At 44.1% G+C, this 70573-nt stretch overlaps 2 protein-coding genes and 1 pseudogene across 8 annotated transcripts; 2 read left to right on the top strand and 1 right to left on the bottom strand.

The window, feature by feature from the left end:
- The first annotated feature begins 16256 nt into the window (after positions 1-16256).
- LOC141552281 (V-type proton ATPase subunit d 1 pseudogene) lies at positions 16257-18180 on the top strand (annotated as a pseudogene).
- A 12184-nt stretch (positions 18181-30364) lies between these two features.
- Positions 30365-34211, bottom strand: RTBDN (retbindin). Its single transcript, XM_074311060.1, has 6 exons — positions 34106-34211; positions 33197-33374; positions 32691-32751; positions 32115-32243; positions 31259-31355; positions 30365-30870 (listed from the first exon to the last, which is right to left on the bottom strand). Exons 2-6 carry the CDS (start codon positions 33366-33368, stop codon positions 30610-30612), a joined length of 720 nt encoding a protein of 239 aa, XP_074167161.1. The 5' UTR covers positions 33369-33374; positions 34106-34211; the 3' UTR covers positions 30365-30609.
- Positions 34212-36286: 2075 nt separating this feature from the next.
- On the top strand, positions 36287-70248 carry MAST1 (microtubule associated serine/threonine kinase 1). Of its 7 annotated transcripts, none has more exons than XM_074311048.1 (27): positions 36287-36340; positions 41545-41576; positions 43899-43987; positions 44531-44606; positions 56633-56711; positions 57069-57229; positions 57417-57492; positions 58038-58247; positions 58490-58591; positions 58893-59025; positions 59253-59320; positions 59426-59511; positions 59610-59818; positions 63193-63331; positions 63854-63986; positions 64091-64256; positions 64683-64784; positions 64877-64999; positions 65152-65261; positions 65408-65574; positions 65798-66045; positions 66629-66817; positions 66949-67178; positions 67809-67931; positions 68148-68284; positions 68520-68704; positions 68808-70248. In XM_074311048.1, exons 1-27 carry the CDS (start codon positions 36302-36304, stop codon positions 70127-70129), a joined length of 4734 nt encoding a protein of 1577 aa, XP_074167149.1. In that variant the 5' UTR covers positions 36287-36301; the 3' UTR covers positions 70130-70248. The 7 variants fall into 7 exon arrangements, with proteins under 7 accessions (XP_074167149.1, XP_074167129.1, XP_074167121.1 ...); XM_074311028.1 differs by having other exon boundaries at positions 68517-68704; XM_074311020.1 differs by lacking the exons at positions 36287-36340; positions 41545-41576 and adding an exon at positions 41616-42295 and having other exon boundaries at positions 66952-67178.
- Positions 70249-70573: the final 325 nt, after the last annotated feature.

The following is a 70573-nucleotide window of genomic DNA, read 5'->3' as shown; positions in this document are numbered from 1 at the left end:
AGCTCAGGACAGACTGAGACTGAGAAATAGCTATGGGACTCATCTGCATAAAGATAGGAATTGAACCCATGGAAACTGATGAGATCATCAGATGAGTTTGTAGAGAGTGAAAAGAGAAAAGGGCCTATGACAAAACCTTGAAGAACATCCACAGTGGGTGTGACATAAATGAAAAGGCAAAAGAGACCGAGGGAAAGGTCAAACAGGTAAGAAGAATATCAATGAGACCAATGTCCCCCAAAACTAGAGAGAAGATAATATCCAGGAGAACAGGGTGTTTTACAATGTCAAAAATTTTCAGAGAACTCAAAAATAATAAAGAATGAGAAAAGGTCAGTAGATTTGACAGTTAGATCATGGTGACTGGAGAAGACAATTTGAGCTGAATGATAAGGTTGGAAGCTAGATTGTTGAAGGTATAGAACAGAGGAAAATAGTGTCTTAGTGGAGCTGACTTTCTTAACAAGTTTAGCTAAGAATAAGAAGAGAATAGGATACAATAGCTTTTTTTTTTTTTTTTTTAAAGCTATATGCATAGGTAATTTTCAACATTCACTCTTGCAAAACCTTGATTCCAAATGTTTTTCTTCCTCCATTCCTCCCACCCTCTTCCTTAGATGGCAAGTAATCCAATATATGTTAAACATGTGCTATTCTTCTATACATATTTCCACATTTATTATGCTGCATAAGAAAAATCAGATCAAAAAAGAAATGAGAAAGAAAACAACAAATCAAGCAAATCACAACAAAAAAAGGTGAAAATTCTATTCTGTGATGAATACTAAGTCTCTGAGTACATATGGCTTTCTCCATCACAAGACCATTGGAACTGGCTTGAATCATCTCATTGTTGAGAAGAGCCATGTCCATCAGAATTGATCATCGTATAGTCTTCTTGTTGCCGTGTACAATGATCTCCTGGTTCTGCTCATTTCACTCAGCATCAGTTCATGTAAGTCTCTCCAGGCCTCTCTGAAATCATCCTGTTGGTCATTTCTTACAGAACAATAATATTCCATAACATTCATATACCACAATTTATTCAGCCATTCTCCAACTGATGGGCACCTATTCAGTTTCCAGTTTCTTGCCACTATAAAGAGGACTGCCATAAACATTTTTGCACATGTGGTTCCTTTTCCCTTTTTTATGGTATCTTTGGGATATAATCCCAGTAGAAACACTGCTGGATCAAAGAGTTTGCACAATTTAATAGCCCTTTGGTCTTAGTTCCATACTGCTCTCCAGAATGGTTAGATCAGTTTACAACTCCACCAACAATGTATTAGTATCCCATTTTTCCCACATCTCCTTCAACATTCATTATTATCTTTTTCTATCATCTTAGACAATCTGAGAAGTATGTAGTAGTACCTCAGAGTTGTCTTAATTTGCATTTCTCTGATCAATAGTGATTTATGAGTATATGAGTAGAAATGGTTTTAATTTCATTTGAAAATTGTTCATATCCTGTGACCATTTATCAGTTAGAGATGCCTTTTATTCTTATAAATTTGAGTAAATTCTCTATATATTTTAGAAATGAGGCCTTTATCAGAACCCTTGGATGGGCACAATAGCTTTTGGGGGAGAATAGGATCAAGTGAAAGAGAATTCTTTAAGAATGAGAAAGAAAGAGATATGTTGATAGGAGCAGGGAAGAAGCAAGTAGAGAGGGAGAGATTGAAGATAAGAGAGTGGGGATTATAGTGGTAGGAGAATCCTTTTGGGGAAAAATAAATGTGATCAAGGAGAAAGACCATCTGGTCATCTGAGACTGGAATGGAAGATCGAGTGAGGAAAGATATGAGTGATATTAAAGGGAGGAGACAAGAGAGAAGAGGAAACTTGACAAATGGCCTCAAATTTTTTCCATGAAGCTTGAGTTGAGGTTATTAGCAGAAAGGATAGAATGTTATGGGTTTGAGGAGAGAAAATATTTTTCAACAGCCATTCTGGAGAGTTGGATAGTGAATCTGTAAGTGAAGTTTAAGGTAATTTCCATGATGTAGTGAGGATCCAGTTGAGATTAGATAGCAAATTTATAGCTAAGACAATAAAAAATTTGTAGGGGAATATATCAGTATGGTTTTGTGATTTCCTGGAGGAAATCAATATCTGAATGAGGTATATGGAGAGGTAATGTAGGGTTGGGGTTAGACAACTACTTGTAGGATAAGGGAATAAAAGATTCAAGATGATATAGAGTTAAATTGATTGGAGTTTGTTCATCTGCATTGGGTTCAGAATCACTGAGACAGGAAGTATATCGGAGGTGGGAGAGAGAGCCAATCAGTGAGAGAAGTAAGTCCAGGCAAAATAGCAGTAGTTGGATAGAGAACTATTGAAGAATGACTTGGATATTTGAAGTCCCTTTCATAGTTTTAGCTTCCAGGCATTTTGTGAAAGCCCTGGAAGTCTGATTCACAGGATCAGGCATGGGAATTTAGTCAAGGAACAGCAATGCTGAACAAGACCCTGGAGTAAGTGGAAGAAGGAGATTGAAAGGAACTGTTTTGGGAGCAGAGTTGCATTGACAGAGTTAGGAATTTGAATCCAGATTTTCATTTCAGAGTTCCTTTCACCATTATTATTTTATGTCTTGTTACTTTTTTTTAAGTAGGAAAATATTGATTTTCGTATTTTGCTCTAAAATTTTCATGACTCCTTCCATTTTAACCTTGGAGGTATTTTAGTCTCTTCAACCAATATGCATGAGTTATATCTGTCTGTGTACAAGGTATACTTTTTTCCTTTTTTAAAATACTAATTTTTTCTATAATTAGATGTTAAGCAATTTTTTAACATTTTAAAAAGTTTTCAGTTCCAAATTCTATCCCTCTCTTCTTCCCCTGCCCTTTCCTGAGACAGTAAGCAATCTGGTATAGGTTATACATGTGCAATTATATAAAATATTTACATATTAGACATTTTGTACAAGAAAACTTCAAAGAGAATAGTAGGCTTCAATGTGTATTCAGATAATATCAGTTCTTTCTTTGGAGGTGGATAGCATGTTTGATCATGAGCCCTTTGAAATAATCTTGAATCATTATATTGCTGAAAATAACTAAGTTATTCAGTTTTTCATTGTACAATTTTGTTGTTACTGTGTACAGTGTTCTGGTTCTGCTCATTTGACTTTGCTTCAGTTCATTTTAGTCTTTCCAGGTTTTTCTCTGTCCCTATTTTTCAGAGATATGAATGGGGTTCACAAGTATGGAAAATTGAATAGTCAGATTTTTCCAATGTTTGATCAGTTTGCTTATTTTCCTTTTCTTTCCTCCTTTCTTTAAATTTTTAAAAAATTTATTGTTATAAGGGGTAGAGAGGAAAGCATACAGGGAGAAATTTTTTTTACTTTATTATAGCTTTTTTATTTTCAAAATACATCCCTAGATAACTTTTAACATTCATCATTACAAAACTTGTGTTTCAATTTTTTCCCCTCCCTTTTCCCCACCCTCTCCCCTAGACAGCAAGTAATCTATGATAAACATGTGCAATTCTTTTATTCATAGTTCCACATTCCATATCATGCTGTACAAGACAAATCAGATCAAAAAGGAAAAAAATGAGGAAAACAAAATGCAAGTAAACAACAAAAAGAGTGAGAATTCTAAGTTGTGATCCATATTCAGTCCTCACAGTTCTCTCTCTGGATGCAGATGGCTCTTTCCATCACAAGACCTTTTAATCATTGTTGTTGAAAAAAGCCACAATTTCACAGTTGATCATCCCATAATTTGTTGTTGCTGAGTACAATGTTCTCCTGGTTCTGCTCACTTCACCTCCAGGTCTTTCTTAAATCATCCTGCTGATCCTTTCATATTCATTTCCCAGAGTTCTTTCTCTGGGTGTAGCTGGTTCAATTCATTACTGTTCTATTGGAACTGATTTGGTTCATCTCATTGTTGAAGAGGGCCACGTCCATCAGAATTGATCATCTATAGTATTGTTGTTGAAGTATATAATGATCTCCTGGTGCTGCTCATTTTACTCAGCATCAGTTCATGTAAGTCTTTCCAGGCCTTTTTGAAAACATCCTGCTGGTCATTTCTTACAGAAAAATAATTTTCCATAATATTCATATACCACAATTTATTCAACCTTTCTCCAATTAAAGGGCATCCACTCAGTTTCCAGTTTCTTGCCACTACAAAAACATTTTTGCACATGTGGGTCCTTTTCTACAGAAAGAAATTTAGGTGATATAAAAGTCAAAAGAACTGTTTTAAAAACATTTCAAGGATAGACACTGCTTTACTTTTATTTTTGAATTCAGAGCAATTAGCCCAGTATTTGGCACATAAGAGGCACTTTATAAAATTCTTTTTGATTGATTATTTGGGAGTCCATAGGAGAAGAATGAGATTTATGTCAGAAACAGAAATTGTGACAGTTCGTTTTCCTGTCCTTTATTTTAAGAAAAGATTCTGATAGCATTTTTTTTTTTTAGTTCAAACCTTTTCTCAGCATTTACTTTTTTTCTTTATTAATTTTATAATTATAATTTTTTTGACATTACATATGCATGGGTAATTTTTTTTTACAACATTATCCCTTGTATTCACTTTTCCAAATTTTCCCCTCCCTCCCTTTATTCCCTCCCCTAGATGACAGGCAATTCCATATATAATAAATGTGTTACAGTATATCCTAGATACAATATATGTGTGTAAAACCAAATTTCTTGTTGCACGGTAAGAATTGGATTCTGAAGGTAAAAGTAACCTGGGTAGAATGACAATAGTGCAAACATTTTACACTCCTTTCCCAGTGTTCCTTCTCTGCGTGTAACTGTTTCTGTTCATCACTGATCAACTGGAACTGAATTGGATCTTCTCTATGTTCTCTATATCCACTTCAATTAGAATACATCCTCATACAGTATCATTGTTGAACTACATAATGATCTCCTGGTTCTGCTCGTTTCACTCAGCATCAGTTGATGTAAGTCTCTCCAAGCCTCTCTGTATTCATCCTGCTGGTCATTTCTTACAGAGCAATAATATTCCATAACATTCATATACCATAATTTACCCAACCATTCTCCAATTGATGGGCATCCATTCATTTTCCAGTTTGTAGTCACTACAAAAAGAGCTGCCACAAACATTTTGGCACATACAGATCCCTTTCTCATCTTTAATATTTCTTTGCAATACAAGCCCAGTAGTAGCACTGCTGGGTCAAAGGGTATGCACATTTTGATAACTTTTTGGGCATAATTCCAGATTGCTCTCCAGAATGGTTGGATTCTTTCACAGCTCCACCAACAATGCATCAGTGTCCCAGTTTTCCCACATCCCCTCCAACATTCATCATTATTTGTTCCTGTCATCTTAGCCAATCTGACAGGTGTGTAGTGGTATCTCAGAGTTGTCTTAATTTGCATTTCTCTGATCAATAGTGATATGGAACACTCTTTCATATGAGTGGATATAGTTTCAATTTCATCATCTGAAAATTGTTCATATCCTTTGGCCATTTAGCAATTGGAGAATTAAGTAGGGAAAAATACCCCCCCCCCCAAAATTAAGATCTTATACACACACACACACAAGTGAGTAAACTATGTCACCTAGGTCCCTGGTTTTCCATTGAGACAAAATCTTTATAACAACCATCTAAATATGAATCAAAAGCCTCCTTAATGGGGGTACAAGTAGGAAACAAGAAGACTTTCTCAAGCAATACTCAACAATAGACTTTCCATGTAACATTTCACAATCATCTGCTAGAGGTAGAGAATCTTAAGATGTCCCTGTGCTTTTTCCTTATTGTTTACTGGTTATAAAACAAATTTATTTAGTAGAGGAAAATGAATCTTGTCAGCCCCTTTTAGAGCAAAGCATCTCTCATCTATTTGTTAAAATCATCCAAAATTCCTTGAAAGGTCAATGATCTTCTGATCCCAAAAACTAGGGGAGGAATAAAGTTAGGAGATGTGCTTATGCTCACAAAGGCATTGGCTACTGTGATGGAGGAGATATAGTGCATCATCCAAACTGAAAAGGTTCCCAGTGATTTGGGAGGTCGTCCTGATCCTCCTCCTAGTGGATGGCATTGTACTTATTGCATCAAGCCCTGGAAAACTGAAGAGCCTCTTGGAAGGGATCTGTAATCACTAAAACAGTTTGGTGACCAAAAAAAAATGCAGGAAAGACCAAATGGTCTTATCCAGAATTCAGAATGAATTTATTGCTTAAAATTTTTTTTAATCAGCAAAAATTCTTCTTATCCTCCTAAACCAAATACTAAACCCCCAATTAAGAATAAAAAGGAAAACAAAATTCCATTATAAATTTCTACATTGAGGGGCAGCTAGGTGGTGTAGTGGATAGAGCACCAGCCTTGAATTCAGGAGGACCCGAGTTCAAATCTGATCTCAGACACTTAACACTTCCTAACTGTGTGACCCTGGGCAAGCCACTTAACCCCAGCCTCAGAAAAAGGAAAAAAAAAATCAGAAAAAAAAAAACAAAAACAAATTTCTACATTGCTCCTGTCCCCCCCACCCCACCCAATAAAAAGTCTCACTCTGCCATTTGAATTCTTCACCTCTCTATCATCATTAGTATTCTGGAATTGTGGTTGGTCATTACACTGATACGATTTCTACTTCTTTCAAAATTATTTGTTTTTACCATACTTTGCCACTGTATAAATTGTTCTAGTTCTGTTCATTTTACTCGCATTCATTCACACGAGTCTTCCAGGGTTTCTCTGAAATGGCACTTTTCATCATTTTGTACCACAAAATAGTATTCTTTCACATTTACACAGCATAATTCATCTATTCCCCAATTTATGAGTGCTCCCTCAGATTCTCATTCTTTGCCATCTCCAAAGTTATAAATATTTTTGTATATCCTTAGAATTTGTTTTGGTTAGGACTAATGTAAAGGGCAGGAACTTTGGAGAAATATACTTAAGGCTTAGTATGATTTAGTCCTACAACAAGATGTTAACTCAGTGGAATTTGATAAATCAATGGTTATCTAGTTTTACATGTACTTAGTACAAGATTGACACCTATTCTACAAGATTGACATCTGAGATGATTTATTATAATAGAGTATATAAGAGCCAACAAGGACTGGACGAGAGACATTCCATCTTCATCAGCCTCATGGTGGCTGGCTTGTCCTCCTTCACTTCTCCACTGAGACCAAGACCCGTCTGAAGATCCTCCAAAAAGTTAGCTGAGCCCCAGGCAAGGAGACAAACTGTGAAGAAGATAATAAAGAATTTGGACTTTATCCCTGGCTATTCTCATGGTGAGTACTCTGCTGAAATGAAGGCTGATTCAGAGACCTCCAGAAAGCTAACCAGAACATTACAAGACTAATCCTGCAGTTTCACCTCCTGCTCATTCCCCTATTTCCCTATTGAGTGAAATGTATTTCTATACCTGAATCTGTGTGTGTGTGTTCTGTTCTTTTTAAAATTATTATTATAGCTTTTTATTTACAAGATATATGCATGGGTAATTTTTCAGCATTGACAATTGCCAAACCTTTTGTTCCAAATTTTCCCTTCCTTCCCCCCACCCCTCCCCCACATGCCAGGTAGACCAGTACATGTTAAATATGTTAAAGTATATGTTAAATACAATATATGTATACATGTCCAAAGAGTTATTTTAGTGCACAAGAAGAATAGGACTTTGAAATAATGTAAAATTAACCTGAGAAGGAAATAAAAAATGCAAGTGGACAAAAATAGAGGGATTGGGAATTCAATGTAGTGGTTCATAATCATCTTTCCTTGAGTGTAGCTGGTTCAGTGCATTACTGCTCTATTGGAACTGATTTGGTTCATCTCATTGTTGAAGAGGGCCACGTCCATCAGAATTGATCATCATACAGTATTGCTGTTGAAGTATATAATGATCTCCTGGTCCTGCTCATTTCATTATACATCAGTTCATGCAAGTCTCTCCTGGCCTTTCTGAAATCATCCTGCTGGTCATTTCTTACAGAGTGTGTTCTGTTCTTTAACCAGTTCAAATGAGAGTGAGGTTCAAATGTTTGCTCTTCCATCACCCTCCTCCTAATTTGTTTAGCTGTCTTTCACACTTTGATTATAAGATAATTTCCCCTGAACTTTCTCCCCTTCTCCAATATAGTCCTTATCCTCTTTCTTTTCATTCTTCTCTTAGGGTCCACAAAAAATAACAGAATTACTCTCAGACCTTGTCTAGATCCTTCCTATGACTTCTGATGATGGTAGGGTTTAGAAGGGCCATAGGTATCATTTCTTCATGTTGGAAGTTTATTCTTGTTTAGTCCTTTATTATTATTAATTTATGTTTACTTTTAATGTTTCTCCTAACTTTGCTTCTTAAAAAAGTCAATTTTATTTTATTTTCAGGTTCAAATTCTCCCTTTCTCTTTGCCTCTTCTCCTACCTATTGAGAAGCATCCACCATTATGAAGCTTAGAATATGATATTCTGAAAAGTAAGTGATTTTGAGTTTCCAAGCAAGAAACCCTGAATATAATCCTGGTGCATATTTCATTTTTAATGAAATAAAGGGCTTCAAGCATTCCTGATTGTTAGGATTCTTACAAGGTGCTAAGTCATTGGAATGGATATAATTATCTAATGGTTCAGTATGATTGATCTGATCCTACAAGGAGCTATTATGGGCCAGAACTTGAGATAAGGTAATGTACTTAGTTCACACCTTTAAAGGAGTTCATACCTTTAAAGGAGTTCACTCATTGGTTCACACATTAGATTTTATACCTTTAGAAAGCATATAAAAGGACAAGCCCACTCTCTGAAAGAAGATTCATTCAGAGCCAGGATTCAGTGTGGAGATTCCCAAGTCCAGGAGATTCACAAATCTAAAGGAAAAGCCTTTCAGGAGATTCAGAACTAGGGTTGATTTCCGGGAGATTCACAAGGCAGAAACCCACAATCCCACACTCTTGGAGATTCAGAGTCAAGATTCATTCCAACTTCCACCTTTGTGCTGGCTGGAGAGATTGGGAGGATGAGAGTCTGAAACTGGCTGGAGAGAGATTCAGAAAGAGCTCTCGGGGAACCCAGGAGAGAGATAGGCTAACCTGGCCCAGGAAAAGATTCAGGAATTTGAAGGACATAATAAAGGATCCAGACTTTAACTCCTGGCTGCATTTTGGGATTATTGGAACTGAACTGAAACTAAGACTGCCTCCAGAAGCTCTTCAAGAAACCTGCACCCTCAAGAAAAAGAGAACATTACACCTGATGAAAAGACAGAGATGTATAGAAATGTTGTAGTACAAACACAGTACTCAAGAGAAACTTAAAAAGGGAAACATGAAGAAACCATTATTAGGGACTAAATAAAGATAAAATGTTTACACTCTAATATGAGGAGATGAGACTTGTATTTCCTGGGGTTCTTATCAAGGAGTCTTAGAAAGGAGTCTGATTAGACAGAGAATTACACAAATTTCAATAAATATTAGCATGGCCATCCTCAAACTACCTGGGAATGGTTTTACTATTTGGGGCTAGGGTGTGGTGAAGAAGGAAGAAGAAGGATGGAGGAAATTTCCTTAAGTGAATACCTAGAATAAATGTAGGTTTGTGCAGACAAGGAGAATGGGGGAATGAGTGACACAACTCATTGTTATCTGAACTGGTAAAATGAGGGGGAAGTGCATGCACACATAGTGGAATACAGAAATGCATTTAATTCCATAGGGAAACAGCAGGAAAAGTGAAGATAGAAGAGGAGGGAATAAAAGAAAGAGTAAAGTAAGGGAGAGAGTAATTCTAAGCAAAAACAAAACAACAAAAACATCAGAATCTATGCAAATTATATACATATACATATATGTAAAACAGTTCTTTTTGCAGTGGCAAAGTTTCAGAAACCAAAGATATGCCCATCAATTAGAAAATAGCTGAAAAAGTACTGGTATATAAATATGATGAAATAGTATTGTGGTATCAAAAATGATGAAGGATGTGTTTTTTGTGAAACCAAAGGCAGCTAGGTGGGCCTGGAGGCAGGAAGGTCTAAGTTCAAATTTAATTTCAGACTATATAACCCTGGACAAGTCACAACCATCCTAGTTGTGTGACCCTGGGCCAGTCATTTAACCCCAATGCCTCACCAAAAAACCAAACCAAAATAAAAAATTAAAAAACCTAAACCAATTACTTGTAAAGATAGTTTTCAACATTTTTTTTTTTAATTTTGAGTTCCAAATTTTTCACCCTCCTGTTTTATCCTTCCTCTCCCAAACAGCAAGCAATCTGATATAGGTTATATGTGAACAATCATGTTAAACATATATCCACATCATTTATATTGTGAAAGAAGAATCATAATAAAAGAGAAAAAGCATGAGGAAAAAAACCAAAAAAGTGAAAAAAAACTATATATATATATATATATATATATATATATGTACAGTTTTTTATATTTTAAAATACATGCAAAGAATAATTTTTATTATATTGTGATTTTGGCCTAGGTCATGAACCCGTTTTTACCTGATCTTGGTGTATGGTGTTAAGTGTGGGTCAATGCCTAGTTTCTGCCATACTAATTTCCCATTTTCCCAGCAATTTTTGCCAAACAGTGAGTTCTTATCTCAAAAGCTGGGGTCTTTGGATTTGTCAAACACTAGATTATTGAAGTTGTTTTTTCCTTTGAACCTAACCTATTCCACTGATCAACTAGTCTATTTCTTAGCCAATACCAAATGGTTTTGGTAACTGCTGCTTTATAATATAATTTTAGATCTGGTATAGTTAGGACACCTTCATTTGATTTTTTTTTTCATTAATTCCCTTGAAATTCTTGCCTTTTGTTTTTCCATATGAACTTTGTTGTTATTTTTCTAGGTCATTAAAATAGTTTTTTGGGAGTCTGATTGGTATAGCCCTAAATAAATAGATTAGTTTAGGTAATATTGTCATTTTTATTATATTTGCTCACCCAATCCAAAAGCATTTAATATTTTTCCAATTAGTTAGGTCTGACTTTATTTGTGTGGAAAGTGTTTTGTAATTTTGCTCATATAGTTTCTGATTTTCCCTTGGCAGAGAGATTCCTAAATATTTTATACTATCAGTAGTTACTTTAAATGGAATTTCTCTTTGTAGCTTTTGTTAGTTATATATAAGAATTCTGATGATTTATGTGGGTTTATTTTGTATCCTGCAACTTTGGTAAAGGTGTGGATTATTTCTAATAGCTTTTTAGTAGAATCTCTGGGGTTCTCTAAGTATATCATCATATCATAAGCAAAGAGTGATAGTTTGGTTTCCTCATTACCTATTCTAATTCCTTTAATTTCTTTCTCAACTCTTATTGCCAAAGCTAGCATTTCTAATACAATGTTGAATAGTAATGGTGATAGTGGGCAACCTTGTTTCACTCCTGATCATATTGGGAATGGTTCCAGTTTATCCCCATTACATATGATGCTTACTGATGGTTTTAAATAGATGCTACTGATTATTTTAAGGAAAAGTCCATTTATTCCTATACTCTCAAGTGTTTTTAATAGGAATGGATGTTGGATTTTATAAAATGCTTTTTCTGCATCTATTGAGATGATCATATGGTTTTTGTTAATTTGGTTATTAATATGGTCGATTATACTAATAGTTTTCCTAATATTGAACCAGCCCTGCATTCCTGGTATAAATCCTACTTGATCATGGTGTATTATCCTGGGGATGTAGCTACAATATTCTTAAGAGTTTTCATCTTGGGATCTCTTTTAGGAAGTGATTGGTGAATTTGAAAAAATTTTATTTTACCCTCTGGTTCTAGAATATCAGAAGAGTTTTCTTTGAGAATTTGTTGAAAGATGATGCACAGGCTCTTTTTTTGGTTGTGGTTTTCAGATAGACCAATAATTTTAAGATTATCTCTCCTGTGATTTCAGAGAAGCCTGGAGAGACTTACATGAACTGATGATAAGTGAAATGAGAAGAACCAGATCATTGTACATGGCAACAAGATTATATGATGATCAATTCTAATGGGCATGGCTCTTTTCAACAATGAGATGATTCAGACCAGTTCCAATGATCTTGTGATGATGAGAGCCATTTACCTCCAGAGAAAGGACTGTGGGAACTGAGTGTGGTTTACAACACAACATTTTCACTTTTTTGTTGTTGTTTGCTTGCATTTTATTTCCTTTCTCATTTTTTTCCTTTTTGATTTGATTTTCTTGTGCAACAAGATAATTATATAAATATGTAAGTGTATATTGGATTTAACTTATATTTTTACCATAACAGATATTGGATTACTTGCCATTTAGGGGAGAGGGTGGAAAAGGGGGGGATTGGAACACAAGGTTTTTCAAAGGTTAATGTTGAAAAATTGCCATTGTTTATTATATAATATATATTATATTATATACTTATAAAATTAATGCATATATTTTGAAAATAAAAAGCTTTAATAAAAAAAGATCATCTCTCCTGGATTAATTATCTATGTCAGTTGTTTTTCCAATGACATATTTTGATTTAAAAATTTTTTTTCATTCTTTTGGTTTGTTTGATTGATTCTTGATTTCTCATAAAGTCATTAGCTTCCATTTGCTCAATTCTCATTTTCAAGGAATTATTTTCCTCAGTGATTTTGTACCAAATTTGGTCAATTTTGCTTTTTAGGAATTCTTTTCTTCATTGGCTTTTTATATTTCCTTTTGCATAATTCTCATTTCTCTTCCCAATTTTTCCTCCATACCTCTTACTTGATTTTCAAAATTCCTTTTGAGCTCTTCCATGGCCTGAGACCAATTCTTATTTTTCTTGAAGGCTTTGAATGTAGGAACTTAAACTTTGTTGTCATCATCTGAGTATGTATTTTGATATTCCTTGTCATCATAATAGCTTTCAATGGTCAGAATCTTTTTCTGTTGTTTGCTCATTTATCTAGCCTGTTACCTGGTTTTTAATGCTTTGTTTAAAATAGCACTCTATTTCCAGGGTGGAGGGTGTAATGTCCCAAGCTTCATGGGTTCTGTGCAACTATTTTCAGAAATCCTTCTAGGAATCTGATCACAAATACTATTTTTTGCCCTGAACCTATGAGAAGGGTCCCTTCTCCACTGTGGCTATAATTCTAGTGTGCTAAAGTAGCGGAGTCTTTCTTCAGTGCTAATTATTGTGCATTATTTCTTATTGCACAATAGTATTCCATTATATTCATATAGTACAACTTGTTCAGCTTTTCTCCAATTGATGAACATCCTCACAATTTCCAATTCTTTGCCACCACAAAAAGAGCTGCTATGAATATTTTTTACATGTAGGTCCTTTTCTTGTTTCTAAAAATCTCTTTAGGATATAGACCTAGTAGTGGTATTGCTGGATCAGTGCATATGCAAAGTTTTATAACCCTTTGGACATAGTTCCAAATGTTGCTCCAGAATGGTTGGGTAAGTTCACAATTCTACTTTCAATGCATTAGTGTCCTAATTTTCTTTCTTTCTTTCTTTCTTTCTTTTGTGTGTGTGTGTGTCCCAATTTTCTCACATCTTCTCCAATATTTGTTATTTTCCTTTTCTATCATATTAGCCAATCTGAAAGATGTAAGGTTGTTTTAACTTGCATTTCTCTAATCAATAGTGATTTAGATCATTTTTTCAAATGGCTAAAGTTAGCTTTAATTTCTTCATCTAAAAATTGCCTGTTTGTATCTTTTGCACATTTATCAATTCGAGAATGACTTGTATACTTATAAATTTGACTCAGTTCTCCATTTTCTAGAGAAATGAGGCCTTTATCAGAAACACTGGTTTTAAAATTTGTTTCTCTGCTTTCTGCTTTCCTTCTAATCTTGGTTGCATTGGTTTTGTTTGTACAAAAGCTTTTAAATTTAATGTACCTAAAATTATCCATTTTGCACTTCACAATGCTCTGTAACTCTTGTTTGATTTCTTCCCTTCTCCATATATCTGACAGGTAAACTATTCCTTATTTTCCTAATTGGCTTATAGTATTACTCTTTACCTTTAAATTGTGTGCCTATTTTTTTAATTTAAATTTTTTTAATTTTATAATTATAAATATTTTTATGACAGTATATATGCATGAGTAATTTTTTTATAACATTATTCCTTGTATTCATTTTTCCAAATTTTCCCCTCCCTCCCTCAACTCCCTCCCCTAGATGACAGGCAATCCCATATATAATAAATGTGTTACAGTATAACCTAGATATAATATATGTGTGTAAATACAATTTTCTTGTTGCACAGTAAGAATTGGATTCTGAAGGTAAAAGTAACCTGGGTAGAAAGACAGTAGTGCTAACAATTTACATTCATTTCCCAATGTTCCTTCTCTGGGTGTAGTTGTTTCTGTCCATCATTGATCACCTGGAAGTGAGTTGGCTCTTCTTTATGTTGAAGATATCCATTTCCATCAGAATACATCTTCATACAACATTGTTGTTGAAGTATACAGCGATCTTCTAGTTCTGTTCATTTCACTCAGCATCAGTTCATGTAAGTCTCTCCAAACCTTTCTGAATTCATCCTGCTGGTCATTTCTTACAGAGCAATAATATTCCATAACCTTCATATGCCATAATTTACCCAACCATTCTCCAATTGATGGACATCCATTCATCTTCCAGTTTCTAGCCACTACGAAAAGGGCTGCCACAAACATTTTGGCACATACAGGTCCCTTTCCGCTCTTTAGTATTTCTTTGGGATATAAGTCCAATAGCAGCAATGCTGGATCAAAGGGTATGCACAGTTTGATAACTTTTTGGGCATAATTTCAGATTGCTCTCCAGAATGGCTGGATTCTTTCACAGCTCCACCAATAATGTATTAGTGTCCCAGTTTTCCCACATCCCCTCCAACATTCATCATTATTTGTTCCTGTCATCTTAGCCAATCTGACAGGTGTGTAGTGGTATCTCAGAGTTGTCTTAATTTGTATTTCTCTGATCAGTAGTGATTTGGAACACTTTCATATGAGTGGATATAATTTCAATTTCATCATCTGAGAATTGTCTGTTCATATCCTTTGACCATTTATCAATTGGAGAATGGTTTGATTTCTTATAAATTAGGGTCAGTTCTCTCTATATTTTGGAAATGAGACCTTTATCAGAACCTTTAACTGTAAAAATATTTTCCCAATTTGTTACTTCCCTTCTAATCTTGTTTGCATTAGTATTGTTTGTACAGAAACTTTTTAGTTTGATGTAATCAAAATTTTCTATTTTGTGATTGATAATGATCACTAGTTTTCTTCTGGTCATAAATTCCTTCCTCCTCCACAGGTCTGAGAGGTAGACTATTCTCTGTTCCTCTAATCTATTTATGTTCTCATTCTTTATGCCTAAATCATGGACCCATTTTGATCTTATCTTGGTATATGGTGTTAAGTGTGGATCCATATCTAATTTCTGCCATGCCTATTTCAACCTTATCTTGGTATAGGGTGTAAAATGTTGATCCATTTTTATTTTCCATTTTTCCCCAGCAGTTTTTTATTGGAATAGTGAGTTTTTATCCCAGAAACTGGAGTCTTTGGTTTATTAAGTAGTAAATACTATAGTCCTTTACCGCTCTGTCTTGTGTACCTAACCAATTCCATTGAACCATCACTATTTCTTAGTACCAAATAGTTTTTTAATTTTGTTTTTTATTAATTTTTGTAATTATAACATTTTCTTTGACAGTACATATGCATAGGTAATTTTTTTTTTTTTTACAACATTATCCCTTGTACTCCCTTCTGTTCCGAGTTTTTGCCCTCCTTCCCTCCATCCCCTCCCCTACATGGCAGGCATCCCCATACATATTAAATATCTTACAGTATATCCTAGATACAATATATATGTGCAGAACCGAGTTTTTTTTTTTTTTTTGTTGTTGTTGTTGTTGTTGTTGTTGTTGCAAAGGAAGGATTGTATTCGCAAGGTAAAAATAATCTGGGAAGAGAAACAAAACAAAACAATGCTCCCAGTTTACACTCATTTCCCAGTGTTAGTACCAAATAGTTTTGATAAAGCAAATAACTTAGAAAGACTGGAGGGTGAGCAGCTAGTTGATGAAGTGTATAAAGTGCAGAATTTAAAGTCAGGAGAACCTGAGTTCAAATGTGATCTGAGTCACCTGTACTAGCTATGTGATCCTTGGCAAGTCACTTAATCTCGATTTAAGTCCAAAAAAGAAAGAAAGAAAAAAAGGCTTAGGAACTCTAACCCTAGCAACGCATCACCTGACCAGTGGGGGTGGGGTCTTGATTCAGACCGAGAAGCTTCTGCTTGCCACCACTGCTGCCGCGATGTCGATGTTCTCTTTCCCAGAGCTCTACTTCAACGTGGACAACGGCTATGTGGATGGCTTGGTCCGGGGCTTCAAGGCCGGGTTCCTCAGAATGGCAGATTACCGTCAATTGGAGCAGTGTGAAACGCTTGAAGATATGAAACTACATCTCCAGACCACGGACTATGGAAACTTCCTTTCGAATGAGATATCCCCCTTAACGGTGTCAATCCTTGACGACAAACTCAAGGAGAAGATGGTAGCCGAGTTCCGGCACTTGAGGAATCAGGCCTACCAACCATTGGCCGGCTTCCTGGACTTCATCACCTACAGCTACATGATCGACAATGTCATCTTGCTGATAACAGGGACCTTGCACCGTCGCTCAGTTGCAGAGCTTGTGCGGAAGTGTCATCCTCTAGGCGGCTTTGAGCAGATGGAGGCCGTGAGCATTGCTCAGACCCCAGAAGAATTATATAACGCTATCTTAGTGGATACCCCACTATTTTCCTTCTTCCAAGATTGCATCTCTAAGGAGGACCTCGAACAAATGAACATTGAAATTATTCGAAACACATTGTACAAAGCCTACCTAGAGGCTTTCTATAAATTCTGTAGCACACTAGGGGGTATCACAGCAGACACCATGTGCCCTATCCTGGAGTTTGAAGCTGACCGCAGAGCCTTCATCATCACCATCAACTCATTTGGCACTGAGCTCTCCAAGGAGGAGCGGGCCAAGCTGTTCCCACATTGTGGGATACTCTACCCTGATGGTTTGACCCTGCTAGCCCAGGCTGAGGATTACAAAGAGGTCAAAACTGTGGCTGATTACTACCCGCAGTATAAACAGCTCTTTGAAGGGGCTGGCAACCATCCTGGTGAGAAAACCTTGGAGGACCTATTATTTGAGCATGAAGTGAAACTGAATAAGCTGACCTTTATCAAACACTTCCACTTTGGCGTCTTCTATGCCTTCGTGAAACTCAAAGAGCAGGAATGCCGAAACATTGTGTGGATTGCAGAGTGCATCTCCCAGCGCAATCGGACCAAGATCCGCAGCTATATCCCCATCTTCTAGCACCTCTCTCTGATCCCCTGTTTCCTACCTTTTGGCCATGACATTCTATGAGGCCCCCTGAGGACAGGCAGTGGTCCCTCTGTCCCCTTCCCCCATATTGTGCATATATGTGTTTGTAGGGATCATTGTTTTGGTTTCTTCCATATATACTTAATATTGAAGAAGCAGGGCTGCTTCTTCCTTCCCTCTATTCCCCATCCTCTGGACTTGGACTTCTGGAGCTGTGAAGGCTAGAGTTTTGGGATCTAAGATTCAGGTATCAGAAATGAACCTCCCATCCCCACAAGTAGTCTCTGTAACTTGTGTGGTTAAAAAAAACCCTGCCCTAAAAAAAAGATAAATAGAGGGGTACCCCTATCTTGATGTTTTTCAGCTGTTAAAGGAATCTGAGAAGCATTCTGGATCATTCTGATATTTCTTCAGGAAAGCCATCCTCTTTCTCATCTATCCCAGGGCCAGATTCTCAGTGGAAATACCCATTGTATGAGGGACAGGGGAGCACCTCACCTAGCCATTCTCTCCCTAACATATGCCCATGCATTCATATATATATGCACCCATACAGACTTTTCCATCAGCACAAACCAGGGCTCTGCCTCAGGAAATTAAGGAGCCTTTCCTCTCCCTGTCATCCTTTACCAGGTGGCTTTGATACAAGGTCAGGAAATTGTGCAGAATTTTCCCCATCAACTGGGGTATCTCTCTTCTCTCAAATTCATCCTAAGTGTGTGTGTGTGTGTGTGTGTGTGTGTGTGTGTGTGTGTGTGTGTGTGTTAACAATGAAGCTTCCCATTCTGTGAAATAATAAAATGTTAAGAGATTTAGAAATTCTGATCAATGTAATAACTAAACATAATTCCAGAAGACTAATTTGATGAAACATGTTACCCACCTTCTGATAAAGAAATGAAAGATGGTACAGACTGAAACATATTTTTCTGAACATGACATAGGATTTTTGTTTGAGATCATCAAAAGCCTGAAGGCAAAAGGAAAGGGGTCACCAGTAAAGTCAGCACAAATGCTCAATAGCTTCCAAGTATGACTAGAAACAGGCCAGGGAAAAACACTATTTAGGGTTCTGGGTCTGGAAGCAGCAAAAGCAGAGGCTTCCTCAAGAAAGCTCATGGGTTGTCTGAAAGCCCCCAAGTAGGAACCTTGGTAAGCCTTTGGGACAGGATAGCATTTTACTGCATCTGTATCCCAAAGTGATCATAAAAGAGGGGAAAGGACCTATATTTACAAAAATGTAACAGCTCTTTTTGTGGTGGTAAGGAATTGAAAATTGAGGGGATGCCCATAAATTGGAAAATGGCTGAATAAGTTATAGTATATTAATGTAATAGAATACTATTCTATAAGGAATGAACAGGTTGACTTTAGAAAAGCCTGGAAAGATTTCATAAATTGATTCTGAGCGAAGCTAGTAGAACCAGGACAATAACAATTGTACCCAACAAAAGCAAGATTGCTGAGAATTAATTATGATAGACTTAACTCTTCTCAGCAGTTCAGTGAGAAGGCAATTCCAATAAACTTTGGATAGAAAATGCCATCCACATTCAGAACTATGGAGACTGAATGTATTTCAAATCATACTATTTTCATTCTTTTTTTCTTTCTTGTGGTTTTGTTCTTTTGTGATGATTTTTCTTTCCCAACATGACTCATATGGAAACATGTTAAAAATGTATATACACATATACTCTATATAAGATTGCTTGCTGGCATGGAAAGAAGGGAAGTAAGGAAGGGGGGAAATTTTGGAACTCAAAATCTTACAAAAATGAATGTTGAAAGTCATCTTTACATATAATTAGAAAAATAGTATGTTATTAAAATGAAATTTTAAAAAAAGAAGAAAAGGACAGCAGTTAATCTGATTCTAAAATATTCAGGAACATTCCCAGGGCTAGGGTTTCTAAGGTGCTGTAAAGCTCTGACCTGAAATGCTAGAGATGGTCCTAAAAACACACCCCTCTGAACTTCAAAGATCCAGAGGAGCCTAACTGGGAGTTGGAGATTAAAGTAGAAACCCAGGGGATAAAAAAAGAGATCAAGCATGTATTACTTCCCCCATAAAAAGCACAAAGAGTGGGAACCATGTTATGGCACATATCCCCAATTTAAGCGGTAAAGCTAGAGAGAATAAAACAGTAAAAAGTAAAATTTTCATAAATCTAGAGGTATCCTAAAAGATTCCTGAAAGTAGAGACTCAAGGAGAAAAATAATTTTTCATAATTCCATGAATACACAGAAGAAATGAAATGGAGGTTCTAAAGAAATGGGAGCAGCTGTGGTGCCCTGAAGTCAGGAGAATCTGAGTTCAAATCTGGTCTCAGAAACATTACTTCCTAGCTGTGTGACCCTGGGCAAGACATTTAACTCCAATTGGTTCAACAACAACAACAACAACAACAACAACAACAACAACAACAAAACAAAACAAACAAACAAAAAAAAAGAAATGGAAGAATCAGTGTTGAAGAGAAGGTGTTAAATTTTAGTCAAGAAATAGACTGAAAACTTAGTATAATAGTCATGTCTGACTATATACACACATATATACTCTATACTCTAAGGGAACCATAATAATGAGAAAATTCTTGAGAGTTATAAATATAATTTTCCCCTGTAGGAATATAAACAGATAAATATTAAGTGCCTTCTGATATCCTTTTCCTGTTTACCTCCTTATGCTTCTCCTGAGTCCTGTATTTAAAAATCAAAATTTCTATTCAGCTTTGATCTTTTCATCACAAATGCTGAAAGTCCTCTATTTCACTGAATAATCCACTTTTCCCCCTAAAGGATTATACTCCATTTTGCTGGATAGGTGATTCTTGATTGTAATTCTAACTCCATTGCTCTCTGGAATATCATATTCCAAGCCCTCTAATCTTTTAATGTAGAAGCTGCTAAATCTTGTGTTATCCTGACTGTGGCTCCAGAATACTTGAATTATTTCTTTCTGGTTGGTTGCAATATTTTCTTCTTGTCTTGGGAGTTCCAGAATTTGGCTATAATAGTCCTTGGAGTTTTCATCTTGGGATCTCTTTTAGGAGGTGATTGGTGAATTCTTTTAATTTCATTTTACCCTCTGGTTCTAGAATATCAGGACAGTTTTCCTTGAGAATTTGTTGAAATATAGTGCCATGCAGGCTCTTTTATTTTTGAACATGATTTTAGGTAGACCAATAATTTTAAAATTATCTGCCTGGACCTATTTTCCAGATCAAATGGGATATTTCACATTGTTTTCTAATTTTTCCATTCTTTTGGTTTTGTTTGATTGATTCTTGATTTCTCATAAAGTCATTAGCTTCCATTTGCTCAATTCAGATTTTTAAAAAATAGTATATGCTGTTTATTCTTTTATATAAAATCTACATGCAAGTATTACATAGGTAATTTATTTACATCTAAAACATCTAGATAGGGGTAACTAGATGGCACAATGGATAGGCTACCATCCTTGAAGTCAGGAGGACCTGAATTCAAATATGACCTCAGACACTTAAAACTTAACACTTATTGCCCACTATCACCATTATTATTCAATATTGTATTAGAAATGTTAACTTCTAGCTTCGGTAATAAGAGTGGAAAAAGATTAAAGGAATTAGAGTAGGTAATGAGGAAACCAAACTATCACTCTTTGCAGATGATATGATGGTATACTTAGAGAACCCCAGAGATTCTACTAAAAAGCTATTAGAAATAATTTATAACTTTAGCAAAGTTGCAGGATGCAAAATAAGTCCACATAAATCTTCAGCATTTTTATACATCACCAACAAAATCCAACAGCAGGAAATACAAAGAGAAATTCCATTCAAAATAACAGTTGATAATATAAAATATTTGGGAATCTATCTACCAAAGGAAAGTTAGGAATTATATTAGCAAAACTATAAAACACTTTCCACACATATAAAGTCAAATTTAAATAATTAAGTGCTCTTGGATAGGCTGAGCAAATATAATAAAGATGACAATACTCCCTAAACTAATCTATTTATTTAGTGCCATACGAATCAGACTCCCAAGAAACTATTTTAATGACCTAGAAAAAATAACAAAATTCATATAGAAGAACAAAAGGTGGAGAATTTCAAGGGAATTAATGAAAATAAAATAAAATGAAGGTGGCCTAGCTGTACCTGATCTAAAACTATATTATAAAGCAGCAGTTACCAAAACAATTTGGTATTGGTTAAGAAATAGATTAGTTGATCAATGGAATAGATTAGGTTCACAAGACAAAATAGTCAATAACTATAACAATATAATGTTTGACAAACCCAGAGATCCTAACTTTTTTTTTTTTTTTTTTAAAGCAAATTAGTTTTTTTTACATAGATTTTTGTTTGTTTTTTTTTTTTTTTTTTTTTTTGTTTTTTCTTTTTTTCTGAGGCTGGGGTTAAGTGACTTGCCCAGGGTCACACAGCTAGTAAGTGTTCAGTATCTGAGACCAGATTTGAACTCACGTCCTCCTGAATTCAGGGCTGGTGCTCTATCCACTGCGCCACCTGGCTGCCCCAGGGATCCTAACTTTTGAGATAAGAATTCACTATTCGACAAAAACTGCTGGGAAAACTGGAAATTAGTATGGCAGAAATTAGATTTGGATCCACACTTAACATCATATACCAAGATAAGATCAAAATGGGTCCATGATTTAGGCATAAATAACGAGATTATAAATAAATTAGAGGAACATAGGATAGTTTACCTCTCAGATTTGTGGAGGAGGAAGGAATTTATGACCAGAGGAGAACTAGAGATCATTATTGATCACAAAATAGAAAATTTTGATTCTATCAAATTAAAAAGCCTTTGTACAAACAAAACTAATGCAAACAAAATTAGAAGGGAAGCAACAAACTGGGAAAACATTTTTACAGTTAAAGGTTCTGATAAAGGCCTCATTTCCAAAATATATAGAGAATTGACTCCATAAGAAATCAAGCCATTCTCCAATTGATAAATGGTTAAATAATATGAACAATTTTCAGATGATAAAATTGAAACTATTTCCACTCATATGAAAGAGTGTTCCAAATAACTATTTTTTTTTCTTTTTCTGAGGCTGGGGTTAAGTGACTTGCCCAGGGTCACACAACTAGGAAGTGTTAAGTGTCTGAGAGCAAATTTGAACTTGAGTCCTCCTGAATTCAGGGCTGGTGCTCTCTCTACTGCGCCACCTATCTGCCCTTCCAAATCACTATTGATCAGAGAAATGCAAATTAAGACAACTCTGAGATACCACTACACACCTGTCATATTGGCTAAGATGACAGGAAAAAATAATGATAAATGTTGGAGGGGATGTGGGAAAACTGGGACACTGGTGCATTGTTGGTGGAGTTGTGAAAGAATCCAACCTTTCTGGAGAGCAATCTGGAATTATGCCCCAAAAGTAATCAAACTGTGCATACCCTTTGATCCAGCAGTGCTACTACTGGGCTTATATCCCAAAGAAATACTAAAGAAGGGAAAGGGATCTGTATGTGCCAAAATGTTTGTAGCAGCCCTTTTTGTAGTGGCTAGAAACTGGAAAATGAATGGATGTCCATCAATTGGAGAATGGTTGGGTAAATTGTGGTATATGGATGTTATGGAATATTATTGTTCTGTAAGAAATGATCAGCAGGATGAATACAGAGAGGTTTGGAGAGACTTACATGAACTGATGCTGAGTGAAATGAGCAGAACCGGGAAATCATTATACACTTCAACAACAATACTGTATGAGCATGGATTCTGATGGAAGTGGATATCTTCGACAAAGAGAAGATCTAACTCAGATCCAATTGATCAATATGGACAGAATCAGCCATACCCAGAAAAGGAACACTGGGAAATGAGTATAAACTGTTTGCACTTTTGTTTTTCTTCCCAGGTTATTTTTACCTTCTAAATCCAATTCTTCCTGTGCAACAAGAGAACTGTTCGATTCTGCACACATATACTAGGATATACTATAACATAATCAACATGTATAAGATTGGGAAAAGTCGGAACAGAAGTGAGTGTAAACGATAATGTTGTAAAAAATTATTCAAGCATATGTTCTGTCAATAAAAAGTTATAATAAAAAAAAACTTAACACTTAATATCTGTATGACCCTAGGCAAGTCACAACCACAGTTGTCTCACACAAAAAAAAATTAAAAAGAAAATCTAAATATTTGTCAATTCTAATTTTTAAGGAATTATTTACCTCAGTGAGTTTTTGTAGATCCTTTTCTATTTGGCCAATTTTGCTTTTTAAGCCATTCTTCTCCTAATTAGCTTCTGTATTTCCTTTTGCATCATTCTCATTTCTCTTCCAAATTTTTCATCTACTTCTCTTACTTGATTTTGAACTCTTCTATGGCCTGAGACCAATTCTTATTTTTCTTGGAGGCTTTGAATGTAGGAGCTTTGACATCTTCTGAGTTTGCGTTTTGATCATCCTTGTCACCATTGTCACCTTGTCATCAATTTTCATTAGTCAGAATCTTTTTCTGTTGTTTGCTCATTTTCTCAGCCTATTACTTGGCTTTTAACATTTTGTGAAAGTAGGGCTCTGTTTCTAGGGTGGAGGATGTATGTCCTAAGCTTCAGGGGTTTTGTGTAGCTGTTTTCAGAGATCTTTCTAGGTATCTGTACTGTGAACCAGCATGGCTATTCAGATCTGAGTATGATCAAATCAACAAAGTAGTGCCTTAGTGCTAGCAAAGAGACCCCTGCAATCTCCTTCTGACCAGTTGTTCAGTCCCCTCTGCTTATGTGCTGAGATCTTCAGAAGCCACTTATTGCTGTTGCTGCTGCCCTCTTCTGTTGATTCAGTGGTTCACCAGAATTAGTTTTGGCTGGGGCTCCCCTCATATCCTATTAAGCCAAATCTTTCCTTCTGAATTGTCCTTGGCTTCTGTGGGCTAAGAAATCTGAAGACTGAAGCCACTCTGACCAAGTTAGAGGTCTTTTCTTGGTTTACTGAGGTCCTGGAATGTGCTGGTAGGGCCAATTTCCTGTCAGTGTGGAGCTGAGATGGCAGAGTAAAGGTATGGACTTGCCTGAACACTTGACCAAATCCCTCCAAAATACCTCTAAATAATGACTTTAAACAAATTCTAGAGCTGCAGAATCCACAAACAGAGCAAAAAATTTTTCCAGTCTAAGACAACTTAGAGGGACAGCAAAAAAGGTCTGTTACACCATGGTCAAAGAGTGGAGCACAGCCTAGCACAGGTCATGCCAGCACAGTTCCAGTTGAAGCATCAGGAGCCGTTGTTGGGAGCCCCTGAATCAGCAGTACCAGTGGCTGCTTCTGAGGCTCTCAGCCCACAAATGGTAAAGAAATCAAACAACTTGTCAGAAATAGATTACAGAAGTCTCTTTGCCAACACTGAGGTAAGACTCTGTTATTTTGCCCATTCTTAGATCTGGGTCACAGACCTGAGTAGCAGTTTAAGGGTGAGGAGAAGCACTAGCACACCAAAACTTGTGGCCACAAGAGCAGGAATATTCTCAGAGTTTTGAGGCAGAAAAGAGTGCTTGTGGTCACAGATCAGAGCACAGGCCAGGAGAATAGTAAACAATAATAGTAAACCAGCATCTCCTTAGATCTTGGAAGAAATGAAAACTTCCTGGTCCCTAGAAGTATATCTGAGAACAGCTGCACAAAACTCATGCAATTTGAAATGGTGCACCCTCACTCTGCTAGCAGAGAACTACTTTAAACAAAGAGTTGAAAGTCAATTAATAGTCTGCGAAATTGAGCAAACAAAAGGAAAAAATTCTAACCAAAGAAATTTACTATGATGATGAGGAAGATCAAAACATGCACTCAGGAGAAGATAAGTTAAGTCAAAGTTCCTACCTCCAAAGCCTATAAGAAAAATATGAAATGTTCTTAGACCATGGGAAGAACTCAAAAAAGATCTTGACAATCAAGTAATAGAACTAGAGAAAAATTGGTAAAAGAAATGAGAGTGATAATGTTATGGAATATTATTGTTTTATAAGAAATGATCAGCAGAATGTTTTTCAGAGAGGCCTGGAGAGACTTACATAAACTGATGTTGAGTGAAATGAGTAGAATTTTGTACACAGCAACCGCAAGATTATGTGATGATCAATTCTGATGTACAAGACTCTTTTCAACACGGAGCTGATTCAGGCCAATTCCAATGTTCTTGTGATGAAGAGAGCCATCTATACCCAGAGAGAGGACTGTGGGAACTGATTGTGAACCACAACATAGTATTTTCACTTTGTTTGCTTGCATTTTGTTTTCTTTCTCATTTGATCTGATATTTCTTGTCCACCATTATAATTGTAGAAATATTTATAGAAGAATTGCACATATTTAACATATATTGGATTATTTGCCATCTAATGGAGGAAGTGGGGGATAGGGAGGGAAAACATATTTGGAACACAAGGTTTTGCAAAGGTGAATGTTGAAAAGTATCTATGCATATGTTTTGAAAATAAACTTTTTTAAAAAAAATTTTAAAATAAATGAGAAGGGGTAGCTAGTCAATGTAGTGGGTAGAGTACCAGCTCTGAAGTTAGGAGGACCTGGGTTCAAATTTGACCTCAGACACTTAAGCTTCCTGGCTGACCTGGGGCAATTCACTTAAGCCCAATTGCATCAGCAAAAAAAAAAACAAAAAAAACAAACCCCAAACCCATGAAAAACAAGTCAACAGCTGAAAAGGGGACAAAAAATATTGAAGAAAATAGCACCTTAAAAACTAGACTAAGTCAAATGGTAAAGGAAATATAAAAAGCCAATGAGGAAGAAGAAGAATGTTCTTAAAAGGAGAATTGGCCAAATTAAAAAAAACCTCCTATACATAAAAGAAACATAAAAAGGTAAATTTATTAAAGCAATTAGAATAAGTTCTGTGATAACATCGTCTTAAATTCAAATAAAGATGAAGAAATAACTATTTTAATATCAAAGAGTATTGAGGAAATTAAAAACAGAAGGCCTGGTGGTAGATTGGTTTAGTTTTATAATTTTAAGAGGAAAAAGAAAGGAAGATAAAAGTAATGTACTATTGTAGAAAGGAGGAAGAACAGGATGGAACTTGGTATTTCTCAAAAGTAGGGTATATGAAAAGAGTATTAAACCTTTGAAGAAGGAGGGGGGAAATCAGATGAACCACACTCTTATCAGAAATGAACAAAAGAGTGTTGAACACATACATCATTTAGCATAGAAATTGATTAAATTCAACTGGGAAATAAGTGTGGGGATGGGAAGTATATGGCATGGTAAAAAATGAGGATAATAATGGGGAGAGAATTTGTTGCAAGCAAAACAAATTTCTTGATTCTAAGGTGGGGATTAAAAGAAAACAGAAAAAAAAAAAAACTAAAGTCTAAAGACTCTAAAGGGATGGGAACCTTTGCTTGCTTCATAGCTATCCAGGAATGGCTGCACAAATTGTAATATATGAATGTAATAGAATATTATTGTACCTTTGGGAATGATGAAAGAGATGATTTTAAAGAACCCTGGGTTGAATAAATTGATGAAGCATGAAGTGAGAACAGTCAGGAGAAAAATTTATTAAAAGGCAATAACATTGTAAAGAAAAACAATTTTAAATATTTAAAAACTCTGATCAATATAATGATCAAACTCTTGAGGAATTGTAGTGGAACTAGTTATCCATTTTCTGGTAGAAAGAGAAATACATTTTTGACATGGTCCTTGAGTAGACTGATTTTTTTTTTAATTATGCTTATTTGTCAGAAGGTCTTTTTTTCTGTCTTTGCCTTTTTTAATTTGAATGAATAGAAAGGGTTAGTAATAGTGATGACAAAGAGACTTATTGGTAGATTGTTGGTATATTTTTATATGCACAGGAGAAAACATAATCATGACTGTTTTGAGAATAGCCTGAAGATTTTATGTTCTTTAAAAATAACATGTGGCATATATTCTCCAGTTGATAAGTGGTCAAAGTATATGAAGAAGAAGAAATCAAAGCTATCAATAATCACATGAAAAAATGCTCAAAATTACTATTGGAGGGGCAGCTAGTTGGTGTTGTGAATAGAAGACCAGCCCTGAAGTCAGGAGGACCTGAGTTCAAATATGACCTCAGATACTTAACCACTTCCTGACTGTGTGAGCCTGGGTAAGTCACTTAACCCCAATTGCCTCAGGATAAAAAATTACTCTTGGTTAGAGAGATGTAAATTACAACTATTCTGAGATATTACCTCACATCTATCAGATTGGCTAACATGACAGAAATGGAAAATGATGAGTAATGGAGGGGATGGGGAAAAATGGAGTTGTGAACTGATCCAACTGCCAAGAACAATTTGGAAAATGATGCCCAAGGGGCTATAAAACTATATATCTTTTGATCTACTACTAACTACTAGATCTGTATCTCTTAAGAGATCAAAGAAAATTTAAAAAGGCTTTTGTTCATGTTCACAAATATTTAGAGAAGTTCATGATGCCAAAGATTTGGAAATTGAGGGGATAGCCATCAAATGGGGAATGGCTAAATAAATCGTGATTCATGGTTGTACATGACAAGCAGGATACTTTCAGAAGAAACCTGGAATGACTTACATAAACTAATGCAAAGTGAAGTGAGCAGAACCAGGAGAACATTGTACTCAGTAACAGTAATATTATACAAATGATTAATTGTAAACGACTTAGCTATTCTCAGCAATTTAATGATGAAAAATGCTATGCCGGGCAGCTAGGTGGCGCAGTGGATAGAGCACCAGCCCTGAATTCAGGAGGACCGGGGTTCAAATCTACTCTCAGACACTTAACACTTCCTGGCTGTGTGACCCTGGGCAAGTCACTTAACCCCAGCCTCAGGGGGAAAAAAAAGAAAGAAAAATGCTATGCCTCTTCAGAGAAAAAAATGGATTGGAGCCTGAACATAAATTGAGGCATTGAAACATACTTTTCTAAATTGTATTTTCTTGAGATTTGTTTTTGTTCTGTGTTTTCTTTCACTACATGACTAATATGGAAATGTTTTGCATCACTATACATTATAACCCATATCAAATTGTTTACCTTCTCAATAAAGAGGAGAAAGAATGAGAGAATGTGAAACTCAGTTTTAAAAAATTAACATTTAAAATTATTTTTATATGTAATTTGAAAAACAATGTAATTAGGAAATATTCAATAAGATATATAAAATATATTTTAATATATATTAAACTATTAAATACAATATAAAATATCCACCTTTTCATATTTAATTTTAGACTTTTATAATCTTAAATTTCAAAAAAAGAGAACATGCTTCTTCTAGGTAAGTCTGAGATTGCTTTTCAAAAGTCTAGTTGCATCTTCTGCTTCATGGTTTCTTTCCTGAACACAAATGATGAAACAGAGATCTTGAAATTGACATTTCAAAGCTTGGCAATCTATATAGGGTCTTAAGATGTCTAATGTCATTGAAGTCTGGGTGCCTGGCAGCAGGCAATGATTTCTAATTTCCTCAAAGAAGCAGACCACTTGATCAGGAGGACAACCTAACAAGGCTGCCCCGACTTACCAAAAGTTCTGGATGTTGAATGTATTGTTTGAATGGTACAAAGTCATACAATTTTAAAGCATCAACCTGCAGGGAGTGGAGAAGTTATGAAAGTTTCATGTTTTAAATAGTCACCAGTAGGATTATAAGTTGTATGTGCGTGTTTTTAACATTTCTTTTGTGGTGGAGGCAAATTTTTCCTATACTGTATTGAATACCTTTCTAGATAGGATACTGCCACTCTTGGAGAAACCCTAGACATGAAACTTAAGATCTGTTTAAAAGATTTTTCTCTGAAATTCTTTTCTGGGGGTGGTTGTTGTTATTGTTCATCCTTGGTTTTCAAAGTGGACCAATGATGTTACAAGCTGATGGCTTGACTTGTGCATGAATTGGAGGCAGAGTTGGGGAAATTGTCAGTCTTTTTGAGTCATCAAAGTTCAGTGGCAAGACTAGCAATGGACCAGAATACAATGGATGTCCTTGGAGTTTTCAATGTCTGACCAAGCTCTAAGCATTGGCCATTAGAACACATTGTTCTCATTCACCCATTCTGCCAGGGCCTCATCTGAGCTTTCAGAACTAATTAGTCAGGAATGGAGCCCCAATGTCCTGACTCTCTGCTCTGGACTCTTGTTCCTTCTTCTCACCTGTCTGTTTGGAGCAGATATCCTTCTAATTCGCTAACAGGCTTAAAGTTTGTGAGTTACCTCCCTCCTGATTTTAACCCATTTACAGAAATTGCTTTATGGGATGTGGCTATTGTGCTTGCTAGGATTCTTGGAGCCCCAGGTGAGAGTTCAGTGCCAGATGGATACCAAAGGTACATGTGCATTCTTGAAAAGAGCTTAGCAAGCCCTCATACCCCAGGTCTTGTCCTCCCTAACACCCCACACATCTATTCTGAACTAGGAGTGTAATGAATAAAGGAGACAAAGAAAAAAAAAGACTCCTCTTTTAAAAACCAGACTCCCCCAGGCCTTGATCCTGAATGAATACAGAGTTAGGAGCCATTAGTATCTGAAAAAAAAAAAAAGCTGGAATTTTTTGGATAATGGCATGTGGTTGATGGATTTTTTGGATGAAGTGAGGGTGGAGGATAGGAAGGGGGTGGGAAATAGCCTAAATCAAAGCATGAGGGAGTTATGGTACAAGTCAGGCTTCTGAGAGTGTAATTCAACCTCTTTTTACAAATGAGAAAATAGACCCAGAGAATCTAAATAACTTCTACAATGATACATAGATAGGAAGTGGAGGTGGAGATGTGCCATACCTGCAACATTTCATTGTATGAATCTTTCCACTTGCTGGGGCTAAGCACACGTACTGAAGACTGGCGTAGTGTAGTGGGGAGTCCCAAGCCCCATCCACTCTCCCCCAGGTCACAGCCTGTGGCTCTGCGGAGACCCCTAGACTATAACGCCTCCTAACTACCACCACTCTCCTCCCAGCCCCCAAGAAACTGAGTCTTAGGCTCTGTAACTGGGCATTTTATTGGAAGGGTCAGTGCTGTATTCCATTCTCCTGAACTGTTAACTCTGGGATCCGAGAACAAAATCTGAGGAAGCAGCATGGGGAAGCCGGAGGCTGGAGTTGGGGCAGAGGGATGATGGGAGAGGACTTCTCATCGATTTCCCCGCGGTACTGAGCGGCTTTCAGAGCTCACAGCTGGCCTTTCCTTCCCCTCCCCACTCACGGTAGTCAGGCAGAGCGCACCCTCTAGGGGCCGCTGCCACTACCGCTGCCGCTGCCACTGCCGAGACCCACAGGCGGGAGCAGCAACGCGCGTCTGAGCCGGTTGCCCCGGCGCGCTCGAGGAGGAAGCTGTGGCCAGGCTGGACAGTCGATGCCGAAAGGGATCTCCAGGCCAGGCGGCTGCGGGTCGGAGGTGGAGGGCTGAAGGCAGGGACAGGGAGCAGGCGCGGCCACCAGGTAGTCTCCCAGCGCAGAACCGCACAGGTCTCTGGCGTCTAGGAAGGTCTGTGGGAGCAGCCCAGGTTAGAATAGGATTAATAATAGAGGATTCCAGGGTTGGGGCTGACTATAACCTTATCTAGTAGGGGAACGGGGGAGGAAGGTGAGACTAAGGGGAAAAGAGAGAGGCCGAATTGCCATCGAATTTCTAAGACAGCAAAAGATAGGGCCCTATTCATAGAGTGAATGTCAGATATGGAACTGGGGACAAGAGGAGGTGAGGTTCAGATTTAATGTCTTTACAAAGGAACCCAGGCTAAAGCAAGCAAGCAAGGCCTTGCTAATATTTGGAGGAAGGGGAGCTTGTGGACCAAGACCATGGGAGACTAATGGAGGGCCATGACCTGGCAGGGTCTATGACTACTTGAGAATGGACTTCTGGGGAGGTTCTCACCTGATCAAAGGTGAGACAACCACCCTCACAACTCCCTCCTTCTGGTTGGGAGAGCCAATTCCGACCACAGGTCAGGTCATCTCTGCAAGCCAAAAACCTGAGTAGGGAATTATGGTTTCAGAAATGGAAGGAATTTAGATTGTCTAGTTTCAACTTTTATTTCCACACTCCAGCCCAGAAAAGGCCTAATCTGAGCTGTCAAAACTAAACAGCCAGGAATGGAGCTCCAGTGTCCTGGACTCTTATTCCCTCTTCTCACCTGGAGTATGAACAGCTAACTTCTCTCTGACATCCAGCTTTTTCTATCTTTCTGAATCCTGTCCTAAGCAGTTATATCCTCCTTCCTGAAGTCAGGCTCTGACCACATCCTTTCATCAAAAATACTCCATGTCTACAATAGGCATTAAAAAATTCTGGCTTATAGTTCCATTCATCCAACTTTGTTTCCCCCAGCCTCCTCAGACCAGACTCCCCAGGCTACATGCCAATAGACAAGTCTCTATATTCTACCACAAAAGTGCCCCAATACTTCCTTGCCTTTGGAACTTAATCACTATGGCCCCACCTGAAACGACCCATTGGGGTCTTTTTTGCCCTCTCTTCCAAAGCTAGACCAGTAGCACCATCCTAATCAGGAGTGACTAGGAAAGATCTTGAAGAAGCAGGCTTCAGGAAACCTTAATGAAAATGTCTTTCTTCACTAACTCTTAGTAATGACTCATTCCTGCACCTTTCCCCATGTCAGATCCTTTCCCTAGAATTTCCCTAGGCTCCCAACTACATTAGGAGCCACTTCCTCATCAAGGCAAGTCTTCTGAAAGCCTTATCCATGCCGAGGGCCTTATCCTTGTCTTACCACTGGTCACAGAAGGCAGCACAGATTGGCAGGGCCTGAATACTTCTGGGCTTCTCCAGATAGGTCCAGTTGGCTGCCAGTGGTGAGCAGTGGAGGAAACTGGAGAGATTTTGTAGGAAAGATTCACACCTAGAGAAGCACAAGAGAGATCATAAATGTGTAGCCTCAGAAAACTGACTCCACAGAGGGAAGCTAGGTGGTGCAATGGCTAGAATACCTGCCCTGGAGTTAGGAGGACCTTAGTTCAATTTTGATCTCTGACACTTATTAGCTGTATGACCCTCATCAAGTCACTTAATGCCAATTGCCTCCAAAGAAAAAGGAAAGAAAAAGAAAACCAACTACACAGACACATGCTGAGCTAGAGAAACAGGGGCTGTAGGGTGTATAGAGGAGAAAATATGCAAAGTCCAGAAATTTTTTTAGGTTAGATTTAAAGTTATATAAGACATTTCTATGGTTGGGTCCCAAAGAATCTTTAAAACATATGAAAAATATTCAAAGCCTCTAATGCATTAGTTGCCAATCTATTCTAAGTTGGTCCAATAGTGGAAAGAATAAAAGTACTGATCTTACCTGGGGCTCAGACCCCCACATCGATCCCAAATCAGGCAGATGCCTGCCATTATAGGAGAACCTGAGGTGGAAGGGAGAGAAAGGGTAAGTTGCACTGGAAGAGGGGCTTGGTAAACATGACTGGAGGACATCAGATGGGCCTACTTTCCCCTTAAGTTTTTCAACTCTGGATCATATGAGAGGGGCTCCAAGAACACTTGGGGCCTCTCTGGCTGGGAAACAAGATTATGGTGATCTGAATTAGTCATAGGGCACCAGTTCTCTCTCTCTCTCTCTCTCTCTCTCTCTCTCTCTCTCTCTCTCTCTCTCTCTCTCTCTCTCTCTCTCTCTCTCTCTGTCTCTCTCTTTCTCTCTCTCTCTCTCTGTGTGTGTGTGTGTGTGTGTGTGTGTGTGTGTGTGTGTGTGTCCTAAATGAATGAATTCAGGAAGGTGGGAAGTCTGGAGAGAGGAGAAATCAACTGTCTGGCTGGCTTAGGAAGATTGGAAAGGGACAGGACATCACTTACCAGTAGAATGGAGTCCACACCAACCTGGTGCCCCATTGAATTTGAGCTCCTCATTTACTTGCTTGGGGTTATCAAAACCACCATAATTTCCAGCCAGCCTTGAGGTCCCTTGGGTTCCCAGGAGATTCATGGTCCAGGCTAGGCCAAGGACCCAAGCCACACTTTGTCTCATGTCCACCTAAGGATCAGAAACTGAGCTAAATTCCTGCATGGAGTCTTCCTTCATGGTGTTTTTGGAGATATCAGGTTCATTGTCCTGTCTGATCTGTCTTCATCCCTCCCTACTCTACTACTCTTCCCCACCGAGCTGCACTCGCTTGGGAGAGAGGGAGAGGCCCCCACCCACCAGATAAGATCTTTGTTGGACACATAGTTCATCCTGGCAAAAGTTCCAAATCAGTCCTGGTTTCCTCGATTTTCAACTTTTAATCTCTTCCACCAGAGATCCTGGAGTTCTGCCTCCTAGTCTCATCCTACCAGTAGGACTCCAGCTTTCTGACTTCCAGATGCCTCAGCTCTGCACTTTCATCTAGGTATCTCCTCTGGACTAAGCACTGGTGACCTTGACAAGAGCTAGGGCCATGGTTACCACAACCCTCTCCCCCCCCCCCATCCCTCCATTCTGCTGACCAAATCGGCTTAGCAGTGGCTGCTCACCCTCAGCCCTTCACCCTGTCTGGTCACAGAGAGTCCCATCTCTGTGTATAACTAGTTGCCTAATTCAGGGCTCAGGTTGCAGGGTGTGGATTAGGGACCTCCAGAGAAACCCCACTCCACAGAATCTATTTGTTCCTCTAAAGGAATGCTAGGGCTCCTGAAAGGTTGGATCTCAAAGAGGGAATGAAGGGAGGGTGAGGACATGTTTCCTGCTTCCTTCAACCCTCGAGTCCCTGATTGGTGGGATTTTACCTGGCTCCAACTTTTCCAGGTAGCACTGTCCAAGATTCGATGCTCCCTGCTTCTCCTACAGCCGACCTAGTGAAGGCTACAGAATCCGGGAAGGGAGGGAGGAGCTGATTGGAGAGAAGGAGGGACCAGGTGGGATGGGGGCGGGTAGGGCAAGGAGATGAAAGAGGTTAGGGCGGGGCAGGAGCCGATTAGGGCCTCCTCCACAGCTCTAGATTGAAGGTTTACCGGGACTGTTAAGAGGGGTTTGAAAAAGTGAACAAAGTAACAGTGACTGGATTTCAAAATGTGTCTCTGTGTGAGCCTGATTCTCATTCTCTCTCTCGGAGGGGATGTGGGCCAGACCTGAATCTTTGTCATTAAAGACGGGGGAGGAAAATGGAAAAGGCGTCTCCTAAGTCGCTGTATGTGGATGTCAGCGTAAAAGCTTACTGTAGTGTATTGTGTAGCGAGTGTAACTGTATGTTTATCTTTGTGTAATAGATATTTGTGACTGTTTCTTGTGTGTTCTCTGTGCTGGGGCTACAAGCATCATCACAGGGCTAGGGGTCTGAGCTTCTGCCTTTCAGCCCCATACATCTCCTGTCTGACTATTCTGGCTGAAGGCCAGAGCAGAGAACAATTGAGGTGAGGGATGAGGTAGTAAAAAACAATCTGATTTAATAGCGTGTTCAAGAGACACCGGCTTCCTCCCTTCATTAAACTAGGAGGACCCCCCACCCCCACTCCCCTCAGGTACTCAGATTGTCTCTGGTTCTGACCAAAGAAAGCGCTGCTTCCCACTAGCTCCACACACAACTGTAGCGGGGGAAATCGGATTTCCTAGGTCTGAGGAAAAGGGAAGTGGATGAGATCAGCACCGCGGAGAGCGACAAAGAGACCTAGGAGAGGGTACACAGAAACAAAGATACAGGGCAAGAGAGATAAATACCTTGAAAAATATCGAAAGAAGGGTGAGTTAAAGGCGCAGACATAGATACAGGAGAAGAGTCAAACGGAGGGAAAGGTGCAGAGGGAGACATGGAGAGAGATAGTGAGGGACCTACTTGTTGGTACTAAAAGATTCAAAGGAATTGGGACAGAAGGACGGAAGAGACAGAGGCACTTCCCCCCCTCCCCATCCTTCCCAGACCCCCCACGGTAGCTTCCGGACTGGCCAGCAGATGGCAGTCGTGCACAAGGTGACCCCAATCTCTGACAGTTTCAGCTTCTGGGGTCGGGGGTGTCATTCCCCTGGGACCTGTCCTTGTGTTGGACGGATGAAGCAATTCCCGAGACCACATCAGCTCCTTTCTCGGTTCATTCTGCAGCGGCTCAGAGAGTACAGTCTTCATACTAGTTCATCTTGTGTTGGCTCCGGTCCTGAGATTCCATTAGCTGAGAACAAAAAGCTAGGGTCCTTAAATGGAGGGGAAATCCACTGGGGAAGGGAGAGGGAGGAGGAGGGAAAGGCGGTCCCGTTCATCCCAGGGAAGGAGGACTCGGGCCTTTGCCTGCCTACATTTTGGAACTAAGAACTGCTCAAAGGTGGCTGGATTGTGGAAAGGACTTCCTTAGTATGTGGGAAAAGAGCACAGGAGAAAGAGCCTCTGATAAGCACCGGGAGAAACAACAGGAGTAACACGGGCAAGGAGATAGCTGGGTTGACTCCTGGGATGGGGCCCTTTTCTCTGCATTTTCCCAGGATGTTTACTCCCCCCATCCCCCTAATATGACCTACAAATCCTGCTGGTCCTGGCCTGGACTACGCCCAACTCACATTAATCTCCCCCCCCCCCCCCCCCGTGTGTCCCTGTAAGGGAGTCTGTTTTTGAAAGAGGGTATGCCTTTCTTTGGAGAAGGGGGATGTGATGGCATTGCATGGGGAGAGAGAAGGTTTCTCCACTGGAGAGGTGTCTATGAAGACGTCTTTAGACCTTTGTCAGAGGGCTTCCTTCTTCTGTGGCTAGGGGATCATGTCTTTTGTGAGGGGACCGTTTCTGTCTAGGTTGGTGTCTGTCTTGTGGTGGCCGTGGCTGCGGCTAGAGCTCCCAGACGCAGTGACTGTTCAGGCCTCCCCTCAAGGCTCCGCCCCCGCCCCCCACCTTCTCCCGCCGCCACGGCTCCTCCCTCCCCCCTCCCTCCCTCACAGGGGGCCGGAGAGCAGCCGCTCCCTCTCCCGCCGCCGCCGCTGCCGCTGCTACTGCTGCCGCCGCCGCCATGGACGATTCCGGCATCATCCGGCGCCGGAGGCTTCAGGTACACTGGCCCAGCATCACCACAGCACTGGCTCTGCATTCCCCGGCCCCGATCCAATCCTTCATTCCCTGATCTCCAGCCTCGTAGTCCTCTTCATTTCTCCCACATCCTGGCCCCGCATTCCCCGAGATCCACTCTAGGCTGTTCGTTTCCCAGCCCCGATCCGGGCCCCTGCCTGGGCTAGCTAGGTCCGCTGGGGCTGCAGGTCTGAGAGTGCGGAGCAAGCTATGGGTAGGTAGGGGAAGCAAGAATGAAGAGCTGAGAATGGGACTGGGGTCTACGCTCCTGAAACAGGGGCACTAGAACAGAGGATGTGGGATTCGGCTCGGTTTGGGGTAAGGGGGTAGTGAGGGGCTGTGGTTGGGGATCAAGATGCTTCTCGATTCCTTGGGAAAATGGTCGGGTCAGGAATACAGAGCAGAATCTGGAGTTGGGGCAGTCTTCTAGTCATTAAGCTAATGGCCAAGCCATAGCGCAGCCCCCTGCGACCCCGGCAAATAGCTCGGCCACAGCTACAGACTCACATTCTCCACATCTCCGGCTCCCTGTTTCCCTGCTTCAGCTCTAGCTCGAGCCCCTCCCAGGCTTGGGTCCACCAAGGCTTCGGCACAAGGGCTGGGACTCGAGGTACACATCTGGGGCTGGGGCTACCGCCAGTTATTAGAGCAAGACCCGCCCAAAACACTGCCCTGCGTCCTGCCGCGCTAGGAACCGCGGGGAGGTCCGCGGAGCCGCCTCCGCCTCTCTGGACAGGGTTCTGCCCTGCTATCAGTCCGGGAAACTGAGGGCCCAGATAAAGGTGGAACAGAAGGTGGACCAGGGCCTGGATTGGGGTCACACGCTGGGGTACTGGATCCTGCAGAGGCATTGGGGCAAGGATAGCGGTTCCCTGAATCCCAAAGGTAACTGGACAGATTTGGGGTCTTCTTGAAGGAGGGGTCCAGGATATTTCCTGGGGGTACAGAGCTAGCTCTCTGACTCCACTGTGTTAAGTGGAAGGAGAATGGAAAGTTATGGCCCTAGGGAACCCCTCCCCCTTTCTTCCCTGAGGCCCCCGGGGCCACCCTAGCCGCGCCTCTGCCTCTACGGCCGTAAACATGTTTGTGCTTTGGCTCTGGCTAAGCTGAAGGATCATCGACCCATTCCAGATCCGGGTCTGGGGAGCCATAACTAACCATTAGCTCCCCCTCCCACTCCCCACACCAGGAGGGGACAGGAGACCCCGCGCAGCATTCATCCCCACTCCTTCCCCCCTACCCCCCAGGCCAGGCCAGCTGGCCGGTGGGCGGCAGCGAATTTTAGCTCCTCACAGTAGCGAGTCTCGAGGTCGAGCTGCGCACGCGCGCGGGGAGGGGAGGGTGTAACTGCCCATTAAGAACAGGGAAACTGAGGCCCAGAAAGAAGAAATTGAATAGACTGGAGTCAGGATACTATCAGGTGTCTTTGGCCCCTGGCTTCGTGGTTCAGTAGTGGAATGGGTGGGCAAGGATGAGCTGGAAGATTCTTACTCAGTTTTCCCTCAGAAGAATGAGGGTCGCCTGACTTTTTAAGAATTAAGGCGAAACGATGCTTTTGTATGCTTATTTTGGCATTGATTCTCAGAAATCCGGTAAAGGAGGCAAACCGCGTGCACCCCTTGTCAATCACCTCCCTCTAGCCCTGGAAAGGATATTTGGGTCCACCATTCGAAAGACATTTGAGTTTGAGGGGCAGGACAGGCTTCTGCAGCATAACCCCCCTATCCTCTTTTCTCTCTCCTTTCACCATTTCTCCACTCAGTCACCTTCTAGCAGAAAGAAGAGATACTATATAGGAAAGACTCTAGTTAGGGAGGACCAAGGTGAGGGGCATGTGGACCGATTAGATCTAGGATGAACAGAGCAAGTAGTGTAGCAGAAGAGAGTTCGGTCAGACAGCAATAAGAACACAGGGTGGTGAAGGAGGCAGCTTCAGGTAAGAAGGAAGACATTAGAGGTTATATTGGGATGGGAGTGGGGGATCCTGTCTATGGAAGCAGAAAAAGTAGTACCACCTCTGAAGAGCTGGAGGGTCAGCCACTGGGGAAAGGCAGGGTACATAATTAAAGTTAGTCGAGATTGAGGGAAAGGGTGAGGAAGAGGGTTCCTGGAAGGGGAGGTGGCTGCGGCAGAGACAGTCGGCCTGGAGAGATGCCTAGGTTTGGTATGGACTGACACGCACTCCCCCACCAGGTTAGATGGAAGTTCGAGACTCACTTCTGCTATGTCCAGGTTGAGGTCAGATGGAGAAGGGGTGGGGCTTGGAGGGGTGTGGTCCCATGACCCTCTCCCATTGGCTCAGTGCCACGAGGGCTTCCTCTATTCTGGTCCCGCCCCGAGTCTGAGATGGGCGGGGGAGGGAGGGAGACGGCAGAAATAGGCGGAGCCAGAGGCTGGAGACTTGGGCGTGGAATGAATTGGATGCTGAAAGCCCTAGTGGGGCTGGGACTGGACTCCGACTTGAGGCTGAGGATGTGTGTGTGAGGGGAGAAGGGGGTAATTATGGAGGACTGAATATCGTTCGCAGGAATCGTTTTATTGGGGACTGAAGTCAAAAGGAGCCTGAGGGTGTCGGGAAGTAGAAACAGTGGAAAGTTGAGGGGGTGGAGAAACCAGGCTCACCTCAGTCTGATTCCCTATAGTTGCCCCAAGGAGTGTATTTTCACACGGAAGAGTCTAGACGTCTCAGCTTTCGGAAGAGCTTTCATCCGCACGCCCACTTGAGTTCTCTCCGTCCTCAGCAATTGTGATAGTATGATTCTTTCCGTCCCCTCCTCCTCCTTCCATCCCCCCTACCCCGTTAGCAGCTGGACTGTACATACCCTGGTCAAAAGGTGGAACCCTGCTTCTGAAGGGTGATGGTACGGGCCATGAGGTAGCGTCAGTTGGACACTGAGAATCTGATCATTAACAAAAGGGAAACCCGGTCTTCGAACATCAAGTGGGGATATTTTTGATCCAGAGCAACAGCTCCCTGATCCTTTGAGGGTGGTGCTGACAACCAGGCCCCTCGGATTCGATCATTGATCCCCGCAGTTTGAAGATACTCGTGGCGTTAGAAATAATATCAGTAATACCCCGAAGCCAAAGGTCCTGGGGTTCCAAAAAGAACCCCTAGAATTAACTCCACCAGCCCTACCCTCACCATCCCAGACGCAACACTCCCAGGGACTCTGTTCCGGGCCAGAATTTTGCTTAGGCCATTGCGGACGCCGGGCTGGTCCAGATTAACCTGGCCACGGCTCATTCACTCAAGGCTGATAAAGGCGCCATGAAAACCTGGCCTGGATTTAGGGGCCTCCCGGGCAGAAGAGGGCTCTGTGACAGCAAGAAGGAGGCGGCAAACTGATGTGTTCTTAATGAACAAATCCTACTTCTCTGACCTGCCCTTTGGTCCCCTAAATTTCTCCTTCTCTTCCTCATTTTCCTTCAAAGCAGGTCTTTGCTTCCCTAGCTAGTGGCAAAGAGTAGAGTCTGAGATATTCCTTGGTAGCTCTCTGGTTTCTAGGTGTCAGATTAGAGATGATTGGGGCCTTCAAGCAGTCTAGTGAGAGCAGAATTTGAAGTCCCCTATTCCTAGGTCTTCAGCTATGTGATATTGGGAAAGCCATTCCTCCTCTTTAAGCCTCAGTTTGCTCTTGTGTAAAATTAGGGTGTAACTGTATTAATTCAAATTCCCTTTCAACACTGACACCTATTTTCTAGAAACTTTTCCTTATATACCTCAGACATCCTCCATATATAAACCTTTTCCTTTGGCCTTGACCTGGCCCAGAAAAACTGTGGAAGGTTGAGACTTCCCTGACCCAGGATTTATCAGTCTGACCTTTAGCCTTCTCTTCATGTACAAAATCCTCCCCCTTCCAGAGAATAGTTTCCCTTAGTCACCCCTTTCATCACTAGCTCTCCTGACAGCAGGGGAGTCTAGCTGGCCTCAGGGCTGACCCTGACAGAGGCCAAAGATGGAATACCTTTTCTTCTGTAATTAAATCACTTTAAAAAATGCTAGTTTCAGTTCTAGCCTACTAGCAAGGACTCTAGGGCATGTTTGCCCAAAGAAAATTTCAAAGCTAGCAACGTTTTCCTTTTGAACTATTAAATATATTCCATAGAAGTGCCTCAATTACTTCTATCTTGCTTTAGTTTTCCCCACTTACATTTTTTCAGAATTTCCAAGACCCCAGGCAATTTGGACCAGCATTAATAGGCTGCCTTAATAGAGGTAACAGGGATGGTGTAATGTGAAAAGGACCAGGAATCAAGTGATCTGGATTCAAGTCTTAGTTTTGATGCTTCCTAATCATGTGACTGTGGGCAAGTCACTGCCCTTCTGTGACTCAGTTTCCTCATCTGTAAAATAGGAAATTCATCTTTGTCTTCCTTACCTCCCGAGGTTGTGGTGAGGAAAGTACTTTGTAAATGTTAAGCTGCAGCAGATGGCAAACATGGCTTTGGAGAAAGAGTGCTGTATTTGGCCTCAGGGGACTTGGTTTCAAGCTCTGATTGACATTTTCTAGATTTGTGACTTTGCACATCAGTTCTCTCTGTACTTTAAATTCTTCATCATTAAAAAACTTGAGTTAAAATTTCCAGGTCAAAAAAAGAGACACCCAGGAATTTTCACCTTTACTGAACCTATTCAGTTACTTTTCCCTTATCCTGTAATTGGCTAATTTTTGTTTTGTCTTGTTAGATACCAATCTATAGTTTCTTGTGGACTTGTTTAATGACTCATTGGTCTTCTTTCAGGGCAAGGTCACTTTGAATTTGGAAAGCATTAGGGACCTCCACCATAGGGTGTGGAATGACTCATTTCCTCCTGGTCTTTGGCCTGATCCACCCCAAGCTACCCTCTGGGTCTTTCTCTACTTTTAGTTGGGTCCTAGCCCAAATGAACCGTGTTTACATTTCCTGACTTCCCAAAAGACAAAGGGAAAAGATTGGTCCTAGTCTGTGTGGGATAAGAAAGGAGGAAATATTTGAGGGCCATTTGGTGGAGACACTGGATTTCTGCTCTTAGAATCCTGCCAGGGCAGCATGTGGATTAGTCAGTGTCTCTGATACGCTCAGGATCAAAGCAGATATAGGAGCCTGGGAGAGGGAGAGAATAATGGGGGTGAGTATACAAGTGTCCCTGCTGATCTTTCAGACTCATTTGCCCTCACTTCCCCCATGTTTGCCTTTCAGAAGGACCTGCCTCTGCCCAGAAAGAGTAGCAGGTGAGTGACTGGAGGTTCCCAGGGGTCGGGGCGGGGCTGGGAGATGAAACTAGAGCCTGAGGGAGTCAGCTTGGGGGCACTGGGGTCTGGAGGCACTTTAATCTGTGGGGTTCCAGGATCCGGGGCTTGGGAGCTCCCTGAAGCCAGAGGTGCTTTCTGAGGGTTTAACGCCTGGAAGCCATGGGTCTTGGGAATGCCAGGAAGGACCCAGGCCTCTGACCTGGAAGGGGTCTCTTTGGAACTTTGGGACCTAGGCCTGTGTGTCCTGCGGGTGGAGGCCTAACCTATGCTTCCTGGGGGTCCTCCCTCACGGGAAAGGCTGGAGGCGTGTACACAGACAGACACAGACACTCGGGGCCACGTGCCGCCTGTTCAGGCGGGGCCTCCCCCTCCCCCTCCTTCCCTCCCTCCCTCCCTCCGCTCACTCTGGCCCCCGCCTCCCCCGTGCTCCCTCCCTTCCTCTGTCCCTCGCTGGCTCTTTTGCTCGCCGCTCTCGGCTCTCCCCGGGCTGGGCTGGGCTGGATGCGGCTGCGGCTGCGGCGCTGAGCTCCCCGTCCCTGCCCTGGCCCCGGCCCCGCGCACCTGCCGCCGCCATGTCTCCACCGCCGCCGCCGCCGCCGCCGCCGCCCCTGGACCATGTCTGACTCGCTCTGGACCGTGCTCTCCAATTTCTCCATGCCCTATTTCCTTGACAGCAGCATGTTCCGCCGCACCAAGAGGTAATAGCCCCGCGGCCCTGACCACTCAACCCACCTCCAACACTTCCCTCACTCCCACTGGACTGTCATCATTACCCCCAGAATTCAGGCCCTATGTGATCCCCCCAAACCCCAGGACCCCTTATTGCCCATCCTCCCCCATTTTCTCTGCCCATGGAATCTCCCCCAGATTCTGAGATCCTCCCCAACCCGTGAGACTTTTCCCAACTTGAGACCCTTCCACTTCCCAATCCTAGACTGAGACCCTGGACCCAGCCCCCTGCTCTTGCCCAAAAGTGGGGGGGGGAGGTGGTGAGAGAGTTGGCCTGGCCCTGCTCTGAGGCGCCTCCATAGTGCTGCTGCAAGGGCGGGGTCCAGGCCAGGGATGCTGCTGCTGCAGAGGCAGCCCAGCTGCGCCAGATGTGTGTGTGTAGAGCAGCAGGTCTGCTCTCTCAGCCGCCCTGGGAGCTGGAGGGGAGGGGGATCTGGGTAAGAGGAGAGGCCGCTAATGCCTGTACATCTTTGGAGGGACATTGTGGTGGTGGTGGGAAAGCCGAGCTTGGGGCCAGCGTAGCGTCTTTGTCTGTGGGCACAGCCGGGTTCTGCCTCTGCCACTGGGGTTTGGGGAATTTGGGCGGGGATGGAGTGGGGAGTGAAGCGGAGAAGTGGAGTCGGGATGTGGGGGCGCCACTCCATGTGAACAATAGCTAAGGCCACCAGGCCTAACTCCCTCCCCCCCATTCCCAATTGCATGATCTAATGAGATACTTCACTGCAACGGCTGCAGCGACAACACTCGGCAATCAGGTTGTGGGGGTGGCGAGGGAAGCAGGGCTAAAGACATTGCCCTCCTCTGAGCCCCAGTCTAATCCATTCTCCCTTCTACTGGGGGTCAGAGAGAACTGGACTCCTCGCTCCTCCACACACAAATACATAGTTATCCAGACACACAGGCAGATAAAGGGGGTCAAAGAGAAGTCACCCAGGCACAGAAATTCACATAGAGCCACAGAGAGAGTAGCAGTATTACGGAGACCCCCCCCCCCAATGCAGCAGCAGAGTTATACACATACACACATACACACACACAGCCCTGTCATGAGGCAATGAAATACAATGAAACAGAATCTTACCAGATTCAGCCACTGCAACAGAGATAAAGTGAAATACAGAGACTCGACAGAGACAGAGACACTAATGAAAAACACAAGGAGATACAGAAGCAGAGACAGATACATTTTCAATAATATAGTGTCACTGTGGCAGATGTATGGCCACAAACGATCTATTCTCCCTTTCCTCTCTCTCTCTCTTTCTCTCTCTCTCTCTCTCTCCGTCTCTCTCACACACACACACTCACTCTCCGCACCACAGTGCCCTAGGGGGCCTTTGCTTAGGGGTAGGATGGAGACGTGGATCCTTGACAAGCTTCAGGGTGCTCCTAGCACCTGGTCCCCAGTCCCCAGAGTAGAATCCAGAGAATTATAGGCCCCCAAACTCATCTGGTTTTGCACCCCCTCCTCCCGAGGGGGTAGGCATGGAAGACCGAAGAGTTGAGGGCCGGCTCTGTTCGACTGTGCTCGGCACTGCCCGCCTCCCCTCCCTTTTCTTCCCCTCCCTGCAGCTGCCGTACCAGTAATAGGAAAAGCCTCATCTTGACCAGCACGTCACCTACTCTACCGAGGCCCCACTCTCCGCTTCCTGGACACATAGGTGAGTTTTAAGGGGACGATGGTGGAAAGCCAAGCCAGGCTAGCGGAGGGTGAGAGGGTGTCGGGGGACTATTGGGAGGAGACTTGGGTTGTGCCGGCTAGAGGCGGGGCCACATAGGAAAGGGGTGGGGCCACATAGAGCAGAGGTTGGGCTAATTAGGAGAGGTGGGGGTCAGGTTGGAGACTGGAGAGGTGAGGTTCGCTGGGAGCCGGGCTGGGCCAAGTTGAGGTTAATTAGACTCTAGTGAGGATAGATTAGAATTTTGAATCTAGAGCTGCTTTCCGAGGCCGTCAGAACTGCTGCTCCAGATCGGGTGTTTAGGGACTGAACCAGAGGGCTGAACAGACCAAAGAGAATCGAGGGTAGAATGAGGGCTAAATGGAGGCGGGGCCAAAGTGGAGGGGGCTGGATCCAGGTGGGGACACGTTGGCCAGGGTCCAGGCAAAATCGTAGAAAGGGTTTGATGGCCGAGGGGACTAAAAGGGAAGGGTGCTCTGGAGGGCACGGCAGCTCTGGCCTAAGCCGCCACTCCCCCCGCTTCAGGCAGCAGCCCCTTGGACAGCCCCCGCAACTTCTCACCCAATACTCCTGCCCATTTCTCGTTCGCCTCCTCCCGAAGGTGAGTGTCCTCCCCTATTCCCGCGCTGCGCGTCCCCCTCCCCATTTCCCAGCTCTTGGGAGAACTGATCCCGCTATGTGCTGCCCAACTAGCTGCCCCCGTGCCCATGACTGTGGTAGGATCGGACAGGAAGGGAGAAGAGCTCTGGCAATAAGTTACTATGAACCTAGCTGGCCGGCCACGCGCCCAATTCCCGGGGACCCGGCTCGCAAAGGCTGCGAGTTGTTGGTTTGGGGGCGGGGCGGAGCTGTTTCTAGTTCGGCGCGCGCTCCCGAAAGGCACTTACAGTGTTGCTATGACAACCCCGGGTGGTGATACTGGGTGCGCTAGCTTTGACTGTCCAACTGGCAAGCTGCCGTCGACCCCCTCAACCCCCGCCCCCGCGCGCGCCCCCGCTTCCCCCGCCCCCCGCGCGCGAGAAAGAAGGTTCAGGAGGCTTTGGGGGAGGGGCGGCCGTTAGCCCGGGGTGAGGCTGAGGGGAGGAGGGGCTGGGGCTGTGTGTGTGTGCGAGTGAGAGTGTATGAGGGGGGATGGGGACTTGTGTGTGTGAGAGACTGGGATGGATTAGGATTGTGTCTTGAGGGGAAGCATGAGGTTATAGTATGAGAGAGGAAAGGTGAGGGTTTGGGAGAAGAGACTGGGGGGCACTGTAGAGGGAGGGGGCATATAGAGGGGATCTGGGGATGTGTGAGGGGGGTCATGGTGTATGTGAGAAGCAGAGTGGGGTGAGAGGTAGATCGATATATTTATATATATATATATATATTTATCTAGAGAGAGAGACAGAGACAGAGAGAAAGAGTCAGAGAGAAAGAGTCAGAGAGAGAGACAGAAAGAGGGAAAGAGAGAGAGACAGAGGGGGAGAGAGGAAATGGAAATATGTGAAGGAGGATGAGATGTATAAAGGGGACATGGGGGGCTACATGAGAGAAAAGAAGTGGGGTTTGTGTGAGAGAGATGGGGTGAGGGTGAGGGGAAGAGGAGGAGAAGAGGGTGTGAGGAGAGTTGGGATCATGTCATACTTTGAAATGAGGAAGAAGGCCCCTGAATGCCTGGGCCGTGGGAGTGGTGGGGGATAAGCTGAGTATGTGTGGAAGGAGAGCATATGCTTGTGAGACAGAGGGAGGTTGAGGGCCGTGTGTGACTTGTGTGGGAGGGGCAGGCAGAAGCTTTGTGAATGAATGTACATTGAGGGATCAGGGTCTGCATGCATGAAAAGGTTGGGAGTACACATGGAGGCCCATGATTCTGAAGCTGTGCAGAGTGATGGGGACATGGAGGAATATTGTGTGTGAGAAAGAGGGAGGACAAGTGAGTGTGTAAGAGAAGGATGGGGACAGGTTTAAACTTATATGGAAGGAGGATGAATGTGTGCAAGGGGAGGAGAGAAGATGTGAAATTTAAAGAGAGGCAAAGGATAGATATGTATCCTTTGTGCATGAGAGAGGGATTGGGGAAAAACTTGGAGGAGGGAGAGAGGAAGGAAAGAGGAAAGGAAGGAAGGAAGGAATAAGTATTAAGTACCTACTGTGTGCCAGTGCCTGCTAAACACTTTGTACATACAGTATTTAACATAATTCTGGGAGGTAGGTAATAACATAATTCTGGGAGGAGGTAATTATCCCTCATGTTACAGTTGAGAAAACTGAGTCAAACATTGGTTTAGGGACATAGAACCAGTAAAGTAAGAGGCTGAGTTCAAATTAGAACCCTGGTTTTCCTGACTAGGGATTCAATATTGTATCCATTCCACTAAGAGGTTTATGTATGAGGAGGGATGCATGTGAGAAGGTGGAGGGATAGGGGTATGTTATTGGAAAGTGAAGATGGGTCTTTATGTGTGAGATATGAGACGGGGTCTGTGTTTATGAAAAGGGGTTGGGACATGATCTGTTTATGGGTGTTAGAGGTTTACATGAGCAAAGGAGACTGCAGGGATCTGTGTAGGGGAGAATGGGCATAAGTCTGTATATGAGCAAGAGGGGTGGGGTTCTATGTGTATGGGCAGACAGGGAGATGGCAGTAGGGATGACTTTTAATTAGATTTGCAAGGGGACTGACTCTCACACTTGAATCAGGAAGACCAAAATTCAAATTCTAACTCTGTGTGATCCTTGACATGTCACTTAAGTTTTTTCAGCTTCAGTTTCCTCATCCATAAAATGTTGATGTAAATAATAGCACCTGATTTTTAGAATTGTTGGTATTGAATGAACTAATATAGGTAAAGTGCTTTGCAAACCTTAAAATGTGTTATAAATGTTGGATCACATAGAAGGGCAGTCGTGTGTGAGAGGGGTCCCAGCTCTATGGCTGTAAGAAAAGGCCAAATGAATGGAGGTTATTATAGTAAGAAGGAGAGGATGAGTATGTGTGAAAAGGGAATATCAGGGGTCTATGAGGGAATAAGGATTAGAGCTTTTAGTTATGGGTTTATGTGTGAATGGAAATAGGATGAAAAAGAAAGAATGGGTAGATCTGAGTATCAGGGGATAGGGAGGCCTATGTGTGCATGAGAGATCAGAATGGGCTTTGTGTGTAGAAAGGTTCTGTGGATAAAAGAATGAGTATATGTGAGTGAGAGTGTGTGTGAGAGAGAATGTGTGTGAGTGTGTCTCAGTGTGTTGTGGGCGTTGATTGCATATGTGTGAAAGAGAAAGGTAGGGCATGGTGGGGGTGAGGGTTTTGTGCATGAAAGACAAGGATGGGATCTCTGTGTATGAGAATGAAATGGGATGTGGGTGTTATGAGGGAAGACTGGTGTACATGAAGAGGGCAAATGGGATTGTCTTTTTAAAAAGGGAGATGAGAATGTATACATGAGAGAAAAGGAGAATGCAACTCTGTGTGAGAGAAAGAGTAGGTAAAAGTCCTGTGGGCCACATCTGTGCATGAGGGGGTAGGGATGGAAAGATCTTGGTGTGTGAGGGCAGATGGATGGATGGGTAAATGAGAGGAAGACAGATGGGGGCATTAATGTGAGTTAAGGAGAGTTTGGGGATCTATATGTGTGAGGATAATTGTGCACATGAAAGTGAGGGATAGACAAGGAGAATGGGGTATTGGTGTATGAGAGGAGGATGGATGACTGTCGGAGATAGAAGGTATGTCTGTTTAAACTTAAGGATGGGTGGGTCCGTATTGTATAAGAGTGGAAATGGAAGATATGTGGGTATATGAGAGAGAAGATGTGAGAGATCTTTATGTGAATAAAATGGGGAAGGGAAGATCTTTGTGGAGAAGGAACCAGGTGACTTTTGGACCTAAGGGGAAAATGAGTATTTTTGTGTGCCAAAGAGAGGATAAAGAGTCTGTAGGGTAAGACAAATTATAGGTAGTATGTCTATGGGTGTCACGGAAGGATAATTTGTTCATGAAGGATAAAGAAAATGAGAGATGGGACGGGAGAGGGAGACACATATATTTGTGGGGGGGGTAGAACTGTGTTAAGGGATAGGATATAGGTGCAAGAGTGTGTGTGAGAGAGATCTGGGTGTGTGAGAAAAGGGAATTGGGGAATGGAGGTATGTGAGAAAAGGGTTGGATCAGTGGAATATGTGTTAGAGAAAGTGGATAAGGGACCTGAGTGTGAGAGAAGAGGAGGAAGATAATAGACTCTGAAAAGAGACAAGTTTTTGAAGTAATGGCTTTATGTGTGAGTGTGAGGGAGATGGGATGGAAGTGTGTAAGAGGAAGGGGATAGAGTTGTATGTGTCTGTATAAAGAGGGGAATGGATGTGTCTGAAAGGGAAATGGGAGAATTTAAGAATGAGATTGTGTGAAAGAGGGAAAATGGGTGTATGTGAGAATGGCAAATGTGAAAAGAAGATGGAAGATAAATAGGGGGATCAAGTGTGTGTAAGTAATGTAAGTTATGAGAGATTGTTGTGATTAGCCTGGACATGAGAGGGGGTGCATTGAGAAAAGAGAATGTGTATGGATGAAAGTAAGTTTGTCTGTGTGCGCATGTGTGTTGTGTGTTTGTGTGTGAGAGATAGAGACAGAAACAGGAGAAGGAAAGGAGGGAGAGAGGATAAGTTTGTGTGAGAGGGAATGAATGGAATGGATATGGGTGAAAGAAAGGGGAGATGTGTGGGTGGATGTAAAAGAAGGGGATTTGGGGTAAGAAAGGAGAGGTATGGGTTTATATGTCAAGAGGGTAAGATATGTATCTGACAAAATGGAGATGGATGTGTAAATGATAGGGGAGATGAATGTATATGAAGGAGGAGGGGCTGGGGGTGTGCAGCAGTTGGTGGGGGATGGATTGGTTGTTGAATGTGATAGTACTGGGTATGCATATAGGTGGATCAGGTGGTGTGGGCTGTGTGTAAGAGATGGGGTTGGGGATCTCTGTGAGAATAGGGGTCTATGTGGAAGGTTGTGAGAATGAGAGGGGTGGCTATGTAATACATGTGTGTGTGAGGGAGAAACAGAAAATGGGCTTGCATATGACAAGGTGTGCAAGAGAGGCAGAAAGGGTGATCTGTATGTATATTTGGGTGATTGTGGGGAGAGATCAGTATCTGTAGTGGGGGGGTATAGGTTTATAAATTAAGAGACTAGGGAAGGTTGGGTCCATATTATATAAGATTGGGGATAGTTTGTTTTTAGAGATAGAAGTGTGTGTAATGAGAAGAGGATATAAGGGCCTTTGTGGGATTGGATAGAGCTAGAATGAAGACTTTGTGTGTGAGGAGAGAGGGGAATGGGTATTGTCTGAAAATGAGGATAGTTTTTGAAGGAAATGGTTGAGGAAGGGGGTAGAATGAAGGGTGTGTGTGTAGATAATGCATTTTGGGAATATATATGTATGAAAGTATATGTGGCGGCATATGGATATGAGAGGATGAATGGGGCCTAGATTTGTGGGAAGAATAAACATTGCACACAAACACACACACATACACATACACACACACACACATGGGGGTGGGGGGCAGTAGGTATACATGTATTTGTGTGTAAAGAGGTAGGATGTGTGATATGGAGAGAGAGAAGGATATAAGCTGTAGAAAAAGAAGAGAATGAATTGTTGGAGAGTATAAGAGAGATGAGTGTGAGTTGTAAAAAGGGAGAAAATGGTGTGTGTATATGAGAAGAAAAGCCAGGTATGAGCTAGTATGATTACATGAGAGTGATTGTATGAGGCAGAATAGGTATTTTGTGAAAGGGAAATGTTTATATACATTATAGGGGAAGAGGAGAGGATAGGTGTGTGAGAGGGAGTAAGTGTGGATGTATACAAGGAGAGTCAGGAATAGGGATGAGGTAGAGAGGAATGGGAATGTGTATGTGTTACGAGAAATGCAGGCATGTATGAGTAGGGTAAGATGGGGACGTGTGAGTACTTTTTAAGATGGGAGGTGTATGAATGTGTTTGGGGGGTGAGTATGAATATGAGAGATAGTAATGGGTGGGGATGTGTGTAAGGGTAAGAACTTAAAGGGAGAAAGGGGAATGGGGACATATATGTATGGATTGGGGATAAGAGATGGGAACTTAGATGAATATGTGTAGATAGAGATAGGGGAAAAGGCTGAATGAAGACATGAAAGGATGTGATTGAGGAGAAGGATGTAATGTGTCCATTCATAGAGATGAGACTGTAGGTTTTATGGGGACTGGGGAGTATGAAAAAAAAGAATGAGTATATGTATGTGTAAGAGAAGATATTGAGGTCTAGATGAGAGGGTTATGGGATTGTATGAGATGAATTATGAAGGGGGAGGTGGGCTGTGAGATGCGGGGATTGTGTGTGTGTATGAGAGAGAGACAGAGAGAGACACACAGAGAGAGAGAGAGAGAGAGAGAGAGAGAGAGACAGAGAGAGAGAGAGAGAAAGAGAGAGAGAGACAGAGAGAGAGAGAGACAGAGAGAGACAGAGAGAGAGAGAGAGAGAGAAAGAGAGAGAGACAGAGACAGAGACAGACAGAGACAGAGAGAGAAGAAAAGGCATGAGTATATTGAAGATAGAGGATGAATTTGAGCAAGTTTGTGTGTGTGTGTGTGTGTGTGTGTGTGTGTGTGTGTGTTTGTGATGGAAAGAGTAGATGGATATGTGAAGGAGGAGGATGTGAAGGTACATATATGGGTATGTTCTCTGAACAAGGAAAGATAAGAGACGTGAAAAAGGAATAGGTGCTTGAATATATATGTATGAGAAAGATGGCAGTCTTCATGTGATAAAAGGTGGGATGGGTGGGATCTATGGGGAGGGGAAGAGAATGGGAGTCTTATATAAGAAGGAGCATAGGATGGGGTAGAACTATTTTAGAAGAGATACAGATCACAACATGAGGGAAGATTAAGGTGGTCTATATGTGTATGAAAATAATAATGTGTGTAAGGAGTGGGACTGGGGATTTGTGGGAGGGGTATATGATGTTCTGTGGAGAGAGTGGAAGAGGTAATCTTTGGGGAATACATAAGAAAAATGAAAGTATGTGGTGGGGAGGAAAGGGGAAAAGAGAGGGAAAGGGAGGAAGGGGATTGAAAGGAAGAGATAGGATATAGGTATGAGGGAAAAGGTATTGGACAGAGCTGGAATGAGATTATGATGAGCAGATAGTAATGTTTAAGATAGGATACATGTGAGAGAGGAAAAGAGTTTGAGAGATGTTTATGGGGGGGTATAGGTGTAGGGAAGAGATGCAGGTATATTTGTGTGATGTGTAAGAGAATGGATACATTCTCCTAGGGAGGAGAGGAGTATCGATGCATTGTGCAGGAAAAAAAGGGCATAGATATTGTGGGGGAGAAGGGTGAATGGAGGCATAGGGTTATGATTATATATGAGAGGCATCTGTGTGTGAGAATAGAGATGGATATTTTGTATGTGAATGTCAGAGAATGGGGCAAGGCAGGGAGTGCAATGAAGATAGAAGGATGGGTGTAAAAAATGAGAGAAAAGCTGGATGTGTATATGTAAAAGAGAAGTGAGCTAGATGTGTGTGAACCAAGAAAGTGACATAAGTAGGAAGTTGGAAGATTAAGATATGTATGAGGAAGAAGGGGATATGGGTAGTGTTTGTGTGTATGTGAGAGAGAAAGATGTGGGAGAAGTATGGGTAATATAGAGGGAGATATGGGATTTGTGTGTGAGAAGAGAGAAGGAGAATGGATATTTGAAATCGAGAAAGCATCTGTATGAGGGAGAGTAGGTATTATGGGAGGGAGAGAGGATATCGTTGTAGAAGTAGAGGGCAATGGGGTTGTGGATCTTTGTAGAAGAAGGGAGTATGGGAGATACAGGTATCTGTAAGAAAGAAAGGGAAATAGTTATGTGGGCAAGAGGAGATGGGTGGGTGGTGGAGAAAGAGGGAGAGGGAGAGGTGTGAAGGAAAGGAGGATATGTATTGTGTGAGGGGACAAGAAAGAGGGTGGCTATTAGGAGGAGGATGACAGAGGTAGGAATGCTGAAGGTTTGAAAGGGGTGGAAATAGATATGGGGATATGAATACCATAGGAAAGAAAAGAGGTAAAAGGAGGGATGCAAGGAAGGAGACTGGCTATGAGGAACTTCAGTGTGGGGAAGGAGGAACAGTTGTTTCTATTGTTTTGGGTTAGGCAATCCCCAGAAGTGAAGGGAATATAGGGGGTCTGTGTGTGTGAAAGAGGAGAGTCTCTATATGAGCAGAGAAGGGGGGGTCTGTATATGTAAGAGGTGTAGGAAGGAATGTTCCTATAAGGAGTATGAGAATATATTCATGTAAATGTGTGAGGCCTGGGACAAGTGAGTATGAGAAGAGGCTTTGAATATGTGTGACTATATCAGTATTGGGGAATGTGACCATGTCTTAATGTGTGTGAATGTCTTTAAGAAGGGTTGTGGAGTGTGTATGACAAGTGGTGAGGATGTAGATGAGTGTGTATCTGAGAGGGAAATGGTGATATTTATGAATGTAAGTGTGAGAGGGAATAGAATGGAGAATGAAGGCATGGAGGGATGGTACATATGAGAATGTATGAGCAACTGCTCATACATGTCAGGGAGAAGAGGTGAATGTGAAAGGTTGTCTAAAAGAGAGGGAAAGATTAGGGTTTTTGTGTGTGTGTGTGTGTGTGTGTGTGTGAGAGAGAGAGAGAGAGAGAGACAGAGAGACAGAGAGACAGAGAGAGAGACAGAGAAAGAGACAGAGAGACAGAGAGACAGAGAGAGAGACAGAGAAAGAGACAGAGAGACAGAGAGACAGAGAGAGACAGAGACAGAGAGACAGAGGAGACAGAGAGAGAGAGAGAGACAGAGAGAGAGAGAGAGAGAGAGAGAGAGAGAGAGAGAGAGAGAGAGAGAGAGAGAGAGAGAGAGAGAATGAAGATGGATATATAAGTAACAGATTTGGGGACTAGGTGAGGAAGGTGGAGTGAGTGTGTTTGGGAAAGATCTTTTGTCTTATGTGAATGTGAATGTATGTGTGGTATGAGAAATGCAGAGGTATAAGGAGCAGTGTGTGAATGAATGTGTATAGGGAAGCAGAGGGGATGGCTTGAGGTAGGAATGTGTAAGTCCTTTGAGAAAGGGAAAATAAAATGTGTGTATGAGTTATGGGGTCAGAAGATGAGGGGTGTGTGTGTGTGTGTGTGTGTGTGTGTGTGTGTGTGTATGGGAGAGATAGGATCTATCATTCAAATCAAGTCAGCAAGCATTTATTAAGTGCCTACTGTATGCCAGGCACTATGCTAGGTGCTGGGGATACAAAAACAAGTCTGAAAAGCCCCTGCCTTTGAGGAGTTTACATTCTACTGGGGGGAAACAACATGTACACAGATAAGTAAATACAAATGTCTATATACGTAAATATCAAAGAACTCGTAATTGAGGGGGAAGCATTAATTGGCATCTCTAGGAAACAGGGAAGGACTCAGGATATTGTGCAGGGGGTATGCTAAGAAGGAAAGCCTGGGCCAATGCATGAAGATGGGAGATGGAACATCAGATATTTTTCCCCCCTAAGGCTGGGGTTAAGTGACTTGCCCAGGGTCACACAGCTAGGAAGTGTTAAATATCTGAGATCAGATTTGAACTCGGGTCCTCCTGAATTCAGGGCTGGTGCTCTATCCACTGTGTCACCTAGCTGCCCCATTGGAACATCAGATTTAAAAAATAGCATGTGACAATATGGCTGGAATGGAAGATGTGTGAGGTAAATGGTCTGGAAAAATAGATTGTAAAAGGCTGTAGGTGCTAGACAGAATATCTAGTCAGAGAGGTAGGGTATCACTGAAGTTTTCTTCAGCCAAGGAATGATCCAGTCACTGTAGGAATAAAAGTTTGGCATCTGTGTAAATGATGGATTAGAGAAGGAGGAGACTGGAGGCAGAGACTACTTAGAAGACTATTCTAACATCTGGACAAGAAGTACAGAGGGCCTGAGCTAGGGTGATAGTGCTGTGATTGGAGAAAAAGGATCCCATTTAAGACATTCTAGATTTGACCAGACATGAGAGTACCTGAATTTAGGGATGAAGAGTGAAGAATTGAGGTTGACTGCGATTTCAAATTTGGGGGGCTAAGTTGATTCCTGTGAGTGAGTGAGTGAGTGAGTGAGTGAGTGAAGGGAGCTTGTGATGTGTATCTTTGAGAGCTTATGAGAATCTGTGTGAACGGGTATGAGAATGAATGACGATGGATAGATGTGTGAAGGGGATGGTGAGATATTATGAGTGAATGCTGAAGAGGAATAGGGACCTGTGTGAGAGCATTAGCGATAAGGGATGAGTGAGAGGATATGAGAGGGGACAAGGTCATGTATGAAGTATGTATGGTTGAGAGGTAAAATGGGGACACTTTTAAGTGGAAATGTTGAAAGTGTGTAAGGATGTATGTGAGAGGGCATAGGGAGAAAGACATGTCAGAGTGGGGGTTCTAAGCATGTTGAGGGTTAGAATATATCTTGCATATAAAGTAAGTGGGGAAAACTGGGTGTGAGGAAGAGATGGGGATGAAATGTGTATGGGGAATGTCACTTGGAGCTCTATGGAGAGGAGAGACAGAGTCAGAGAGACAGACAGACAGACAAGACAGATACAAACAAGCAGAGAGTGGCAGAGAGATGCAGGAAAGACAGGCAGAAAAGATAGACAAAAGCAGAGAGAGTCACAGACAGACATAGGTAAAAAGAGAGAAAGAGGAAAAAAGACAGACAGTAACAGGGGCAGAGAGATGGAGACAGAAAATGAAGAAGAAAAAAAAAAAGACACAGAGGCAGACGAGAGAGTCAGAGTGGGAGAAAAGGAAAGGAGAACTTGCTTTTGTCTCCCTCTGCTTGTTACTCTTCCTATCCTGGTTTTCAGTTTTGACAACCTCCCTCCCTAGTTGTCTTCTTTTCCCAAGTCTTGTTCTTTCTTGCTCCTTTCAGGTCTCTCATTTTCTTTTTTTCAAAAAGTCTATTGTAAGTTTATTTTTTAACACATTGCTTTTATGAATCATGTTGGGAAAGAAAAATCAGAGTAAAAGGGAAAAACCATGGAGAGATAAAAACAGAAAACAAATTAACATCATGTGCTGATTTATATTCAGTCTCCTTAGTTCTTTTTCTGGATGCAGATGGCATTTTCTGTCTAAAGTTTATTGGGATTGCTTTGGATCCCCAAACCACTGAGAACTACTAGGCCTTTCATTGTTGATCATCACACATACTTGCAATTATTGTGTACAATGTGTTCCTGGTTCTGCTTGTTTTGCTTAGCATCAGTTCATGTAAATCTTTTCAGTCCCCTCTAAAATCAGCTTGTTCATCATTTTTTATAGAACAGTAATATTCCATTACCTCCAAGTACCACAACTTGTTCAGCCATTCCCCAATTGATGGGCATCCACTTCTTTTTCAATTCTTTGCTACCACAAAAAAAAAGCTGCTACAAACATTTTTTCACATGAGGGTCCTTTTCCCTCCTTTATGATTTCCTTAAAATACAGATCCAGTAATGGCACTGATGGGTTAAAGGGTATGTAATTTTATAGCCCTTTGGATATAGTTCCAGATTGCTCTCCAGAATCGTTGGATCATTTCACAATTCCAACAGTAATAGATTAGGATCCCAGTTTTCCCAATTCCCTCCAACATTTATCATTATCTTTTCCTGTCATCTAAGCCAATCTGATATGTGTGAAATGATACTTCGGGGTTGTTTTAATTTGCATTTCTCTGATTAACAGGGATTTAAAGCATTTTTTTCATATGACTATAGATGACTTTAATTTCACCATCTGAAAATTGTTGACCTGTTATTTTTCTTTCTCCTATTCTTTGTGACTCTCCCTAACCATTAATTCACCACCCTCTACTTTCTTCTCCTTTTCCCCTTTCCCTTTTCTTTCCTTCTAATTTTTTCCTTCTACTCTTTATCCCTCCTCACTTCTTTAATTTTCCCTTGTCTTTTCCTTTTCTTTTCTCTACCCCTAGTCTTCTCTTCATCATCACCAATCTCATCCTTTCATTTCCTCCCTTGTCTAAGCTCCCCCTTTCATCTTTCTTTTGGATTTCTCCCCTTCCATTGTTCTTAACCCTCCTCTCTTTTCCTTTTTACTTTCTTTTAATATGCTCTTCTTCCTCTAGTCTCTTGTTCTTTCCCCCTAGCCTCTTTCATTAACTTGCTCCTATCTCTTCCCTTCTTATTTTCTCTCATCCACCCTTACCAAATCTTCTTCTCCCAAGTCTTCTCCCTTTCCCTAGACTCCCCTCCATTTTTCTTCCCTTCAATTATTCTCCTCAATTCTTCATCACCATCTCCCTGGGCTTCTTCCTTCTTTCTGTGTCACTTTTCCTTGCCTTGCCTCGCATCCTCTCCCCACCATGTCCTATTTCGGTCTCAGAGTTTGGGTCAGGGACGCTGAGACAGTCTTGTCTCCTGAAGAGTGAAGGTATGCTTCCTGGAGATAGTCATGGAGACCTCTGGGAAAAGTGCTAGGGAGGGCGTGTGTGTGTGTGTGTGTGTGTGTGTGTGTGTGTGTGTGTGTGTGTGTGTGTGTAAAAGGAGCAGGTGTCTCCCAGCTGCTTCTGAAGTTTATGTGGGTTGCTTTCCAGGGCCGATGGACGCCGCTGGTCTCTGGCCTCCCTTCCTTCCTCTGGCTATGGCACCAATACGCCCAGTTCCACAGTCTCTGTAAGTGAGGAAAGTAAAGGCTGGAGGCAGGATACTCCATCATCGATCCCCACCAGCTTTCTTAAGTTGCTTCTCCCTTCTTTCCCCACATTCTCTGCCCCTTCCCCAGTCTCACTGTGGATCTATCTCAATAGGGTCCACCATAAAACCATCCTCTCCGGTTTTAAGCGTTTCTGCTTTAAAAAAAATTAGCTCTAGCACTTCCCTCGAGGTCTGTTTCTAAGTCTCCAGCCTCTCTGTGTCCTTGGAAGTCCCTGATTTTGGCCTATAGCACTGGGTGTCCAGAGGGTGGGGCAGGGGACTCATGACTCTGACTACTGCCCCTCTCTCTACTTTGTTTTTCCATCGGCTGCCCAGTCGTCCTGCTCCTCTCAAGAGCGGCTTCACCAGCTCCCTTATCAGCCTACGGTGGATGAGCTGCACTTCCTGTCCAAGCACTTTGGCAGCACAGAGAGCATCCCGGATGAGGATGGGGGCCGTCGCTCACCCGCTGCTCGGCCCCGCTCCCGAAGCCTCAGGTCAGGCCGGGTCTCCCAGGACTCCCCTCCTGGGCGGGGTCAGGACCTGGGCTAGGGGTGAGCTGGGATTCTGTGACAAGGAAGTCCACGGGGCCCCAGAAGGGGACACTGAGGGAGGAGACGGATGGGCCGGAGAGGGGACAGTCCTATTGAGAGGAAGGCTGAATAAAATGACCTTTTCCTGCAGCCCTGGGCGCTCCCCTTCCTCTTATGACAATGAGATCGTGATGATGAACCATGTGTACAAGGAGAGATTTCCCAAGGTGAGCCCAGGCCCCCAGAGCTGGGCGAGTAGCCTTGCTCCACTGTCTCCTTACCAATGAACTTGATCTTGCCTGTTAGCTTCAAGCACCCCCTTGTGGTAATTTTCTGCCACTGCAGGCCTTGTCACCAGAATGGCCCCAGATCCCAGGAAGAGACCCCCCCCCCCCCACTCCCATCCTTACCCCTGACAGGGGCCCCAATGCCCTTGTCAAGAACCTTCCTCCAGACTCCATCCATCAGTCTCCAGCCTTCATTTGTCATGAGAACATTTGGTGTGGTGGGGAGACAACTGAATCAGAGGACTCCAGAGAAGTCTTAATTCTGGCTCAACCACTTGCGCTGTGTGTGACCTTGGGCAGCGACCTCCCTTTCCCTCTGTACCCTCCAGTATCCTCCTCTGGGAAGCATGAGTGCGGTCCACGTCCCGCGCCCCTCTGTTCCGCAGTCCTTGAGCATCCCTTCCTTGGGTCAGCTCAGTCCTTTCAGGGAAGCCCTCCCCCTGGACCCCAAACACCAGTGTTCAAAGCAGTCTCTTGCCCTGCAGGCTACGGCACAGATGGAAGAGAAGCTACGAGACTTTACCCGATCGTTTGAGCCTGAGAGCGTGCTACCGCTGGCCGATGGCGTCCTCAGCTTCATCCATCACCAGATCATAGAGCTTGCTCGAGACTGCCTGGCCAAGTCCCATGATGGCCTTATCACCACTGTCTACTTCTACGAGCTGCAGGAGAACTTGGAAAAGCTGCTACAGGATGTAAGAGCAGGCGTGAGGTTGGGGGAAAGCAGCACACCCCAAAATCTGGGGCCTAAGCCCATTCCCCCTGACTTCTCTGTCTCCCTGCTATTCACTGACTTTTCCTCCCACTGGATTAGGTCAGCTCTAGATATTCTTATGTCCTTGTGTCCCTCATGAGGGTCCCCTGTGCTGACTCCCATCCTCTCCTACTAGGTCTTTCTGTCTAAATTTTTCAGCCCTCCTTCTCCCTCTTGTCTCAGGCTTATGAACGTTCTGAAAGCCTGGAAGTTGCCTTTGTCACTCAGCTAGTGAAGAAACTGCTTATTATCATCTCTCGCCCAGCTCGGCTGTTGGAGTGTCTGGTGAGAGAGGAGTCTTCAAGGGGGTGGGACCTTGGAGAATTTATGGGCAGAGGCCTGGGGTGAAGTCCTAATGAATGGAGTGGGTCCAAGGAAGGAGGCAGTGGAGCTGCTCAGAGGGGAGGGGGCCTCTTCATTCTGATGAAATGACAAGTCTGGGGCTGGCCTTTGGGTCAGGAGCCTGAAACCGGAGGCTTCTGTAGGAGATCACCCCTGTGGCCTTGCTCTTGATTAGTCTCTTGAGAAGTGAAGGACCCAGCTTGGTGCTGCCTCTCTTAGTGCCCAGATTTCCCTTTGCTCTCAGGAATTTAACCCAGAGGAGTTTTACCACTTACTGGAGGCAGCTGAAGACCACGCCAAAGAAGGGCACCTGGTGAAGACAGACATTCCTCGCTACATCATCAGCCAGCTGGGTCTCACCCGAGACCCCTTTCCAGGTGTTAGGTCTAGTCAGGGTGTGCTGGCTCTAGGGGCCCACCTTGTCTACCTTCTTAGAGTGGGGGTCAGAAACATGGGGTTGGGACATCCCAGGGCTTCAAATGGGTTCCTCAGGGAGGTCAGACTCTTCTCCATCCCAGTCCATCCCAGCATATGCAAAGAGCAGGTTTCAGGGAGAGTGATCTAGGAGCCTGGACCTCCTTCCCAATGCTTGGCCCTTCCCCAGATGTAGTTCACCTTGAGGACCAAGACAGTGGAGGCTCCAACACCCCTGAGCAGGATGACTTTGCAGAGGTGAGCAGGGGTGACATCCTTGGATGGAGCAGGGCCTGAGGGGAGCCTAAAACTGTTCTCTTTGCTTTGACACCATTTTCTCTCTGATCCTTTCCTTCTTTCCAGGGGCGTGGTGCCACCCCCAAGACCAAGAAACCCCCTGGTGAGAATGACTTTGAGACCATCAAACTCATCAGCAATGGTGCTTATGGGTAAGAACCAGGGGCTGGGGCCACACAGGTGGTGGGAAGAGAGGAAGAAGCCAAAGGAGAGGAGGGTACAAGGGATGCTAATTGTCTGTGCCTTGCAGGGCTGTGTACTTGGTGAGGCACCGAGAGACACGCCAGCGCTTTGCCATGAAAAAGATCAACAAGCAGAACCTGATCCTTCGCAACCAGATCCAGCAGGCTTTTGTGGAGCGTGACATCCTCACCTTTGCCGAGAATCCCTTTGTCGTCAGCATGTTCTGCTCCTTTGAGACCAAACGCCACCTTTGCATGGTCATGGAATATGTGGAAGGTAGGTGCTGGGTGATCACTGGCCACCAGACCAGGAAAGAGCATTTATTTCAAATATTAAGTACTATTTGTGTGCAAGGATCTGTGCCTAATGCTGGGGGTACAAAGATGAAATTGCATTGACATTACCCCTAAGGAGTTCAGGAGCTAGCCCAGTGCACAAGGGAGATAAGCTAAACTGACTTTAGAAGTGATATCGAAATCTGAAGAAAAGGCTCAAGGAAAATTTGAGGAGAGCTCACTGTCATCCAAAGTATCAGGGAAGGAAGGCTTCCTAGAAGAGGCGGACCCTGAGCTGGAATTTAAAGAATGACACAGTCAAGATGAAAAGAGGGTGGGATACTATCCCAGGTTTGGAGAATTACCCTGCAAGAACACCCAAGGGCTAATGACGGCATTTAGAGAGCAGCTAGAAATCAGGTTTGATTATTGGGAAGTAATCATAAAAAAGACTAGATAAAGCCAAGTAGAAGAAGGCCTTAGATGTCTGGCTAAGAAGTACGTATTTTATCTTCTAGGATGTAGGGAGCCCATTTTTTGAGCAGAAAACATCAGCTTTGTGAAGGATGGAGTAGAGCTGGAAGAGCATTAGACACAGGTTATTACAACAGTCCAGGTTGTTGTTGTTTGATTGTTCATTTGTGTCTTGATTTTTTGTGACCCCATTGAGGTTTTCTTGGTAGAGGTGCTGGAGTGGTTTGTTATGTCATTCTCCAGCTCATTTTGCAGATGAGGAAACTGAGGCAAACAGAGTGAATGCCTTGTCCAGGGTCACACAGCTAGTAAGCAATAGGCTTTGAACTCAGGTCTTCCTGATTCCAGGTCCAGCACTCTATCCACTGCACCACCTAGCTGCCCTTAATAGTCCAGGCAAGGGGTGATTAAAGATCATGAGAAGCTGAGAGAAAAGCAAGATAAGTGCAGAAATAGTAAGAGAGATGATGATGAGGTCTCTTTAGCTGGTCCAGACAAACCACCTTCTGGGAAACTGAAAGAACTGGCAGATGTTCTTGCCGGGCTACTGTCAGTGATTGTGGAGATGGAGAAGGATGGAGAAAGATGGAGAAAAGATGGAGGAAGATGGAGAAAGATGATGGAGAAAAGAAAGGCACCACGGAATTGGAGAAGGGCAAATAGCCCAATTAAAACAACAACAACACTGAAGTCTACAAACTCTAGGTCAGTGAGCTTTCCTTCAATTTCAGGCAAGTTTCTAGAAAGTATCATTGAAGGCTTGGTTAACAAAATCCGGAAAAGTCAGTAGTGATCACAGTGGGCAGCATCACTTCAATAAGAAGTTACCATGTCAAACTACTAACCTTGTTTCCTTTTTTGGATGTTATCTAGATTTTAACATTAAGCATTTGATAAGTCTTTCATGATATTCTCATGGAAAAGATGGACAGTTTTGGAGTAGACAGTGAATAATTAGGTAAATTCAGGTGTGGTTAAATGGCCACAGCCAAAGTGTCATTATTATTTTTATGTCAGCTTGGAAGGAGGTCTCCAGAAGAGTATCTTAGAGCTCTGTGACAGGTTCTACACAAGAATCTGGAAAAATCAAGGCAAAAGTGAAATATTTCTTGTCCTGATAGAGTTACATTCCATTCTATCTATTGAATAATTGTATCGTGGACTTAGAGAACAGATCAGGTAGCAGTAACTTATACCACTTTATGAGTCTATGAAATGTATGGATGACATGATGTGGAGAGATATGTGACATAGTGGATGAAAGGAGGCAAAAGGAGCATGTCAGGCTTGGCCTTTGGGCCATATGTAAGAGGTGAAATTTAATTGAGATAAATAGCAAATCTGGTAGATGGGTTCAAGAAATCAATTTCAAAAAAAATTTTATGGGCAGAGATGGTTAGATAGTAGCCATGGGGAAAAAAGAACTGGAGGTTTTAGTGGTCTATAAGTTCAATATGAATCAACTGGGTGATCTGGCAGCCAAGAAAGTTAAGGCAATCTCAGGCTGCCTTAAGAGGAGAGCTTGTGTTCAGGGAAAGAGCAGTGATGGTGTATAGCTAGTGTTGGTTCTGATCAGACTACCCCCAGAGCATTGTATTTAGATCTGTGACATTTTGGGATGGAAAAGCTGGGCAATATCCAGAAGAGAGCAGACAGAATGAAGACGACCCTGAAGTTCCTGATATTTGAGGATTAGTTGAAGCAACTGAGAATTTTTATCCTGGAGAAGAGATGTGTGTGTGTGTGTGTGTGTGTGTGTGTGTGTGTGTGTGTGTGTGTGTGCTTGTATTTGGTTGTCTTCCAGTATTTGAAGGATTCTTGGGAAAGAAAAATTTGTATTCCTCTTGGCCCCAGAGGACAGGAGCAGCAAAGGAACCAATTTACACTGAATGTCTTGGAGCTGTCCAGCACTGGGACGAGCTGCTGCTGGAATAAGACATTTCATTTTATAGCTTTGTAAGCAAAGACTGGGTGACCACTTTTTTGAGTATATTGTAGGGGGTGTTTTGATTCGGGCCCAGATTGAACTAAGTAGCTGCCAAGTGTCCTCAGCACTCTTGAGATTATCCTTCCATGATTGAGAAAACACCAACAGGTTTAGGTGTTAAGAGGTCATTGGTTAAAGAGAGAGGGGGAGATTCAGAGGAGACAGTGAGACAAGGAAGGAGAGAGAGATGGAAAGAAGGAGGAAAAGAGGAAGGAAGAGAGACGGAGGAAGTAAGGGAGGCAGAGAGAGGAAGAGGGAAGGAGAGACAGATGTTGACTATTGATCAGTTGAGGAGTAGTCAGATCAGATTGCAGGGGTCTGCACAGAAATTATGTGGAGGAGAAATAGGAATTGCAAAGTACTCTTTCTAGGAATTTGTCAATGATGAGGATAAGGACAGAAGATGCTAATTAGCACAAGTGACTGTCACACAGGAAGGGTTTTGATTTTTTTTGTTTTTTGGTTTTGTTTTAAGAATAGAAGAATATGGACATGTAGCAGGTAGGAGAGAGAAATGGAATTTGGATGAGAGTACACTCCTGAGGGATATGAAAGCACAAGTGTAAAGAGTCCCTTTGGAAAGAAGGGCTACCTCACCTATAAAGATTAGAGCAAAAGAGAAAAGATGAGGATGAAGGGGCCTAGATGGGAGATCTGCTGAGGAAAGAGGAGGGAGAGTCCTGTTTTGAAGCAGGGCCCTGCTGAAGGGAGCCACCCATGTCAGACGTGGCCCTGGTCATCTCGGGGTCACAGGCCAGTGCCATGTGCAGGAATGGGATCATTTGGAAGCGAGAGGCACAGAGACTCTGGGATTCAGAACAAAGGAGGCAGCTATTGAGCAAGCTGTGGGGGTTGTGAGGAAGGGGTTTGGCGCTGCCCTCCTTGCCCTGGACAAATAGGGCCCCCCCTTACAGGAGGTGATTGTGCCACACTGCTGAAGAACATCGGGGCCTTGCCTGTGGAGATGGCGAGGATGTACTTTGCAGAGACAGTGCTGGCGCTGGAGTACTTGCACAACTATGGCATCGTGCACCGAGACCTCAAGCCTGACAAGTAGGGAACCCACTCCTGTCCCCCACAACTCCCTCTGTTCCCCCCACTGTCCCAGGCCCCACCTCCACAGACTTCCTGGGGCTGGCTCTATAGGTCCCTCACACCCCTGGACTTCACCTACCCCTCAACTCCTTTTGCCATCCCCCAGCACTGATCCCCCTCTCTTTCCACCTCTTATATCCCTGCCCAATTATTTTCTACTCCAACTTCCCAAATATCCTTATTATCCCTTTCACCTGTCACTTTATCTTCCCTTATTCATATCCTGCTCACTGCTGCCCAGCTCCAATCATGGACAGCCCCCAGCTTCCCATCCCTGCCAGTCCCTAATCCTCATTAGCTTGTCAGAGTATGATGGGAAGAGGTGTGTGCCCATGGGCTTGGGCAGGGGGTGGGCGCTGAGAGGGCCTGTGGGAGGCTTTTGTCTCCTTACAATGCCTCTCCAGAGAGGGACTTACTGAAGCTATGCCAGGCAGGGGTGGGATGGGGCTTGGTATCTCTGAGGTGCCCCCATGCCCCTAGCCTCCTCATCACCTCCATGGGCCACATCAAGCTGACGGACTTCGGCCTCTCCAAGATGGGCCTGATGAGCCTCACCACCAACCTGTATGAGGGTCACATCGAGAAGGATGCCCGAGAGTTCTTGGATAAGCAGGTGGGAGGAGGTGGCAGCAGGGCTTTGCATGAAGAGGGTCTGACGTGGGGTTGTGGCTGGGGCCCAGCAGGCACAGAGCTAGGGGACTGATGGTCTTTACACAGGTATGTGGGACACCTGAGTATATCGCACCCGAGGTGATCCTGCGCCAGGGCTACGGGAAACCTGTGGACTGGTGGGCCATGGGCATCATCCTCTATGAGTTCCTGGTGGGCTGTGTGCCCTTCTTTGGAGACACCCCTGAAGAGTTGTTTGGGCAGGTCATCAGTGGTGCGTGTGCCTGTTGTTCTACCACTGGCCACCGGCCACCTTTCCTTGGTCCAACGGGCAGTCCCTCATGCTCACATTCATCTAACAAACCTTGAGTGCCTCATGGGCAAGACATGGTACTAGGTGGGGGTGTGTGTGTATGTGAAGAGAAAACAAGGGGGTCCTGCGTTGATGGGGGATGATGGTGTGGGCGGTGGGGGCTGCAGCATGTGCACAGATTAGGGTAACCCCAGGTCACGTCTGGAGGGTGAGCAGGGAGCAGTGGAGGAGCCAGGCTGGAGGGGCTCCTGCACTCGACTCAAGCTTGCCCCGTTTTGACACAATGGGATGTGGTAGAATTTCACTGGCCTTGGCCACTGCCCATGGGCCCCCTTCTCCTGGCACTCTTGGCATGCATGCTTCATCCCTCCCTCCCTTTTCTTGCAGATGACATTCTGTGGCCTGAGGGGGAGGAGGCCTTGCCTGCTGATGCCCAGCTCCTCATATCCTCCCTCTTGCAGACCAACCCTTTGGTGCGCCTGGGTGCAGGTAAGGAGGGCTACCTGGCATCGGGTGTCCCCCTTAAGGCCTGGACAGCCCTTAGGCCCCCTGCCTAGGGCCAATTGTCCCCCCCACCCCAGGTGGTGCATTTGAGGTGAAGGAGCACAGCTTCTTCCGGGAGCTGGACTGGACAGGCCTTTTGCGGCAGAAAGCCGAGTTCATCCCCAATCTGGAGTCAGAGGATGACACCAGCTACTTTGACAGTGAGTTCCCAGCCCAAGCCACTCTCCTGAGGGGTCCCTCTGGGGCCGGGGGGAGGGACAGAGGAGGGGGTTGTCAGAGGCCCCAAGGGCATGGGGCAGGGGCAGCCGCTCCTGCCTCCCAACACGCCCCCGATGCTCATGGTGGCCCCCAGCCCGCTCCGACAGGTATCATCACGTCAACTCCTATGACGAAGATGACACCACGGAGGATGAGCCTGTGGAAATCCGTCAGTTCTCCTCCTGTTCTCCCCGATTCAGCAAAGTAAGCTCCCCTCTTCCTGAGGCAGAAGGCTGGGAAGGGACCCCCATGGTACCTGGAGCAGGGGGAGCTCCTGGAGGGTTACATCGGGGGCTGCAAGGGCAGAAGCCCAGGATTCCCTCCTGAGGGCCAGCTCACCCCCCCCCCAGGTATACAGCAGCATGGAACAGCTGTCCCAACATGAGCCTAAGCCTCCCACAAGTGGCAAGAGGGAAGCCAGCAGCAAGAGCCAAGAGGAGAAGGCAGCCTGCAAGCGGGAGGGGCTGGGCGGCCTCACTCTGCGTGACAAGAGTTGGAGGGGGGGGTCTCCTGAGATGTGAGCTGGGGCATGAGCTTGGGCTGGGAGCTGGGGAGGGGGCTGGACCGTGGCCTACAAGATGGGGGCGGGATACAGAGCCAGGAGAGCCAGAGGCGGCGGGGCAGGGACAGCAGGCAGGGGAATCCTCCGGCTGCTGTTCTTGTTGGGGCCGCTTGAGACTGGGAGGTCTCTGACCAAGGACAAATGTTGCTTCTGACTCCCCTGGCCCTTCCTGCTCTAGCAAACGTCTGTCAGCCTCCGAGTCCTCCTTCCTGGAGGGGGAGGCCAGTCCCCCACTGGGTGCTCGTCGCCGCTTCTCGGCCCTCCTGGAGCCCAGCCGTTTTAGCGCTCCCCAGGAGGATGAGGATGAAGGGAGGGTACGGAGGCCTCCCCGGCCCAGCTCTGACCCCCCCGGTAGTCTAGACAGCAGAGCCCCCAAGGAAGGCACTGCAGGGGACAGCACCCCAAGCACCGGAGACTCGGAGACTGGTGAGTCTGCCCCTTGTCTCTTTCCCTGCTTCCCACAGCCCAGGCAGTGACTGGTAAAGGGATCCTGAATAATCATTCAATTTGTCGACTCAGTTTCCTTGGCTATAAAATGGGTATAAGAGCCTGTCTCTGCCAGGAGACATGTGAAGATCAAAGGAGATCATACTTGTAAAGTGCTTTGCACAGGACCTGACACCCAGGAGGGGCTTCAAGAATATTCCTTCTCTCCTCAAACAGAAGGGCTCTGCTCTTTCCTAGCTGGATGACTTTGAACAAATCCCTCATTCTGGCTCTGTCCCTCTTTTGCTCAGATGATTCTTGAGGTTCCTTTTGGATCTAAATGCTGTGATCCTAAGGGTCCTGGAGACATTCTCTCCTTTTGCCTTTGGATTCAGGTTCATCACATGATTGCCAATTCCTTGAGAAGGGTGCAGGGGGTTGGATTTTCTCTAAAGATAGTGCCAGTTGGGTTCTAGAGTTTTTTTCTTCCCCTCTCTCTCCATTCCCCCCTCTCCATCCTATCCCTGGTTGTTGGAAGTGTACTTGGCGGCCTTAAGGCACTGTAGCCATTATTTCCAACCAGGTGAATTGATCCCACCCCCCAAAGAAGGAGACCCATCAGCCCCCAAAGCCACAAATGATCTGGTCCTTCGAAGAGCAAGGCATCAACAGCAGATATCTGGTGAGCCCTCAGAGAAGCGGCCCTCACGCACTGGGGGCAAGGTCATCAAGTCAGCCTCAGCTACTGCTCTGTCCGTCATGATCCCCACAGGTAATTGCAGGGGCTGGATGCTAGGGTGGGTAGCTCCTGGCCTTGGAGGCACAAGGACAGAAGCATGGCAGGACAAACTGCCCTCACGATGTTGATCACTGGCTGACCACCCACAATTCCCATGTCCACAGTAGATCAGCATGGCAGCTCTCCCCTGGCCAGTCCTATGTCCCCTCGATCACTCTCTTCCAACCCATCATCGAGGGACTCGTCTCCTAGCCGTGACTACTCCCCTGCGGTGAGCGCTCTCCGTTCCCCCATCACCATCCAGCGCTCGGGCAAGAAGTATGGTTTCACCCTCAGGGCTATCCGTGTCTACATGGGTGACTCAGATGTGTATAGTGTCCACCACATTGTGTGGGTGAGTGTCCGGTCTCCTAGGGCAGGGAGCTAGGGGGTTGTGGTCACTCGGGGAGGAGATGATAGTTCCCAGAATGCCCCTTTCCTTGTAGCTCATCCAGCCCACCTTGCAGCTACTGCTAATTTGGTATAGGGAGAAAGGGCAAAATGTGAGAGAAAGGATTAGAATTAGGCTGTACCACCTACTTGGGCCAGTCACTATTGCCCTGAATATTGTTTTCTCATCAGTAAAATGAGATTCATACTTCCTGTGCCCCAGGCTTCTTATGGCTTTTATCATAAGGTCATAGGTGGCATAGGAGGGACTTGAGGAATCATGGATCCAATCCCTCATTTTGCAAATGAGGAAGCTGCCTAATGGCTTGCTTAGGGTCACCCAAATGGTAAATAGATGCATGGCTAGCTAGGACTGACCTGGAGCTCAGATTATAAAATGTTCATTGTACTACACCAGGAAAATGCTCGTTGCACCTCAGAGGGCTCAGAAATAAAAGTTGTTGTGTCTGCTACTGTGGGACTCAGGCTGTGGCTTCTGGCTGCCTCCCAACAGGGACAGCCAGTAGGTCACCTGTCCCACTGAGGGAGAAAGGAGGAGGTTCCTATAACATTTGTTGTCCCCTGCCCCTGACAGCATGTGGAAGAAGGAGGACCTGCCCAGGAGGCTGGACTCTGTGCAGGAGACCTCATCACCCATGTCAATGGGGAGCCTGTGCATGGGATGGTGCACCCAGAGGTGGTGGAGCTGATTCTCAAGGTCAGGAACTGGGAAGGAGGAAAGAAGGGTATTGAGGGGCTGGGCAACCCCATGTAGACAAAGAGATAAGGGTTGGGCTGGTGGGGTCCCAAGGAAAAGTGCCCTACAGAAGGAGGAGTGCACTGAATAAGGGAGGAGACTCCGAAGGACGGTCCCTGGAGCAGAACAGGTTCCAGAGGACCTCCAGTTGTGGCCTTTTTGCCCTGACATCTGTAGAGTGGGAACAAAGTGGCCGTGACCACCACGCCTTTTGAGAACACGTCCATCCGCATTGGGCCTGCCCGGCGCAGCAGCTATAAGGCCAAGATGGCCAGGAGGAACAAGAGGCCAGCAGCTAAGGAGGGTCAAGAGAGGTAGGGACTCCCCAGACTTCCTGGGGAGTTGGAGCAGCTCAGGAGGGGGGAAGAGCCTGGGACAGATGGTGCTCTGACTTTTGTCGTCTCTGTGAGACCCTGCAGAAGCCTCAGCTTCCCTTCCCATAAAACGAGCACGGATGCTCTTTTTTGCTGTGGGTGTGGGAGTAGGGGGAGCTCCGGGCCACAAGACCAGGCCTGGCCTTTCACCACCCTTCTTTCCGGCCCTTAGCAGGAAGCGCAGCTCTCTGTTCCGCAAGATCACCAAGCAGTCCAACCTCCTTCACACAAGCCGCTCCCTCTCATCTCTTAATCGATCCCTCTCCTCCAGTGACAGTCTCCCTGGGTCCCCGACCCACGGCCTGCCTGCCCGCTCCCCCACACACAGTTACCGCTCCACGCCGGATTCGGCCTACCTAGGTACGCTTCCCGGTGACTGGGGAGGCCTAGAGATGGGGGCATCCAGAATCCTGTGCTCTGACTCAACCAGCCTCCTCTCCACAATTTCTTTCCCCTCCTACAGGTGCCTCTTCTCAAAGCAGCTCCCCAGCATCCAGCACCCCCAACTCCCCAGCCTCTTCCTCTCACCACATCCGGCCTAGCACCCTTCACGGCCTGTCCCCAAAGCTGCACCGGCAGTACCGCTCAGCCCGTTGCAAGTCTGCTGGCAACATCCCCCTGTCCCCGCTGGCACACACGCCCTCCCCCACGCAGTCTTCTCCCCCCCCGCTGCCCGGCCACACGGTGGGCAGCTCCCACACCACCCAAAGCTTCCCTGCCAAGTTACACTCATCCCCACCTGTGGTGCGCCCACGCCCTAAGAGTGCTGAGCCCCCCCGGTCCCCACTTCTGAAAAGGGTCCAATCTGCTGAGAAGCTGGGCTGCCCACTGGGTACTGACAAAAAGGGGGCCCTGCGTAAACACAGTCTGGAGGTGGGGCACCCTGACTTCCGCAAGGACTTCCATGGAGAGCTGGCATTGCACAGCCTTGCTGAGGCTGAGGGCGAGACAGGCCCCGCCTCTACTGCTGCTGACGGGCCTGGGGCCCAGCGCCCCCCACCTATGAGGCGACTGGGCCGCCAAGAGTCACCCCTGAGTCTGGGTGGGGGAGACCCTCTTCTTGCCGGTCCACGGGGGGGTGATGGCCCCAAGGAAGAGAAGTCAGCTGCTGGTCCCGGGCCTCCCGGTCCAGGCAAAATCCCAGAAGCTGAAGGATCCTCCCGCAAAGAAAGGGAAGTGGGCAGCAGTCGGGGGGAGCCCCCATGGTCAGGGGGCTGCGTCCCTCCTGGCTGCCCACCCCGGGCACCACCCCCAGGCAGGACTCTGGACCGAGAAGGGGCAGGCACGAGGCACCAGGGGGTGCAGACAGAGGATTCAGGCGGGGCGGCCCGGGCCTTGGCCAAGGCAGCCCTGAGCCCAGTGCAAGAGTATGAGGTGGGCAGACGCAGCAGTGCCAGTGAGGCGGCCACATCCCCCCGGGGAGGCCCAGGCAATGACCTGCCCCCCGTACCCATTGTTGTGGAGCCCAAGTCTGAGGTCAGTAGGCCTCCCCCTGAGGCCCCTGGGGGGAGGGTGGCCAAGGAGCGTTGGGTCCTAGAGGTGGTGGAAGAAAGATCCACGCTGAGCTTGCCCCGAACTAAACCCACGTCTCCCAAACTCTCTCCGGAGCCCACGAGCTCTGCCCCTGTACCACCCCCACCTTCTGCTAGGAATGGGCCTGGCTCTGAGCCGGGTCATCCACAGGTCCCCACCGCCCTCCCTATCCCAGTTCTCCCCGGCCCAAAGAGTGAATCGGGGCTGCCTGTGCCTGGCCCAGGCCTGGCCAAGAAGGGATCAGCGAACTGAGGGTGGGCCCAGACACTGCCCCACCTCCGGACCTGTGTAAATAGGACTGGAGGGCAGCACCAGACTGTACAGTGGGTTGTATACATATGTACACATATAAATAAAGTGCGTGTTACGCATCCTGGGCTCCAGGCTCTCTAGACCTGCCACAGGTGGCAGTGGTGATAATCTGAGCTAGTGGGTTTTAACTGGAAGGTGGCGAGGGAAGGAAGTGCTCGCATAACAACCCAGCCAGATACCACACAGCAGCTGGTACCCCAGAAGGGCACTGGGGCAGAGACGCCTTCATTCACGGGAGACAAAATTCAGTCAGAACTGTAACACAGTCAGCCAGAGACCCTGACCCAGCCAGGAAAGCTGCCTGGCAGAGAGAGGTATCTCGGAGTTCTGCTGTAACTTAGAGCTATATATAGAAAAAGCTTCAAAGGGTGGGGGTGCCCCAGA

The sequence above is a fragment of the Sminthopsis crassicaudata genome, chromosome 1, assembly GCF_048593235.1.
Source record: "Sminthopsis crassicaudata isolate SCR6 chromosome 1, ASM4859323v1, whole genome shotgun sequence".
Lineage (NCBI taxonomy): Eukaryota > Metazoa > Chordata > Mammalia > Dasyuromorphia > Dasyuridae > Sminthopsis > Sminthopsis crassicaudata.
This window is presented reverse-complemented; position numbering and strand designations above follow the sequence as displayed.

Excerpts from the sequence above, each read along its gene's own strand:
- MAST1 (XM_074310995.1), top strand. The coding sequence starts at position 42,213 with ATGTCTGACTCGCTCTGGACCGTGCTCTCCAATTTCTCCATGCCCTAT. Across the intron at positions 66,046-66,628 it reads CACCGGAGACTCGGAGACTG|GTGAATTGATCCCACCCCCC; the intron begins GTGAGTCTGCCC and ends ATTTCCAACCAG. Across the intron at positions 66,818-66,948 it reads GTCCGTCATGATCCCCACAG|TAGATCAGCATGGCAGCTCT; the intron begins GTAATTGCAGGG and ends CCATGTCCACAG.
- RTBDN (XM_074311060.1), bottom strand. The coding sequence starts at position 33,368 with ATGAGACAAAGTGTGGCTTGGGTCCTTGGCCTAGCCTGGACCATGAAT. Across the intron at positions 32,244-32,690 it reads TGTGGGGGTCTGAGCCCCAG|GTGTGAATCTTTCCTACAAA; the intron begins GTAAGATCAGTA and ends GTGCTTCTCTAG. Across the intron at positions 30,871-31,258 it reads GTTGTCTCACCTTTGATCAG|ACCTTCCTAGACGCCAGAGA; the intron begins GTGAGAACCTCC and ends CTGCTCCCACAG.